Source organism: Mya arenaria, chromosome 6 (assembly GCF_026914265.1).
Source record: "Mya arenaria isolate MELC-2E11 chromosome 6, ASM2691426v1".
Classification (NCBI taxonomy): Eukaryota; Metazoa; Mollusca; class Bivalvia; order Myida; family Myidae; genus Mya; species Mya arenaria.
In genome coordinates, this window is record NC_069127.1 from 82,732,175 (window position 1) to 82,782,875 (window position 50,701).

Consider the following 50,701-nt stretch of genomic DNA (forward strand, 5'->3'; position numbering starts at 1 on the left):
TTATTTCTATGAGATTTGACATTTTAGGATGCAATGGTAGTAACGTATAAAGAATAATGTATTATTATTATGTATACTAGTAATTATTAAGTATTACTTACATTTAAAAAAAATGTTTTGAGAACCCTTTGTTTAAGAGAAACAGCACTGCGACTTTCATACTAATATAATATGTTTACGTTCGAACAAATGCTTTGAAATTATTAATATAAAGGTGCCTTTAAAGCTGCACTCTCTAAGATTTACCGTTTTGACAACTTTTTTATTTTTTGTCTTGGAAAGAGCAAATATTTGCGTAACTATCTGCAATCTAGTGATATTGCTGACAAAAGATCAGATCGCAGAATTTTCATATTTCCATTCGAAAATTAATGTTTTATGGCTAAAAGCATAATAAACGGTTTAAGAAAAATGCATTAAACAGCAATTTTTGAACCTAAATATGAATATATGCGATTTAATTTTTTATCAGCAGTCTTATATTACCGGTTTGCATTTATTTACGCAAAAATTAACGCATTCAAAGACAAAAAAATTAAAAAAAAATTGTCAAAACGGTAAATCTGTGAGAGTGCAGCTTTAAGACCCGATGGAATGGGTGTTATTTTCAGCTATATATGTACTACTATATTACTTACCTATTTATTTGCTTGCTTACTTACTTACTTACTTACATACTGACATACTGACTTACTTACTAACTTACGTACTTACTTACTTACTTACTTACTTATTTACCTGCCTGCCTGCCTACTTATTTACCTACTTACCTACCTACTTACTTACCTACTCACTCGCTCACTCACTCACTCACTCACTCACTCACTCACTCACTCACTCACTCACTTACTTACTTACTTATTTACCTGCCTGCCTGCCTACTTATTTACCTACTTACCTACCTACTTACTTACCTACTCACTCGCTCGCTCGCTCGCTCGCCCGCCCACTCACTCACTCACTCACTCACTCACTCACTCACTCACTCACTCACTCACTCACTCACTCACTCACTCACTCACTCACTCACTCACTCAACTTACTTACTTCAAGATAACACTATGTTCTGACTATTCCCATTGTTTTCATGTGATATCGGTTTGTTGTTTCAGCTGGAATAGGTACAGCCTGCAAGACATCGTCGAACTGTATCACTGAAAGGGCCGTTTGCATAGATGGATATTGTACATGTGAAACGGGCATTTTGGATCGCAAAACACACACTTGCAACTCAGGTAAATAAAATTTGCATTTCTTTAAGGAAATACTTTATACAGTATTCTAATATCCGAGCACCTATTTGACTCTATATCGTCACGAACATTGTTGAATTTAGGACATGCCATTATTCAATTGACATTTTGACATCTTGTAATTCGATCATTTATTGTTGCTTTCCATTTTCAACAACATTATTAGCTGACATATAACTATGGCTCATAATAGCGAGTTAACAGTAAGCAATCTTTTTCTTTATTTGATCAGTGCATTTTCTCTATTGTTCTGGCTTCATGTCGATACTTCAAACTCAACACCGCAATTTCTCCTTCGCCTTCAGTGCCACTGCTTCCGTTTGGAGCAGAGGCTGGTGACAGCTTTTTAAATACAAATACACAGTGTGGTAATGAGGTGGAATTCAAACCTGGTTTTCCGGTACAAGACGAAATGTATACAAGATTGTATGTAAGTAATTGACTTTGCAATAGCAAATATGTAAATTTAATGAATACCTTGAAAGAAAATGCTTTATGACCTTGATTGAATGTTTCAGGTTTGTACAAACGGGTATGTGAGTATTGGTATGCAATATGCCAATCCGAACCCACCTTCGAACGCGTCTGTTGTTAATGGAGGCGCCATACTTGCGCCGTTCTATGCCAACATTCTGGACGGAAATGTATCGTATAGAACTTTGGATACACTGACAAAGCCTAGCACTTTAAATGACACTAGTTTGCTTCTCATCAAACAATATCTTTCCATAACGGACAACAATGAGGCGTTCGACGTTAAATTTGCATTAATTGCAACGTGGAGCAATATGTTGCCGTATCAAACGTCCTTCCAGCAAACACTGGTAAAGTATCACTGAATCATGGTTTGTTGATTAAACAATCTTACAGAAACAAGAACAACTTTGTTTATTTTGAGTTTTTTAGGTTGAGACGTATAGATTTCAATATGTAATAAGGCTATAAATATAAAAACAGAACAGCACAGAAAAATGATTTATTTGGATTTAAACATTAAATTTCTTATCAAAACAAATAGTTATAACTCAACATAAAGGTATTCAAATAATACAGAAACAAACACAGTAGCATTTATGTGTGAATTCCTATACACAATATGTTTCAGAAAAACACTTTTCAACTTGTCATGGCATCAGATGGAATATCCACACATGCGATCTTTATTTACGGGAAAAGAATGATGAACTGGAAAATGATGAATGCAAATCGACCCGACGTGTTTGTTGGCGTTATTGATCAAGGAAAACTGCTATATAGCAACATTTTTTCTTTCAAACAACCCGTTCTTCAGTTAGACGCATATGGGCATACAAAAGGTACGCCTACATGTTTGTCATAAGTATACAAGTCTGGCATTGGACATCAAACTTATTTGGAAACGAAAGAAATAAATATAGATATATAGACATTTCAGTGTGGTAGTTAACATTAACTTATCACCATCCATATGGTAATGCTTTGATATAAGATGTAATGTATCATTATTCATTTTCAACCTGCACTATGTTTTATTGGTGATATAAAATAGTTTCTTGACAAGAAGGAAAGTGAACATCTGAAGTCGAATATATAATTTGTATATCGTGATAAATTTACATTGTTCAGGTGTGGATGGATTGATCATAAAACCGCTGACAACCTCGAATAAACGTAAGGTGAACTATGCTGTGCAATGCCTTTCTTGGTACAAGTTACATATACATGAAGTAGAGTTCCAGCACAAAAGAATGGACAATATACCGTCATGCCCCTGCAGCTTATCAATGGCTAACCGTGACCCACTCGTTCGAGGAGAAACAAAAGTCAACAACAAAACAATCTGTATTGATATTTTGATTTCAGAAAGTATGGAACCCAATGGAATGGTACTTTCTTGCTTTTTTGTTTGGAATTGCTTGAATTGAATCTGTATTGAACTCGTTTTAATATATTAAGTGATAATAATCCGGTAATCACATATCTTAAATAGTCATTTGCAAACAATTACAGGTATGTTGTTATGACAAAGAATCGGAACAATGGACAGGTGAAATCCCATATGCCGGTGGACTTTATGCCTTCCATCCGGATTTCAGCATGCAACAGCATATTAGAGAGGATGTTGAACCAAAAACGACGTGCTGTGAAAAGTCAAATTACTGTCATTTATACTACAAGTTACGGCCTATCGGGACTTGCTATAAGGAAACCTGGTTTGACTTCGGTATAAACTGCTGTTTGTTTATTCTCTTTTTAAGTGGTTTGTTTTGTAAAGTGTGTTTGTTTTGTGCTATTTAACAGAATAATAGTAGGTTTTGGAATGCTGGTGTTATCATATAGATTCCATAATTTATTGTCTTGATATGTTCTTGTTAAGCTGTTTCATGGGGAGATCCTCACATACTAACGCTAGATGGGAAAAGATACATTTTCAACGGCCTCGGGGAGTACACGTTATTGACTTATAAACATGGCGGGGAGGAGTTTAGCCTTCAGGCGAGGACAGAACGGGCAATAAAAGCCAATGGTCAACTTTCTGACGCGACCTTGTTTAGTGTATTTGCAGCATTTGATAGCTATAACTCATCCGTGCATGTCGAAGTAAATAATGACAATGAAGGTACTTCTATTGTTCTGAAATACTATTCTGAATGTCAACTAAAACAGTTCTGGTCTTATGTATTTTCCTTCATATACACGTACATGTATTTGATATTTAAGATGATGACGTTTAACACATTTGATTCGTTTTTTTCTCTTTTTTCATCAAGGGTTTCTTGCTATCGTGAACAAGATTGATGTTACACAAGATATTCAAAAGAAGAATAGTTCCCACTTGTTCTCAGACAGCAAACACATGTTTGTTAAAAAATATACTAGTGAAACAAAAACTACAGATGCTTCGATAGAAGTTTCATTCCTTTCTGCAGGTATTTAACATTTATGATCGTCTTAATATTATATCCTGGCTCAAATCAGGGTTTTCGTTACATCTGTGATTACTGGACTTGTCCCTGTAGTTTTCCTGTTTTATGATTTTGTTTAAATAGCCTTTTCTTTACTGTAAGGGTAAAAGCTTTTACCGTATCTAACGATATAATGACATGGGCAGGCGCTTATTAACTGTCTTTCTTTAAAATAAACAAAGCAGTTGTATTTTAGATCTTAAAGATGTTTTAGAAATAACTTTCTTATTGTAGGAGTGACACTGAATATAACAGCCAGAAATGGAATGCTGTCATTAAGTACCATTGTAAAAACAGCATTACACGGACGTGTGCGAGGCCTTTTGGGAAATTTTGACGGAAATCCTGACAACGATTTTATCACACCTGACAACCTAACGCTAGATCCGAACATGAATGAGTCGGAAATATTCGATTTTGGTAAAACATGTAAGGACTGTTATTTCGTTTATTGTAATAAGAACTGTGTGCCCGGTTAGCGAATTGGTTAGAGCACTCGCTTTTCACCAAGACGACGCATGTTCGATTCCTGGCATGGGAGCATATGAGTTTGGTTGGTAGTGTTGGTCAAGTGACACAAGTGTTTTAATTCGTGTTCTCCTGTTTCCCCAACAACATCGTGCCAACAAGTGTGACTAAGCATAAGTTAATATATCTTTCTTCACCATCGCTCTGTAATTTAGATATTTTAAACTAACTTCTTTCTCGAGATTGATGTCATTATTTAACACATCATATACCCCTTGTATTTTGACTCCAGGGGAAATCGATGCCTCTCGCTCTGCGTTTAGGTACCCACAAAAGAAAAATCACAGCAGCTTCCAAAACAATTCGTTCGTTCCTCGATTTCTTGACACAGTTGCAAATGAAACACTTGATGCAGCGAAAGCGACATGCGGTGGATCCGAGGACCTAGCGTGTATTTTTGACCAAGTGTTCACAGAAAATGAGAATATATCCAGACAGACACTAGAAATAACAAATGCATCCCAAGCAACGGAAGTGGAACTCAGTAAGTTGAATTGTATTATGCACCTGTCTTCGTAAGGTTATATGAATTTTTAAACATCTTGATAATAAATATGCTTAAAAAAACAAAATATTTGCAGTAATTCTGAAAATTATAATCTTTCTTACTGGTTTGGTCCCTATTCATCTTATGTAGCATTGTGGACATTTTTTGGAGTTGATTGTTTGGTTACTTTAAATTATTCAATAGAAAAATCTTTGACAGATCACAACTTTAAATAACTTTTTACGAAAAGTACATATAAATAGGTATAAATAACATAGTATTGTTATATAAAGGACTCTTTAACTTCCTTCGACTCTCGACAGGCTGACCAATATTAGGCAATTTTTATAATTCACCGTAACACCAATTTTCTGAAATATTACTCCGTCATAGATAGAAAAATCCCCGATCTACAAAGCTGTGGAAAAATAGATGTCACGACAGGAAATGAAAGTTTTACCTGCGCGTTGGTGTTCGACGACAATGTCATCAAATACAACATTTTTCAAAACGTTAACCAGTCAATAGAAGTGAACCTTACAACTAAAACATTAATTTATATACACGACCCAGAGACTCCAATTCAAAATATAAGGTATTATTTACGAAAATAAATATCTAATACACTAGTACAAATTTCAGTCTGAAATATATATTCAATCCGTTTGTTTACATTTTTCATGTTAAGAAATGCTCTGCTGGTTGGGTTTGATTAATGAACGAATCAAGATACCTGTGAGTTAATCTTGGAGTGAGCAATACATCTCTCATTCCAGAAAATTAAAATATTTTTAGCTTTTAATATAACGTTGCATTTTTGTAGACTGGTGGTTGAAAATGCAGATGGTGGTGTCTCACCAATAGCATCAATCCCAGTATATATCTGCTCAGGATGTAGTGATCATGGGTTCTGCTTGGATGAAACGGTAGAAGAGCAACATTCCTTTTCCAGTTTTAGATACAGAAAATGCAGGTGTGATGAGCAATACACAGGTATTTTATTTTATCTCATAATAAATGGTAAGTTGTTGTAGTCAAACAGGTATCCGCCTTTGGGCAAGGTGCTCCCGGGTTCCACCTTATCATGGAATATTTTCAAGTGGCCTCTCTAAAAAGAAAATAAGTTCAATTGTTTTGTTTTGCACTGGGAAGAACTCGAACTTGATTCATATCTGTTTTGACAACCAAGCTAGAATCATAATCAACTGCGCTGTGATTGTTTTGAACAGCTTTGAATAAACTTTGAACAGAATATCATGTTAATCAATCTTTTATATATTGGTTAAGTCAAGAAATTAAAGAAGTGTCGGTTTTCTTGATGTGCATTTAAGGTGTCAACTGCGAAAGCGACTTTGACGGCTGTGCATCAAATCCATGCTCAGGAGGGAGAAACTGTACCGATATTCCCGCCTCGAATCATACCATTGCGGGGCTAGCATTTCGCTGCAGTAGTTGCCCCGATGGCTTTAATGACGACGGTATCAAATGCCAAGGTAAGAAGACAAAACCGTATTTAAATTATGAAGTGACAGGAAAATCGTGCCCACTTATTGTTGTCGGATTATATGTCATTGCATTATCAACGAAAGTGAAAAAAATATCGTAATAACAGCTCACTTCGTTGAATATTAAGATAGTGTCTGAAATCGAATAAAGATTTTAAACTGTATATTCAATACACCTAGTGTTATATTTTGAGTAGTACCATTTGTTTCAAAATGTCATGACCAATAAAATGCCATTCGAAAATGGCACGTACGATGCGTTTGTTGCTAAGGTGACACCAATGTACAAGTATGTGAATTGCGGATGCCTGAAAATCAATAGTATTTTGATATCATTAAAAAGATTCAGAGGCAGAAAAAAATATACCGAAAAAACATCGGAAACAAGCTTTTTTGTATTGGAAGAATGAACTTTAGTCTATTTCCATAGTAAATTGCAGACATTGCTGAATGTACAGGTGACAATGGCCTGTGTCGACAAAAATGGTATCGTCAAATGATTATTGTAAATTGCACATATTAAAGTGACACTCTTATTCAAAATCAATTCATACACATGTATAACAAACACAAATTTTAAGTGATAAACCCTCCACCACTCGCTAAATTATGCATTTATGGAACAAATTAGTTACTGATAACAAAATTGGAACCGTGTATTTCATAGTCGAAAACCCAAAAATATTAAATGATTGGTGAATGCTAAAAGATTTACTGTAATCTACTATAGTTACATAAGGTAGAAATACCGTGTTTTCTGCACATTTCTTTTAAATTAAACTCGGAATCCTTCATAAGAACAATTGTTTTCGACATTTATTCATCCTTTCTGGTATATGCAAACAATTGTGTTACTTGCGGTAATTCTTATTTGGGAGTAAGAGTGCATCTTTAAAGAAGTGCAGGTGGCTGTGGCCTACGTGAACAAAAAATTTTCGCGTATGGTTGCAGACAATAATAAATGTGCAGGTGACAATGACCTGTGTAAAGAAATATGGTATCGCATTATCGTATTTTGCAGATATTAATGAATGTGTTGGTGACGGGGGCTGTGTAATTTAATATGGTATCTTCTCATATCATTATCGTATACTGCAGATATTGATGAATGTACAGGTAACAGTAGCCTGTGTGAACAAAAATGCATTAACATAGAAGGCAGCTACACGTGCGTTTGCCAAGAAGGATATAGAATAAGTAGAACGGAATGCACTGGCAAGTATTAAGTTTTTTGTTTTCTTCATTTATCATGTACTCATTACAGATTTTAATATCCTAATAAGGTGCAAACAGATAGCTATATATACATGGACAAGTTTTACTCTCATCGAGTTAATGTGTTAAGTTGAATAAAGCTTGAAATTGTTCCAGTGTTTAAATCTTATAAGAAGAAAAACATCCATAACATATAAGCAACATTATTTGAAAGACGTCTTGTCATTTAGATATTAATGAATGCGAAGAAGCTACTCACGACTGCCCACATATTTGTGAAAATAGTCTGGGATCGTATAGTTGCAAATGCCATTTTGGATACAGACATAACGCAGCATCTATGGAGTGTGAAATAGAAACAGGATTAGGTAATGACGAGCTCTTTATTATAGTTGTGTCAAAAACGTTCAACATATTTTGCTTCTTATATTGTATCCATATTGCTTAAAGTAGTATGAACTACAGACAGACCCAATATAATAAATAATTTCCATCAAATAATACTTACGGAACATGCATTCTGTTGACGTTGTGAAACCAATACATGTTTATTTTCAAACATGTTTGCTTTGTTGTATTCTAACAGAATCATGTATTAACCAGTTGTTGTTTTTGTAGTCATGATTATAACTAACCAGTTGTTGCCGTCGTACTCATTGGTCCATGTCCAAGTGTATACAAATCACAATAAACAGTATACTCTATACTTTTACAGATCCATGTTCTGGCGTGAGCCTTGACTGTTCACAGGCCGACGGGTGCACTCTTGATGAAGAAAATGAAGCAACTTGTTTCTGTAATGATGGTTATGAGCTTAGAGAAAACTCAAATATCTGTACAGGTAAAACTATTTACCGAATAAAACTAATAAACGAATGCTGTGAAAATATTAAATTTATACCAATTTATTTAGATTGCCAATACAAAATTACTTATGTCCTTTATGGGTTTGTATCTTAACGTGCCACTGTTAATGCTAGTTGTGCTAGAACATATATCTTAAAATGTTTGCATTCTACTTTAGATATAGACGAGTGTACACGAAATGTGTGTCCACAAGAATGTAAAAATTCCAATGGTTCTTACACGTGTATATGCTATCCTGGATTTAAGTTGCATGGTACTAAAGAATGTATCGGTAAGACTATTTTTAGTATTACACTGTATTTTAGTGGCTAAACTTTTTTTTATCACACATTAGTGGCACTTAGCGACCCTTATTGTTCTATGTCTCTGAAATACAACATATCTACTTGCACCACTCTCCGATAACCCCCATAAAACATTGTGGTAGCCTGTTTTTTTTTAAGAAATCGGCGGATTGACCTTGATTTTATATTTACCTTTAAACGCTATGAATACCCATATGGAATAGGGATTTGGAAAAACTGACATGTTTGTTCCAAATAATGGCTTAATTCAAAATTCGGTTCGTTTCTTTGACGTTCTCTTAATCTCGGTAGTTTGCCATACGTGTCTACTTGGAGCTATCCCACACAAGACTAAATAATGATATTTTCCAGTGGTTTGAAACACAAAAGGGATTATATCAAACACAGTAGCACGTTTGAAGGGATTATGTAAACATCACATCTATTTTGGCAATGTAAACGGATCCGTAAACATGATACTAGAATAAAGATGACAATGAATTTCCGAAGCAATCTCAACAACAGTACATTCGTGTTACTAAGAGCATCTATTTTTATTATATAAAGCCCCTCTGTCAAGAAAAATATGAATGTCCTAAGGATATAACTTACCAAGACCATTTCGAAATTAATTACAAAGTACTCACAATTTCTTCGTCTGGTAATTGTGGACACTCGTGTGAAATATATTTCTGTAACGGATATTAGTTTCATTGTCTAGGGCAAACACTCGTGAACAATATAGTTATATTTATTAATTATTTGATATATTTGACTCATTGACTGTTCCAAAGCGCTACATGAATATTTATTAATATACTGCTTGTTCTAGCTTGGATCTAGTTCGTTTCCCTGTCTTCGGTTTTTTGTTTGTGGCCGTTTAATTGTACTGTAAATACTTTGTCGATTTATGTTGTTTCAAAACCCCAGTATACTCGTGTTCCAATGAAAACGTTTTTCGCCAACCGTTTCAATGCGGTTTCCCAGATGATAGTGTGTATATTTAGCATGTGGAAATCATATGATTAGTACCGACGTTTTTTTTTTTAATTTGATTGGTATATACGTGGTAGACAAAAAATACGCAAAAACTGCGAAAGATCAATGTGTTGTAAGCGATGTGATACATCAGTAAGTAAAATATCATGCGTTGTACACAACTATATCAATTTTATGTAAATTTTTGCAATTTACTTTTTTCTTGCATTGTATCATCTGGTGTCTAGGCCCTTTACTATACGAGATATTTCATATTGACAAAATCGGCTTTTTATTTTGGAATACAATTAATATATCTTTGACATCTTTGCAAGGTTCAATTTGTAGTTCTGATTTCTTTGTTTTAGTGATGATACAATATATTTCGGATGATACATGTTTAATGATATATGTTCATATTCGTTTAACAATAGATATATTAAATCAATTTTAAAACTAAGTCCTTTTTATATTTTAGAATGTTCTTTACCATTTTATGGATACAACTGCGAGAAGATATGCCGCTGTTCGTCTCGGGGAACGATACAGTGTCATTCAGTAAAAGGATGCGTCTGTCAAGAAGGATGGACGGGTGAAACGTGTGATGACGATATCGATGAGTGTTTATATGATATCAATCCATGCAGCGATACCTACAAACGCTGTGTAAATACAGATGGTGCATTTCGATGTGATTGTATGGACGGATTTGAAGAAACCCGAGAGGGACTCTGTAAAGGTTTGTCATTGTTTTAAGTTTGTTTCTTCATGAATCTCACATAAATGATTTTGTCATTACAATGCTTGTGTAAAGACAAATTGACTGTTAAGTGAGAAATTTCTTTCAGATAAAAACGAATGTGCCACCCCAATATTGAACGAATGCGGAAAAAAAATGGATTGTAATAACACCAAAGGTGGCTACACATGCGAATGCAATAATGGATACACTATGATTAAAGACAGCTGCGTCGGTAACGTATTTCTTTCTATTTTACATAGAACCATTAAAGGTACAAATGTATATAACAAAGTTAAATTATGTGATTATCAATAAAACACTTACAATTATTAACATTGTGTTTGACCCTGTAGTTTTATATTGCATGAGTAATTGTGTAATGAAACTTGATGGTCAAGGTAATTGTGTTTTAATTTGCGTTCGTATTCATCATTATGTTTTTTTGAAGATATTGATGAATGTTCTTTGGGGCTGTCTGGATGTGATCATCTGTGTGAAAACTTACCTGGCCGTTACAACTGCTACTGTTTCCACGGCTACAAGTTACTAAGCGACATACGTTCTTGTCGGCAAGGTGAATGTAGTGCAATATTTGCAACAGTCATGTTAAATATCAATAAAGAGCATTAATATATTATTATTATTATTATTGATGCTCTTTTGTTTGCATTCAAGATAGTGTGTTGAAATAAATCATGTGCATCTTTTCGCCTTTGGACAGTCCAACTTGTACATTCTTTTTTTCTTATATGGTACAAATGTATACATATATCGATTTCTGCTTTAACATGAACTATATATTTAAGTTGCGGATCCATGTCGTTCATTCGGCAATCTTAACTGTTCTAATATATGTGTGGTCGATGATACATGTACTGCGAAATGTACCTGCCCTAATGGATATGAACTGAATGATGATGCTCAAACGTGTAACGGTAAATTTTGTCTCATTCTTGTTTGCTATGATAACCATCAATTAACTTGAATTGAAATGAGTAAGTCTATCAATAGTCACTGTTTCTAATTGTATTTGACCGTAATCTATGTTCTTGTATGTAATGTGATTTTTCAGATACTAATGAATGTTTACATGAGGAATTGAATAAATGCAGACCTAACAACACATGCGAAAATACTGCGGGATCGTACAAATGCGATTGCGAAGATGGCTTTAAACTTTCTAATGATGGACGTACTTGTGAAGGTAAATAGATGGAAAACTAGTTTTTTTTACTGTTTTATAATTACATTACACTAGATTTATGTATTTCATAGAACATCTGTTATATAGTTTCATTGTGTTTCTTTATTGGTTTTATATTTACAGAATGCGATATTTTTCACTATGGACCAAATTGTATCAAAGAATGTAACTGTTTACACGGATATTGTGACAAAGTAAAGGGTAAGTTTAACGTAATCAAAAATCGTTACAATCTTCCAGATTTGTAATCTAATACTGTTCTTAATTCAAACTAACAACAATCAAGCACAATTTATGGTGAAGTATGAATAACAGACCACTAGTGAAATCAAATGAACACTAGCTTCGAACTGATATTATGTTTTTATTATTATCCGCGTAAAAGTGTTTGTTTATACATTGCCCTAACCCTATGTGCAAAGATAAACATGCGAACAATATTTTCATTGCCCTTGTCTTTTCTATATAGAAAACCTGACGTTCATTTTGCATGCAGCGTTCGGCCGTAAAACGTCACTGTTCATTTCATTATTGCAATCTCATTTGAAAAGCGTGACGTTACTTGACAATATTGCACGATTTGGTGAATTGTCCTTAAAAACTTATCTGATATACTTCATGACTATAATTCCAAGCAAATAAAATGGACAAAGAGCAGTTGATACAAATATTTATGCAAAAAGCTACAGAAACATGCTCAGTAGCAAAAGGTTTGAACATAAACCCGGTTTAGTGGCAATGACTGATTCATATTGTTCATGTGACACGCAGCATGAAGTATAGGGGCAGAGTTTTCAAACTTCCCTGAAGGATTTGCAAAAAATGCAATCGAGCATTCATTTTGTATGATTGCATTTGAAATAATAATCAATCGTTTAATGATCTTTAATTTGTCATAAGTAGTTCGGATACCACAGAAATGTAAGACAACCTTTTATTTCCCTAGGATGCAACTGCACTGAAGGCTGGTCTGGGGGAAACTGTGATGCTGATTTAGATGAATGTAGCCCTCCTGATGCATACAGTTGCCCTGGGAATGCTAAATGTGTAAACACACTTGGAAGCTTCATTTGCAAGTGTTTCACCGGTTACACACTAGAAAATGGGACCTGTACAAGTAAAACTGTTAACAATAATACATTCACAGACAATAATTGTTAAAGGTCTTCAAAACATTATTAATTACTTTTATCATAATAATGAATAAAACATTAGATAGGCATCCAATACACAGTTATACGAACACTCTTCCTTTAACTGAGATTGAATCGCTTTATCCACCTCTCGATAGAGTAACGTAAAATTGTAACAATTAAATACTCTAAATTGCTTTGTTTTCGCTAATATTCACGTATTCACTATGTTTTTTTAAACTTTGATACAGTGATCGTGTTACACGTGATATATGGCAGTTTGTATTTTCGTTCTTTATTTTCACTAAAATCAGAAATGAAATGACTGATTTTGCAATGTTATAGGCCAGAAAAGGTTGTTTCAATATATTTATATTCATAAAATACTTTCATATTCGTTCTCTACACATGAAACCCTTTCCAAATATATAACAAAGATATATGGGCACCAGGAATCTTAAATTAACAATATAGTTTAAAATAAACTACAGCTTTGTATTATATTTCTCTAATAGATATTGATGAATGTCTGAATCCATCACTTAACGACTGTGATCAAAAATGCGCTGATACTCCTGGGAATTACGAGTGCAAATGTCATGAAGGTTACAACTGGACCTCATCAGTCTTGGCATGTACAGGTAAGTCACTTAAAAAGACGTTCAGGTCACTAAATTGGTCGGGTATGTTAACAATGGGTCAAACAGAACACTTCGGCCATTTCCCATCGAAATCAACTTTGGATGTTTGCGAGTGCATTGGTTCAAGGAATTCGTTAATAAAGTTAATGATTATGCATAGGTGATATTATGATAGGACGCTTTTCTGGTGACCTGTTCACGTCGAGTTTGTTGTGTAAACATGTATCCGTCGAGACCACATGTCGAGGCGGATACATGTTTACTCACCGAACCAGAAATCGTTTTAATGTAATATTTCATTTATTATATACATGATATACCTGCCTATTTAATTATTCCTTTCATTTTTCGGTTTCAATTTGATTTATATTTAATGCCATCTATCAAATGCGCGTATGAATTCAAATGTGTTACGTAGTTTTGTGTAATGAAGTCAAACTAGTTTATTAGATAGATTGGTAGTGTTCTATGCTTCGTGTGTATCCTTATAGTTCTTTGCAGAACATGAGAACCATGTTCTTGAATACATGTATTTTCATGCTTCTTGAGCGGAATAAAGTTAGATCATTTAATGTATTTAAAAATAGACAGGTTTTACCTTCATTCTTTTGGTTACGCTGTTTTTAGCAACGCGAAAGTTATGCCAAGATTACACACGGTACGCGCATGATACGAAATCAGAAAACGACAGTATCATGATTCGGATTTTACATGCGGCGTTCTGACGTATTTGAATTACTAAGTTCATACCACGGCTTAGAAATGGTTTATAGGTCATTGATATGAGTATTAATATCTTTTTTTAGATATTGATGAATGTAGTAAGGACCCAGGCAAGTGTGAGCAAAATTGTCAGAACACTGTTGGTAGCTACGTATGTTCCTGTATAGAAGGGTTTTCGCTGGACTTGACTGACAGACAGAGTTGCATAGGTAATGTTGATCCTAGAATATTTATGATGTTATATAGAAAACTTATTGCCCAAATTGTAAACACGTATGTTCTGAATATAATTGTTTCGAGGTTTCGACTTTATTAGTATCTGGTTAGATTTATTAGGAATTTTTCTAGTGTATTTATTGCTGAACATTTTCCTTTCAGTTGTATCTAAATGTAATGACACTGAAAAGAGTTTGTGCCAGAACAACTCACAGTGTGTTAAACAGGGTAATGACTCTAAATGCTACTGCAAGAAAGGATTTTCGACGAAAGAAAATAACGAATGCATTGGTAAGGTACACCAAATAAGTTATGTTAATTTAACAAGTATGGCTACCCTTTATCAAAATAGCCTTAGATCAAAACCGAATTTTAAGGGAATGTTTTAGGATAAATAAATGTCAAGAAGATTTGATTTGTCTATCCATCGAACAAACATCATAATTTCTAAGTATTCGTTTTGAGGGCCAACAATTCATAAAAAACACACAAAAAACAAACAATGCAATTGATAGTACATTTTCCCTCGAGAATTTATTAGAATTAATATGAGACTCTATTTTACTTGCATACGCACATTTTTGTTTTCTCTTATTATTTAATTCAAATGGCAGTGAGGCTTTAACCTTTTGTCAACGATGTTGTGTGGCATTGTGACATGTATCTTTAAATTTCAGATATCAATGAATGCGATGGAAAATCTTATCCCTGTGATCACTTTTGTAAAAATACACAAGGAAGCTATGATTGTATGTGCAAAGATGGGTATTTCCTCAAAGAAGATAAAAGATCGTGCGAGGGTAAAAACACAATCTCAATAGTGTTAATTGTTGTAACTTTGCGATGTTCTGTCTCGTGAGGTTTTGATTTAGCAAATGTTGCTACGGAAATTTTAAGAGAGAGAGCGAGAGAGGGAGAGAGAGGGGGGGGGGAGAAAACATCAAAAATATGTAACGCATTGCTCTTTAAAATTGTTACAGATATCCAGAATTTATACATCAAAGTCCGTTTTTAGGTATTATATCTTAACAACGCACTTTTTAAAATGGAAAACATGTTTATTAACATACATGTTAACTATTTTCTTGGACACATTCATAAATTGAGTTATATCTCAGGATACAAATACTTTGTGGTGTGTTGTTTATAAATGTGTAAGAATTTTAAAATATCATGCCATAAGTACTTAGTTAGAATTTACCTAAAGTACATTTTTGTTCTTAATTTATTTGTTTACTTAGCAAAACTTCAAACTAGACTTACCCCAGTTGGGATTTTGAGTTTACGCTGAAACAAATACAATTCTCAATAATTTTGTTAAGTTAGCAACATTGCATATATTCCTTTATTTTAAAGATTTGATATAATTCTGGTTAAGTTGTCCATATTTTCTTTCAGAAATTGATGTAAATGTTTTATAAAATAATAGACTGTCTTGTCAGGTCTTGTTAGAACTTGTGTTGTGTGCATTTTCTAATCTGATCAAATAATTACATTCTGATATAAGCCCTTAGCCAAGATTTTATATTGTAGAATGTAAACAAGGATATTTCGGATCAAACTGTACTTCAAAATGTCTTTGTGAAATGGAAAACACCGCATCGTGCGACACTCTAAATGGCAATTGTTATTGTCTAAATGGTTGGGCAGGACATAATTGCACCTTGGACGTAGATGAATGTTCCTCGGAAAGCATGTATACATGTCCTGAACATTCGTTATGTTTTAATACTAATGGAAGTTACGGATGTACCTGCAACAATGGGTTTCAGAAACTTGAAAATGGCACTTGCAAAAGTAATTTTTCTGGATTTTTTTATTATTAAATTCATTGTAAAATAGAATATCTAAATTTGCATGTCTCTGTAATTTATAAACACCCTTGACTAGGTAGTATTACTGCATTTTGCATAGTTAATACACGGATAATCAGCACTGAAAACATTTTTTTACTATATTACATTTTCGAGATTTACTGTATAACTATGTCGTGATTTGTGATGAATAATGAAAAAAGAATAATGCCATGGAAACCATTTGATTGTCTTATAATTACAGGTAACTATTTCTCTTGAAATCTTAAACTTAAGCTACTTCTGATAAACATGATAATGTATATGATGTTTCAACAATGTTGTATGGTCAAACTAAACAACGATGAACAACTAAACCTGTGTTTTTTTCTATACAGGGTGTGATAACTATCATTTTGGTTATGGATGCCTACAAACTTGTGCATGTTTCGAGAATGAAACTCAGTTTTCATGTGGGAATCTGGATGGTGTATGCGGATGCAAACCGGTAACCTTTTTTTTAAGTACACACCAAGTACATATTTCACCTTTGCTCGTAGAAATGTGTTTACTATATTAAAACTACATGGTTAAAATTATAGCTAATTTATGTACGATTAATAACTTAAAAATATAAATAAAAACAATTTTCGAATACACAATTTCCAGGGGTTCGGACGTGAAAACATTTCCGATGCTTGTTCACGTAAGTAGAAAGTAAAGTATTCTTTACTTATATAAAGCAACAATTAAAGAGAATGAAATGTTTCCGTTGATTTGTTTATTTGATTTTGATTTGCAAGGAATATCAACTAACATCTTTTTGAAGAAGAAAATAAATGTTTTGAATAAAGTATAGAAGTATTTATATTTCGCCCAGTATTTTGTTTAAATTACGGTACAATGTACGTCTGTTTGTTTGTTTGCTGTCTGTCAAGATCCATGGAGAATATACGATACGTAGTGGATCAATGTTGTACATTCCCTACAGCATGTTTTATAATTATTTTTAATAAAGTCTTCCGAAGTACATGATATGTATTTTCTTCGAACCAAACGCTATATCCTCACATAGGTTGCACAAACAACACCTACGGTATCGACTGCACGGAGAAATGCAATTGTAATCTGACAAACAGCGCAAATGTTCTCCGGTTATGCAACGAAGCAAATGGCACCTGCATTTGTAAAGTTGGATGGGAAGGTCCTTCGTGTTATGATGATACGGACGAATGTAAAGACAAAACGATATGTGGAAACAATGGAACCATTGGATGCCATAATATCAAAGGGTCCTTCATATGCGATTGCATGCGTGGATACAGACTTGAAAATGATAGCTGTGTTGAAGGTACACTGTTGCTGTCTACTTGTAAATAATACACTGATTTTTGTTATGTATTTGTAGCCGTAACACACGGTTGTGTGTCCTATAATAATGACATTGATTTCACAATTGATGACTAAGTCAAAAGCAGGATATTAAAGTATAACTATGGATACGTAGAATTAGAATCACATTTATTTTCACTCAAATCCAACACAATTTACATAAAGAGTTCTCAGTAGATTCGTAAATTTGCTAACAAATAATTCCTAAATCAATATATTGGGATGTTTTTTCTATGAGATTATGGTTGACATGGAAACCATTTGATTGTCTCATAACTGGAAGTAACTACCTCTCCTGAAATAGACATGCCAATGTTATAACATTACATTGCTTTTGAAAACCTTAAATTTTAATTATCTATTTTTATTGACCGAATTTAAATTATCAATGAGGGCACAATGTTTTGTGGAACTCAAATTTTACCAGAACAAAATGCTGCTTATATTCTTCCGTTTGCATTTTAGAAATTATAACTTGCTTACATGGAAACATTACCTTTTTATTTCAGAACAAGAAGTAGATCTAACGCAATATACGTCGAATTTGACAGGTAAAACATGAGTGTATAAAGACGGGGGGGGTGGGGGTTCTAACGTAACATATTATGCTATGTATCCATTTTCTTAGATGCTCGAAAATATACCACTGCTTTTATGTTTTTGCAGAAACTGAAATGGTGATTGCATTAAACACGAGTTATTTAATTTGTATTGATGAGAGCGTAAATTTGAATGTTAGGGCAACCTACCAAGAATACCAACAAGCAGTTAACAAATCGGTGAGTTATACTACTTCGTTCTTTTTTTATTCCTCCCCGTCGTTGAAATACGTTATGTTCCATGTTTCTTGTTTGTGTTTTTTTGTGTTTGTGTTCTTTGTCTTTGTTCTATGTCTTTGGCGTTTACCCTGTGCCATTAAACGGGATGTGTGTTTAACTTTTGGCTACTGAGCTTGTTTCTAGTTTTTCACATTTCACATAAGTAATAAAATGATTTGATGATTATAATATTTTTATGAGTTTGTTCTTTATTTAGCTGACAGTGTTCTTCACCAACTACACACAGGCTATTACCGATATTCTGATCCATAACATTCAGTATGTATGAATATTGTTTGAAAACCAGTAGGATCATTTAAATAAACGGATAAAGTTTATCCTCCCTCAAGAACATTTCATTATAATTATAGACAGGACATGCTCACTTAATGTCCTAGCGCATTATATTGTTGTATGTCAATGTAGATGTTCAATAAACTAAATAACGTATAATTATGATTCCAACTAATGCATGCGTATAGTGCCTATGTGTTGTCCATATTTTAAAGATACTCGGATGAGAATGACACAGGACTTTTAGTGACTTACTCATTGATTTTGAACGCCTCACACGATGAAAAGGAAGATGTTCGCAATGAACTTGTGAGAGCAATGCTGAAACTTACATCAGGCGTAAAGCTTGACCTAATGGGCACACTTGTGTTAGCAAAAACAGGCAAGCACAAATTGGCTTATTTTCCAAAACTATTGTTGGAACTTTCATTATAAAGGTACATACACATTTTCTTTTAGATCTTAAAAAACATATTATAATGGCCTTCTATTTCAGTTATCGAGTGCACTTATGATGGGTGCAGTTTGTATGAAACAATTTTTGAAAAGTGTCCCTACGGATTTGAATGTCATGTCATGTCATGTGCAGGTTAGTCATTCATCCATACATCCACCCATCCACCTATCTATCTATTTGATAGTTATAGATATGTATTGTTTTCCTGACTTCATGTCATTTGAATAGAAAATACCATGTAGATGCTGAAACTATGTTATTCACAGGTGTGTAGTCTTATTTTGTTTTTGTATTTATCCTGGACTTTAAACTTTAATGATATCATTAATGCTGGCACCGATTAAGCTTATATGCCAACTTTGATATTTGCTTGGGTTAAGTGCGGCACCGATTTGATTTATATGTTTAACTTTGACACTTAAACACTTTGCTTGAGTCAAAAGTGGCAACAATTCGGCTTATATATTTAACTTTAATATTGTGCTTGGGTCATGTGTGAGCTTTAACTCCTGGCCCAAATGTATCGAAACTTCATAAGACCCTTATAACAGGATTAAGCAAAGCTCACACATATTTTCCCCATAATTTCAATAACATTTTAGACTTTAAACTTTTTATGCTTTTAATTTTGTTCGGTATAATAAAATAAATATCATATAGCAGCATGTGTGACATTGATATTGTCAACCCTCGAAACAGAATGTCAGCCGAGGCGTTAGCCCTCGAGTTGACAATATCAATGTCACACATGCTGCCATATGATATTTATATAATATTTCGTTGTATTGGATGCTCGTTGATTGCATGTAAGGCCTAAGACACTAAGTCTTAAGTCTAAGTGTTTCTAAACAAAGTTTGGCTCCTTGATTTGGTACAGATTTTAAGCTCACCATTTTACTTTCAGACAAACATCAAAAGGTAAGCATATTTTTTCAACTTTATATATAAGTGAAAGAACTTACATTCAAGTATATATTTATGACCTCATTTAAAAAAACATTATGGAGTACCATACAATATACCATGTTATACTCAGAAAAATATCATAAACATATTGCCTGAACAAAATAGAGTAAAATATCCATACTTGATGTGGACTATGAAATATTTGTTTTATCGTATTTTTTATGTTCTAGAAAATGTTTATTGTTATAAAATTGGAAAATAAAAGGGGATTTTATTTTTCTTATTTTGCATATAGATCTGTTCGACTTAGTGCTTGGAACAGTGTTTGGTGGAACAGCCTTCGTCGTGCTTTTGGCTTTGTTCGTCGTTGGAACTGCCAGTTTGCGGCGTAGAGTTGACCATTTCAAATCAAAACACTATCACGATAGTAAGTATTTAACCATTTAACCACTGCAGGCTTTCTAGTCCTTCAGAAATATTGAATATGATGTAGTAAATCATAAAAAGGCTGTTGGTAGTGTAATGTCAATATATCGAGACTGCTAGGTTGTGGATGTAGTGTAATGTCATCGAACCACCAATGTTATGGGATTAACGGTGTAATGTCAATGCACCGAGACTGCAGGTTGGGTTGGAGTAGTATAATGTCATTGAACTGCCACTGCTTGGGTATTAACGGTGATGCATACAAGTTAGAGTAGTAGTTCATATGTAAGTTAATTATATTCAATGAAAACCGAGAGACGAGCCACATACACATAATACAAACACAACAAAAAGACTGCATGCGCATTGAAATAGCTTTACCATGGCATAGGATGATAAATGACAATATCTATGAAACACCCCGTCAACAGTATGGAACAATGTTCATAGTTATGTCAGAAACAACACTTTATAGTGACGGCATGATTAACATTAATATTATATATAAGATGTTCTGTTTTATAAATGTTCACGCTTACCAAAAACGTAAATAAATCAATAGTGGTTTTAATTACTGGTGATACCTCATGAATTACACTTATCAGTATAGGTTTCTGTAAGATTTCCTGATTCTTTAATATTTCAGGTACACCAAATTCCTTAACGATAAACAGAAAACAAGGAAACACAGTCAGCAATTTAAAAAGAACAAGAATGGTAACCAAAAATGATCAATACGCATCAATCAATGATCAATAGACAACAATGAAAAGCATGCTGCGACGAAGGTGAAACTAAAGATTAAGACTATATACACATCATGTTTAATGGATTCAAGTTGACGTCAGCGCGCCTTATAACTTACAACGGGGAAAAGAATATTGAAACGCTTTTGTGAAATACAGATGCACACGAAATAATTTTACACAGATAGAATCAGTGTGTGTTGGTTCGACGGTTGGTTTAAAGTGAGCGACACCAAAGTAATTTGAATTGCAAGTTACAATACACCAGACCTTCGTTAAATGTATGGCTTATGTTCAAAGTTAAAAACTTATATGAATTATATACTTTGTAAATATATTGTGGGAAACAAAAAATCAAAGTAACGGCTTTGTTTTCAAAACACAGCTACGTTCTTTTTATGTCTATATGTAAATGTGGCATACATAATTGCTTTTAATTGATGTCTCATATGAAGTTCCATAGTTCAGTATCACGCAGATATGTCATTCATCACTCATCCTTAAAAAGGTAGTCATAAAATCGTGGCGCCAAAAGGTCATATATCACCACACCGTGATATTAATTATGGAAATTGTATATTCATAAACAGGGTGATGGGGCGGCAGCCCTCATAAAAAGTGTTAATGTTTATTTTAATACAAATGACAAGCGTTTAATGAAACACTTTAGAAGGGGAATAATAATAATAAGACCTGTAAACACTTCTAGGGCGTGCATTCCCGTAAGTCGCCTTTTTCGGCATACTGGTTGGCCCACGCAAGCCGATGGTGCTGTCCCTCGAAGCGCATGTAGATGGATTACCGCCCCTGTAACCAAATAATATATATATATATGGTGAAGTGAATACATGCTAAAGTCATAGTTTAACACTAAATGCCTGCACTTGATTATACGATTCAAACTACCAGCAACCTATCACATTGCCGTGGAAGTGTGTAAAACAACAATTATAAAAAGCCTAACAAACTAGTGACAAACAAATCAGTAAAGACAGAATATCTTGGCAATTACGGTTGTTTCCGCCTTTGCGCTGTCATCATTCACTTGGAGGTGATTCAAACACCTTATAATATTTCTGTCTTAAATTATGCACGACTTAAATATATAGATACGGATATACTGAAGAATGTGTTGTAGAACACAATGGTCTTACGATTTCATAGTGTTGTCTTTATATGCATGCACAGAGTGATGTATTACTTCACGGGTTAAAATCAACAGAGTAGGAATAGGAATCCTTTCAAACTGGTGACGGTAAAAAAATTGTATTGAAAACTGTAGGGTTATTGAGAACAAACTGGCACACATGATAATGTTTACGTGTAATAGTGTTATGACTTTTTTCTTTCAAAAGGTGTTCACCTACTAATTATACCTCACTAAAGGACCAACACTAAACATTTTTTCATAAAAATATACATGACTTATTCTATTTCTTACCTTGCAATGTCCAATATTCTGTATATGGACCCATAAGTGGATGTTGGTCCTACCGATTTGGCGCCACTCACATACAGTTCACCTGTAAGCAGGTTGTGCTACTGTCAGATTACAAGCATTTATATTACCTTTCCGTATGACACAGACTTCAAATATCTCGGATAGCTGTATAATTGTATATTATTTACCTCATATGAAAATCGTATGCAAAGATTCTGAAGGAGACCGATCTAGAAAAATAGTAACCGCTCTATATTGTTGCTAATCTTTATCTCTTTTATGTAATCTGTTATAATTATATCAGTTGTATAGTTTGTAGAATTAACATTTTCAGATATACATGTATTTTCATTCTCAAGTAGCTTTAATTTGCCTAATGAACGTTGCTGTAAATTTAATGTTGTTTTGCTTTGGTAGTATTGTATATGTGTAAATGTCTTAGCCATAGAATATGCTTAGGTTCTGTGTTGAAGTATTTATATTTTATTTTATTTGTCGGAAAATAGCTCTGAGAGCTAGTGTTGTTTTTTATGTATATCTAACGTGCAATAAAATGTCTTGTATCTTTTAACTGTGTGCGATTGTAGCTATTTCTTATGCTACTGTAATTTATCTACTTATATATACCACGTTTTCCTCTGCCATTTATATCATCAAAAATCAAGCCAGATTAAAGTACAGTCGAACCCCGTTGACTCGAACTCGAAGGGACCGGCGAAAACACCTCGAGTCTCAGGAAATTCGAGCCAAGCGGGAATGCTGACATTCAGTATAAAGACATCGGTCCTTCACATGAAGTTCGAGCCAACGAGGATTTCAAGCCAACGGGGTTCGAATGTACATGTATATGCAAAATCAATGGTTCTCAACTTTATTCATCGAATCTCCTTACAATATGCCTACGTCCATATCAATTTTTCGATGTCGATAAAGACTTGTTCATTTTGGGCTTTATTTTTGACACTCTAGAGACAACAACACTCAACTTTGCCATTGCCTTGATGTTTTATACATGTTGTCACGGACCTTTGTAGTTGTGCAAATATTTTGCTTTAACTATAAAAGGTACTATATATTGAAATGAAACAATGCACAAACCCTGCCTCTGATATTACGCAGTGTTTATGAAAAACAATTGCCATATTACTGAGTAAGCAATTTGTGCAACAACTTTGCATTTTTCGTACTTTCGTAATATTCCAAATAAACAATATGCACACGTTAAGTTTAAACTGCTTGCTCATATACACTCTTCATGTCCTTTTGAAAAATTGATCGCCCGTTGATCTTCGATATTTCTTCTTATAAATGCTCTAAGATTGCAAAGTTAATGCAAATTTAAAAGCAAGCCGAATAATCTTAAATAAATCTCGGCGAAGAACGTAAGGGAATAGATACTCATAGATAATTACGCAGTAAGTGGAAATGTGTTGACTTTCATTTTTATTAATTTACCTTAGCAATAAAATTGAAAGATGAAAACAATGATCATATATCCTAGTCCAAATAGGTTTATCAAATACGGTGATGGAACTAGCCCATCGTTTTAAAAAACCCCATCAATTTACATTACCTATTCTTAGGTTATGATGCAACAAATAATTGATTCGGTTTGTATTGCATATGAACAGAGTTGTTAAAAAAACAAAAAATCATGCTTGTCGCACGTACAGCCTTTCAACGCCTTCATGGCTTTCAGTACACATACCTGCGTTTTCTCAAACAGCAGTCATCCAATACTCAAACTTGTAGCATTTAGCAACCTATGTAGTATTTAACACGACTCACCATCCTCTCCTTGTCCTATCGCAGTAAGAATTGTCCATAGCTTGGAACGTAAGGTCCGGCCCACATATCTGGCCCACAAGAGGGTATTCTCTGGTTAACCCACTCTCCTCCTGGGGTCTCTTTCAGAGACCCAAGCCTAGCAAGAGACAGACGGGCGAAATAACAGATATAGTCCAATTATATTTTAGCATGAACACAATGTATAACGCCATTTAAGGATTTATTTTTCATCAAAGAAATTAAAGCAATTCAGAATATATTAGTGTGATAAGTGTGATTTTCATATTTCTAAGGATAATGCACACTATTTTATTAAACTAAGCAAACCTCCGAAAAAACAAAAATCACGCGAGTAAACTGTGTTACAATGTGGAAACTCTGCGCACATTCTAAAGATCATACCTTAACATTCACCATCCGTTAAAGCCGAAATTATAGGTAGAAGCGGGCGAATTATTCTCCATCTTGTTCGACCGATGTACTATAGTGATCACGTGATACTTCCCTGTGGAACAAGAATCATTCCTTTAAGTGATCATAAAAGAGTACTTACCCTGCAATGAAGTCGCCGTAGATGTACAGTCCATGCCAGTTTGGACTTAGACAGCCCGATAAACATGTCCTCCGACAACGGCAGCAACATTAGAAGTGTGGTTGTATTAAAATATAGGTGGCTTAAGTGGTGCATCGGGAATCCCTAATTACAAACAGTTTGTGTAAGTAAATGTTCTTTATATTCAACCAACAGCATAAACTTATACGTTCTTTACAATACTTGGTCATAGTGCATTTCAAAATGAACCGCGTCAAACAAAAATTGATATTTTAGCAAATATGGCATAAATTAACGATATAATGCCATAGTTTCATATTGCTTTAACTATATATTGTTTAATGTTGTTATGTGTATTTAATGTCACGGTTACTTTAAGGATACTCGTATTTCTTTGTATTGAAAATCCAAATTAAATGATAAGATGCCAAAGGCTCATAATAATAAGACCAACATCTAATTGTCGCGAATCCAATTTGAATTATTAATCGAGAGAACCATGTTCCGGATGTAGACTTAACTCCTACCTCGTGGGCAGTCTGAACAAGAGTCTAAAGATCATTCCACCCGTAGTTTGCTCCATTGACAATGAGGTCCACCTTTTCGACTCTAGATTCTCCTATATCCCCACAGAAAAGTCGATACCTTCCTGCACCTTTAGAACGCAATACATCAAACATTTGATGCTGTAAGTAAAAGCCTTTTAATAACTATGAAATTAATCCATCAAATCTGAAAAGTACAATGTCTGAAACGGACGGTTCTACAAACAGAGGATTAGACATTAACCTTAGACTCTCTTTTTTCAATTTTGGAATCTCGTTAAATAAATTGTGTTGATCACTATATTCTATATCATACAATTAAATTGACAACAATTATCGCAAGATAAGATAAGGTAAGATAAGATAAGATAAAAAAGTTTACGTAATGTATAACACATATCTTTATTATTAAAGATCATATACACTTATCGTTGTCTGATAATGGTAAGAAGTTAACATTCAGTGCAAATTGGACAAACTTAGCATATTAAAACAACATTCTTCGACAATTATAAGTCTAACATAAAGTTATAAAGGGGACTTCGTCTTCAATTTCCCCAGAGACACACACCTTACAAAATCTTTCATACCGAGCAATTCTTTTGTATCTTCATATTTCTATCTCTTATTATGTGAAGTTTGCCTCTTGGCTCTAAATGACAATATATATATATATATATCTTAAGAAATGTTTGTTTTGATTAAAGCACATGCTCTATTTGTTCCACTATCATTAAGAATGGTTATACTATGTTCATATGTTATATAAAATGTGCGATGCCTGAATATATAGGCTGTTAAAGTAGTTTGTAATAGCAGGGAGTTGAAGTCATTAAGGTTTTATCTGGTGTACCTAAATGGGAATTTCCTATGGGGAATATACACCTGCAAACAAGCCCCAACGGCCACATTTTGTGAAGGAAATATCCCGAAATAGACAGTCATTGCGAACCTTTGCAATGCGTCTGATCTCCAAACTGTTGTACATTGACCAGCCACAAATTAGGAACAATTTCCTTTAAAATATTATATTACCAACCCCAGTGCCGGAATGAAGTCGCCATGTATGTATAATCCCTGCCAGTTTGGACTAAGGCAGCCTCGATAAACGTGGCCTCCAATGACGCCAGCAAAGGAAACGTGTGGTTGTACTCAAATATAGGTGCCGTAAGTGGTACATCAGGAATCCCTAATTGGAAACATTTCATGCAAATTATTTGTCCCCTGTTATGTGTAAACGTTACAGAGCACATGGAATTATTGAATATCTTTTACATGATAAATCATGATGAAGCTTAACACTTAATGTTAAGGGAATGGATTGCATAATTACCCCATGGGCAGTCTGAACAGAAGTCTAAAGATCCTTCTTTGAGGTTCCATCCGTAGTTAGCTGCCTTGACTATGAGGTCCACTTCTTCCACTTTAGATTCCCCTACATCGCCACAGAACAATCTACCTCTTCCAGCCCCTTTATGATAAAACAATGGATTGTGCAGCAAAAAGAGTTAAATTTCAACCAAGATCAAGTGTTGGAACAATGATGAAAACGAACAATACACTTCACATTGACGAAATGTTGTCAAAATATAAATTTCAATTTCGAGAACATACTCCACTGTAACCTTTTGCTTTTGATTCATGATTGCCAGAATAGTCTGTTCTTTTAACGATGTTTTACTCATAATGAGAAGTTTACCTGTTAATGAATCCCCCGTATCCATGCTGAGTGCATAAGGATTTCTTAAGCCCCATGCGTATATTTCCGGTAATGCTGCTACACCGTCCGCGAAGGGGTTGTCTGGTGGAATGCTGTAGGCCGTCATACGAACAGGGTCTTCTTTGTCGACGTCGATGCGCAGAATCTTTCCTTGGAAGCTTAACCTCAATGGGGTATAAGAATGTTGTGTTGGATAAAAGCATTTGGCATATGTCAACGATCTGCAAAGTGTTAAATGCTAATGAGTATAAGGAAATCTCCCTTTTATCACACAAATCATTTTTTTTGTAAATACTCAGCCCAGATGTATACACACTTTAAACAATGAATAACAGCTACATACATGTTTTGAGCTAACCGTAAAGGGTCCCCGCCCGGCTGATTGTCCTGTAGTCCAGATTCTCCGACCGATATGTACAGGAAGCCATCATCCGCAAACAACAACTGTAAATTTACATTAATCATACACTCGGCTAACACATGGAAAACGAGTTAATAATAATAGTAAAACGTTAATGTTGTTGTTTTTCTCATGACAATAAAAATGATATAATGACAACTGTTAAATATGAATTAAAAGGGACAAGACAACAGATGATACAGTTGCAGGAAAAAAATGAAATTGTCAAAACTTATGTATTAAATCGAATTCAATTTGCAATCATATGATACTGATATACATTCAATAGATTTAATCTGTATTTTTTGGGAGTGGACCTGGGTATCATTGGTGTAAAAGAACCGATTTTCTGAAGGATATTGAAAAACCAAGATTTTCTAGACAGAAATCAATCGATTTTAGAAAAGATGAGTACTTCAACTCACTTATTTCTTGACAAAATGAAATGAAATTTGACATAGAAACTCTTTGAAATATGTTCTTCACAATTTAATCTCATTTTTTCTTGTCAACTCTGAAATATTTACATTGGAAACAATGTGCTTAACAGACCTGAATAGTTAAATACTTTCCTCCACAGTGTTATAAAAAACAACATGAGAAAGGGTTTAAGATTTCGTAGTTTGTACATCTGTTTTGTAAATTGAGATTTATTCCATTGAATGCATAACAAATGTAAAGGAGTATATTTATACTGTGATTTTGGTTATGACCTAGTTTCTCAAATTCCAAAATTATTCTATTGTAAGAAGGTTCAGCTCTATCTGGGTCACTGGAGCTAACTCGGAGCTCAGCAACTCGAAACTCAGAACTCAAAACTCCGACAGTGTTCTCTTGTTGGGATAGGAAAGTTGTGTAACACAGATAGAACCGTCTGTTTTGTTTGTAGTTTGGATGAAATGTAATGGACTGAAGGCCTCTCTCGTCTCCTGTACGATTTCTGGCTATACTAACATCACGCTCAATGTTAACAAATGGATTGGCAAGACGTGTTTCATTTGGGTAGACCACCCACACACGGCCGATCGTTTCAACAACGAACAGACGACCGGACCCGTCTCCGGCGTGCGTGATGAACACCGCTTGTGCCAGATTAATGTCCAGAAATGACTCAAAACAAACGCAGCTTCCGTTTGTGATTTCATCCTCCTTTGTTGGAGTCCAAACCGCTGGACTCGTCAACAAGTCAGGATAGCAGTATTCTCCGAAAGTGTTCAACGACACCTTTTCACAGAAATCCGTTGCGTTTTTATTTTTACTGATTCCGCTAAAAGCATGCCTTCGAGCGTTCTGGATGCATTGATGGAAGTCATGTAGTAGTTCACGAGCGGACCGCATTGCTGGAAAAACTCAGCACAGTACCCAGGACAAAGGCCGGGAAAATCACGAAGAGTAGACTTTTCGCCAAGTTTTTTAATTCCTCCGCCAAACACATGCATAGCGTTTGGGGAACACCGTTCACAAAGAAATGTCTTTGCGTACTGATGACATCGTTTCCAGAGACCCCGTTGTTTTCATTGAATGAGTCGTGTCATGTGATCAAAGGTCTTTTGTAAGATTTCGTCGTCTTGTTCCGTGCAACATCCAACGGCGGTGTACTTGCTGCAAAATTCAAAATGTTTTCCAACAAAGAAATGTCCTTGTTGATCACTTCGGCAACATGTCAATGAATGTGAAAGAGGTACTGTTACCGATATGTAAATTAACACAAAAATCATAACATCCATCTTGTATCTTATTGTTTGCATATATATATGTATTGTTTACCTTAAGAAGGAGTTATATACATTAATTCCTTTCAGTCCTTGGTTGCACTACACCAAACAGCAAATAATGCAGACTAAGACACTCATTATATGCATTCAGTGATACTTGTCATGGAAAACAATCAATGCTTATTCGTATCTGAACAGCCTATCAATAATAAGAGTCACATAATAAAATATGTGTTAAACAGTTCATAGAGACCGGATGTACATTGCCAGAACTATTGACTTTGATCATATAAAGAATCATTTTTCAAGTTTTATTTACGTCTTAGACTATTTTAGATTTATCGCATGATATACTTCGTTTCCGGTTTAGTTCCTATTTTTCTTATAACTCCACATGTTTGTAAACAATTTATTTGGAAACAACAATCGCTTGATTGATTATACCGTTATATTTAATTATTTATTATTTAACTTTATTATACAGATTTTACAATACATGGTTTTAATTTAATTAAGTATCAACATCCAAATCTAAAGGTATTTGCGAACGAATTTATGAGCAAACATATACTATCTTTCGATGTTTATTTAAGGAATGAATTGTGGGGTTGATGTCATTATCGGGGTATGAACGCAATTGGGCTGGTCAAAGTGTGTGGAGTCCGAAAGACTCCACGCGTACTTTGACCAGCCTAATTGCGTTCATAACCCCGATAATGGCATCAACCCCGCAATTCATTACTTATATTTACACCAATAGTTCCTTATTTCGTTCAAGAATTGTTAAAAAAAATACTTCATTTCATTTAAGAAAACCATTCATTAATCCTTCCTTACCCATTCTGTAAATAGAACGACCCGACTGTAACCGGAAACATTTTTTTTCAAATGACGTCACAATAACGCGGGAATAGATCAACCACTTGATATCACTTTAAAATGTAAAAATTAAACACTTATAGCAACAATACATTTAAAATATAATGAATTTACACTTTCTAAAATGTTGATTTATATTTTACGGGACCTGCTGACACTGTACAAACGCAATTGCCGAAAGGCAGTTCATATAATGAATGGAAATTGAGGTGTAAATATGTTAATATGTTTTAAAATTACATGACTATACTCAGAAAATGTTTTAAGCTTTAAGCGTATTGATACAAATCGCTGTTACAGAATGGCAAAGTATCATTGCAATACGTACCAGCGTGTGTTTTGACTGGACTCAATGAAAGGACATTTGGGACCACCTTACGGCAAAAGCGTCAACTCTCAAGAGAGTTTGTGAAGGAGCGAACAAGAGGAAAGAAATCGACTGAATGCAGGCAACTACACAGCAAAGTCACCGAAACCGAAAACAACATCAAGATGTATATAGCAGTACGATATATATGAAACAAATTTCCGCAGAGTAAAGCAGGGAATCTTTGGGTTTCCATCGGTTAAATGGAGGCACTCGCATATACAGCAATGTCCGCATTCCATGCTAAACGCCCCAAATTGTCTGGACAGATGGTATTAATTTGTTAATCTGCCTGGTGAATGAATGAATTACATTGTTTACACAATTAAAGACAAGCTTTCCTGCTTGTAGTCATATGGTGTTATTGTAAAGGTCGATGTACCCGTTGACTGGGCCGGTTAAATGATACTAGCTGAAAAGGGCTTCGACCAGTGAAGAGATATGCATCGACACTCGTCTATTGAAAAAAGCTTTGCAACGTCCACATGATCCATTTAGAATACGTGATAATATGTTGTCGCAGTTCTCCGGTGCAACGTTTTCCACAAAACTAGATGCTGGATCTGGATACTGGGCCTCGAAAATTGACACGGATTGCTCGTTCATACATGTTTCAATAATATGTGTGGTAGGTACAGATACACCCGCCTTTCCTTTGGCTTAAATTGCAATGGTGAAATGTTCATTCAAAGCATTTATGGTTGTTTTGAAGGTCAACCTAAGTCTGATGACCTTTTAATTAATTGCTCTGATAAAATCAAACAAAGTTTAAAATCATGCATTTACCCCCATAGTAACGATCATATATACATACTAAAGTGACACTGGTTTTTAAAATCAGTTCATACGTATGTATAACAAACATAAATTGTGAGTGATAAACCTTTAACTACTTAGTAAATAAGGCATTTATGGAAAATTTTAATAAGGCCACACCAAATTAATGTTTAGTTCCTCGGATTTTTGCCAAAAAAAATTGGAGCGAGCGAGCGAAAAAAAAAAAAAAAATTGTCAGTTTTCATAAAAACAGAAGCGAGCGTAGAGCGAAAAATATATTTTTCCATATATTCAATATAAATGAGAAAGATTGTTCAAAATAATTGCCCTTAAACCCATTTTAATGCCATCTTGAACTGAACATCTAATGGACATTGGGAAAATGTCGGAATACATATTATTTATTCATCCGCGTTTAGTACAAACATTATATGGATAAATCTAATTTCTTATATAATTAAAACGTACTTTAATATGACGATCATTCATAATATTAAATAACCCTGCTTTTAGTAAAAAGTTTGAAACGACTTATATAAATCTACCTGAATCAGTTTAGCATAATATGCAACTGTATTTAGACATAACTTAGGATTGATTTTGGAATTGTAAAAAATGATCACTTACACACTGATCAAACATCAGACTCCATATAACATAGACTAAATTTTGTTTTATTATCACAGGAAATGCAATGACATGTGCTTATTAAAACAAAAAGAACAAGAGTATTTTTCAGAGTACTTGTTTTGGTTATTTAGATGTTTTTATGCACCAGCCAATTGTATATGCCCCCCCCCCTAAGTCCGGAATAGCGGGGACTTTGACTTCCGGTCTCTCAAAACACGGGTAAAATACCCGACCTGCAGGGACACACTGCTGGTAAAATCCCTGCCAAATGGCCCCGCAGCCCCGAATACCTATGTGAGGCCCATTCCCGACTATTTTCAATATGAAGACAAAACCACATTCACTAGGCACTGCGGGGCCACCTGAAAGGTTAAAACACAGCCCATTGCCTCTGCTTTCCCCGGTATACCCCTGGAACAAGGGTGAGGGGTGGACGGGGCAGTGGTTACAATTGACAAGTGCATTACAATCCCGGATTATGTTGCAAATAAAAACAAAATATAAGGTGATAAACTTAGGCTTACTTATATTGAGGTATATCCAGACCAGTGTTTATATCGCTATTTGTGAAAAGATATTTGTTCAAACCTGTTGCTTTGTCAGAATTTGATCAAAAATGAGCTTGATACATCAATTTGGACCAAACAATGACTCATGTTCCAGTTAAGTTAACCTGTGACATCTTCAGCATCGTCGTAACGAGGTAAAATGTTGGTCCCTTGTATAATGACTTGACTAAGTTGATCATTCTGATTTCCATTCAAAACGAGTCACTAATTACGCTACCAGTCTCAGATACACATGCTTTATTGCGTAATGATTGCTTTAAATAATGATCCTTTAGTGTATGAGATGATCAACAATGACTTCAAGCATGCTCAAAACATATTTATTGTCAAAAATAAGGTTTAATTTCCAAACTGAGCCACATTGTTTATACTGGAAGCGGCCATTTTGATTGAATTTATTGAACCCATGCTAAACCGATCGATATACAGTATAAAAACACTACGCATCGGTAACTTCCCTTTACAAAAACAAGAAAACTAGCGTAGAAAAATTATACTAGATTAATTTTAGCCTTTTAATAAATTATTACCTGAAAAAAATCTGCTTGGCGATCAAAATGGAGGTGCGGGCGCACAAAAAAAAAAAAAAATATTTTTTTTTTAACATTTTCAAAAAAATAGGAGCGGTAAATACGCGGAACGAAATATCAATTTGGTGTGGCCTAACTGATAACAAGATTGCAACCGTGTATTTAATAGCTAGAACCCACATATATTGAATGACTGGTGGGTCCTAAAAGATTTACAGTGATCCTCTATAGTCACATAAGGTAAAAATACCCTGTTTTCTACACATTTCTTTCAAATCAAACACAATATCTTCATAATCACCATTTTTTTTTCGATATTTATTCCTACTTTTCGGTCAATTAAAACAATAGAATAAATTGTGGTACTGTTTATTTGGGAGTAAGGGTGTATCTTTAATGTTTGCTTAAGCTTTATAATTTTTATAAAGTTAAAAGTATGTTTTGTTTGTAAAAGAAGGGAGATGTAACGTAATAAGGAATTAAAACTATAGTCGTGTGAGTTAATACTCTTTAGTATTTATGATAAAGGCAGCCAACATATAGCTCTAGTAGGTCATTGTGTACCATCCTTCGTTAAATCGTTAATGTAAGAGCACAAGTGTGCCGTTCTACCCAAAGAAATATCTGGAGATACATAACGGTAAATGAGCATTACCATCACAAAACGAAACATAAAATTATCACTATTAATAAATGCTTGGGTTTCTTTGAACGGTCAGTAAAAACAGAATGACACTAGGAGGAAACATTCTGGTGATGTAAAGCTGTATTTGTCTCGAAAACCTCACAAAGTTAGACGTTTTAACAATCTAGTCAGTGTTCTCACGATTTGTTTTGTTATGCCGTCATCTACATTCGCAACATTGTCAAACAGCAGGCTCCAGGAGACCCTCACATTGAGTTTGCGCACTTGCTGCTACTACTTACTGCCCACTGCAGTACAGCATGGTGGCAAACTCACTCGTACTTAATTTTCTTTTGCCTTCAGTGATAATGGCATATTGTTAAATAACTCTTGACAACAGCATACCGCTTGATCTGGTGCGGGTATAAACAGGGTTGTACTTGTCATTACTTTCAAAGAACAGCTACAATTACTTAGATAATGTTGTGCTCATAATGTTGACATAGTTTGTGTTTCAGAAATGCATCATTTCCAGAAAGTGTTCCGTCAGCATGACAGCAGGTCGTAGTCAAGTCGAGTCTATACAACTTTAGGATGTCCCTAATGACGCTAGTATATGGTGGCCAGCGTGTCATACATTTAGACACAACTCTGATTCCATGTTTTTCAAGAGATGTACTATGTTTTGATTGATGTTGTAACCGCCTCTCACAGTTCGACTGAGGATGTTATTGACTTAGAGTGATGTCGAGCGACACGTGCGATGGGTTTGGATGACTACCCGTGTCACTTTAACCACTTCAGTATGCATTGGCTAGTCTGACGGGCTTAAAACCAGTTGACAGTCCACGGGATTGTACTTTCAAGAAAATGCAATAATTATATTTTTTTATCCCAGCACCCAGATGGGACATGTTGAACTAGTTCTGCTGACTGATTGATTTATGTAGTTCTAACATGAAGTGTTCATCTAAATTCTACATTGTTATGACAACAATGTGAATGTAATGAAATGACATTTCTACTCCACTCTTTCCAGACCAGGATTGAAGACCGGTATGTTAAGGTTACCAATGTATCCAAGTCCGACCGCATGAAAGCTTGTGTAGTACTCTCACTATCAAAGTTACTTGGATGCAAAGTTCGTTCTCTTTAATGCTTCGAAAAGCTTGACCATAGTATCCCTTTAAAAATCCTCCTCCTCCTCCTCCTCCTCCTCCACATCCTGGCATGGCGATTTGGTATCTGCTTACTCCAACAAAAATATTCTCTGGTAGAAGTCCAATCTTAAGATAAATGCTAAATTCATGTGTTTACACACAGCCGCTAATACCCACACTTGTTTATGATAAAGATATAAGCATATGTAGTCTGTTGTTTTGTGACGCTGTGTGTATCTCGCTTTGTGCCTGTGAGGCTTTAACCGTGTGCCTTTGAAAGGGGTTTTCGTTTTTGATTTGAGAATAGGACTTGTCCTTCATGTTTTTATTAAAGGGACTAGACACCAAATGATACAATTGCAAGAGAAATAAAGAAGAAACAAAAATTGTCAAAAACTTAGATAAATTTGATATCGTTGTGTACAAGCATGGAATTTTACTAACTTGTTGAAGTGACACTCTTATTCAAAAGCAATACATACACATGTATAACAAACATAAATTTTGTCTGATTATCCTTAAAGAATTTACTGAATAATGCATTTATGGCAATATTAATAGATGATAACAAGACTATAACCGTGAATTTTATAGCAGAAAGCGCAAAAATATTAAATGATTTGTGAATGCTGATAGATTTACTGTGGTCTACTATAGTCTCATAAGGTCAAAATACCGTGTTTATGCTAATTTCTTTTATATTAAACCCAGTAACCTTCATAAGAACCATTGTTTTTTACTTTTATTCATCTTCTTTGGAATATTGAAATAATGTTATTAATTGTGGTAAAACTTATTTGGGAGTAAGAGTGCATCTTTAAGAACCGCATATTTTGTGTTTCTACGCACCCAACGATGTACTTTTTACATAATTATATATGTCACTTTTTAGTGAACCTATGAACGGTTTAAAGTAACATGCGACTATTGGAAAGTTCCTTTAATCGGAGATAAATTTATTAGACTAATTTTAATTTTAAAGCTGCACTCAGATATACCATTTTTACAACTTTTTTATTTTATTTTCTTGGAAAGAGCAAATTTTTGCGTAAATATCTGCAAACCAATGATATAAGATTGCTGACAAAAATCGGATCTTAGATTTTCATATTTCCGTTTGAAAATTAATGTTTTATGGCTTAAACCGTTAGTAACGGTTTAAGAAAAATGCATAAAACATTAATTCTTAAAAAAATAAAAATCTGCGATCTAATTTTTGTCAGCAGTCTTATATAACTGGTTTCCATGGATTTTTCGCAAAATTGGTTCGTTCCAAGACCAAAAATAAAAAAGTTGTCAAACAGTTTAATCTGTGATAGTGCAGCTTCAAGAAGATGACAATATTAATAATTGTCTTCTAATCTGGAGAATAGAAAATAAAATAAATAGTAAACTATATAACGAATTACAATCCGCGCTCCCTCGTTTATTTTCAGAAATGTGCCAGAAAATCTAGATAACTTTTCCTCAGCCTAACTTTAAGTGCTAATTTAATTCTTGCATTGAAACAAACAATTACCCATTAGGTATCCCTTATAGTTGGTACCCTAAAATGTCTGCGTTTACCATTAAATACGTGTAGCTTCGCCCCTGGCTATGTATTATTACTATTATAATTATTATTATTATAATTATTATTATTTTATTATTATTGTTATTATTATTATTGTTATTATTATTATTATTATTATTATTATTATTATTATTATTATTATTATTATTATTATGCAGGGATAAAAATAAGCATTTCTCATAGTTGTATTGTTGTAGATGTGTAATCGATCATTATGAATTACGGTATTTACTTAAATTAAATGAATTAAATGTTATCAATTATATCAGACTGTTTTATTTGTTATCAATGTTTTAACTATTGAGGAAAGTATATGCACTCTAAAAAACAGTGAGGTAAAACTTTAGATGAAGGTGATAGTAAAATGTATATCTACCCAGACAATACTACACGTAACAATGACAAAGGGAAATTAATGTTCTAGAACATAGTGGATCAGTAACGCTAGAGAGTTCTCCGCAGCAAAACATAACGATATCGGACTAGTTAACGTACACAAGTAAGATATTTGAAGATTTTTTAGCGTTTTATACATGTATTTGCCAGGGTCCAGGGGCCCGATTCTGTCAAGGATTTTAGTTATTTTTAATTATCTTAAATATGTATAAACGTCACAAATAGCAACACATTTATTATTTAATTTTCTCATGTTGTGCTCATTTTTGAACTGGCTAAAGTTCAAATCACACAAAAATGTAGCAAAATAAGGAAACTAGGGCACTAAGATCATTTCAATTAACGACTAAAGTCAACTTAGACCTTATTTGAAACGACCACCTACGTCTCGAAATTTCTCGAGTTATAATTGTAAAAGAGACGTAAAACTTTCTGATTATATAATGTTACATTCGGATCTCCTCGGCCATTTTCTTCGAAAACAACCTCAGATGTATGTGGACGGTTTACAATGTCAGAAATCGGTACACTTTAACTACGCTGCAAGTAGATCGCGTAGGAAATTCAATAAAGCAGTTAAACATAATGACTTAACTATTGGGAACCTTGATTATGTTTGCAATAATACACTTCACTGGCAATTAAATAAAACATAGATCTTCAAATACAAGCTAAAAGACCACATTTGATTTATAATACAAATCAATATTTTACGATTTTTTCCAAACTAATTCTACGTATGTACCGGCATACATCTGGGGTTGTTTTCTTAAAAAATGGCCGAGGAGTTCCGAATGATCATGTTAATATCACTTGTTGTTTTTCTTGACAGTCATTAAATATCAAAGAACAGTTGTATTTACCCAAGTATAATTCTTGCTTTAGAACATGTTTTTGGTCAATCATAAATATGTATCCATACAATCTATAAGAGACTATTAATCTATCAGAGTAAAATCATGTACATTTTAAAGCATGCTACGTTAATGGAAAGTACGCACAAACGTTCTTTGTTGTTTACCACAACATATATGAAATGGTTTGGATGTTGTTACATTCTTTATTCAAAACTATTTCTTTTCCATTCCACTGGTATAACCATTAAATGTGCCATGATATGTTGGAATATATGTAAACATCAAAGTTAGTTGTATGTGCCATACGAATAGCATTTAAAGAAACAATCTGAGAAAAAATATGAATACTTGCAGTTTTGAATGAGTCCAATAGCTTGTTTATTATTCATTGTATCATCTCTTTCATTTCGTATAAACAGTGGTAAATTTATGTCGACAATAAATCAAGCGATCATGCAACGGCCGTGTCTAAATTAGTTTTAAGTTTTCCAGAATGCATTATATATATTGGATATACTGTATGGCGGTTTTTTTTAAAATTTACGAATTAGAGGGCAAATAGCACCATTTCGGAAATAACTACACAGTGTTTTCTTCTTATGTTTAACACGTTGAGTAAATCAGACGTTATACCATCTCAGTCCATTGGCTAATGACCATTTCTATAGAAGAAGCTGATAGGATTGTGATTTGAAAATGAAATTCTGAACATGCTGGATCTACTTTATCAACTTATGTTGATTTTTTCTCCGCATTGTTTGTAGTCTTTGGCATGGATTGGGTCACAGTTACTTGGTATTTGGACTGCATTTTTTGCCAGTGTACTCTATGTTACACAAAATAAACAAATGATCCACTTGTAGTCGTATATTTTTATATATTAAATATTTTAAAATTTCATACAATCTTTATCATTTACTTGGTATTTGAACTGCATTTCTGTCCAGTCGAGCTACCTGATTCGCTGGCAAAAAATGCTGTCCAAATACCAAGTAACTGTGGATTGGGTCACTTTCTCGAATACATAGTGGTTACATTCAACCATTTTTTTATAACGAGCATTCTAACGTTGTTTAATGTTTAGTACACAAATGGAACCTTTTCCCAATAGTGTTTGGTGCCTTAAAAACACTAAAAATCGGGGTTATTTCGCGGGCAAATTGGTCAATTCGCTGTCGACAATATATGAAATTTAATTAGTGGTCTCTTACCTAGAAAAGGTATAGACGGAAAAAAATACTTAACACTAAATCAATCTAGAGGTGAGGGCCGTATGATTGTACATTATTAAAATGTGTGACGCCACGATGAACGCGCCAAATACGGGCGCCAAAGGGGTGCAACCACGGTGTTTATTACGCATCCCAATATAACGGAATGCCGTTATACTACGGAATGCCGTTATACTACGGAATGCCGTTAGGGCCATCGATTGTGACAGTACGATGATGATAATGCGATAAACTATCGTGTTTTCAACATCGTCTTGTCGCGTTTTCACCATCGTAGTTTCGTGATTTCGCGTTTTCATCCTCGTACTTTTGAGTATCGCGTTTAGATCAACATATTCACAAGCGATGGCCCTAACGGCATTCCGTACAATACAAGGCCTTGTGGGATCCCACGTTAAACTTAACATTATGACTCACAAGTAGGACACTATTCATCCATAGTATAAAACACTAAGTGTTCAGTGTACGTGGCATCAGATGATGATTATGGAACGATATTTCGGTATAGTATTATCATATATAGTATGAATATATATATATATATATATATATATATATATATATATATATATATATATATAATTACAAAATAACTGGTTTTGTTTGTACATGTATATATAACACGTTTGTTTACAGTTCTCATGTAACCTAAATAGATTGTGGTTGTGTAGGTTTCACGTTAATAAAGGTATGCTAATGGAAAAGGTGTAGCCTTATCAATTAAGTAAACGGATGTTATCGACACGTATATACACGTGTACGTTAAATATTCTGGAAAGAAAACAGTTAATTATGGGAAATATGAAAAATTAATCAAAGTTTACTTGAGCTAGGTGAAGTTGAAACTGAATTAAATGCACAGGTATTATATCTTTGTTCAATCTTTATCACACACATGTGTTTCTGTTAATTGATAAACAAGTCAAAATGAAGTAGTTTACGTATATGTAACCTTATATACATTATGCTCTTTGTTTGTTTTTTTAAAATGTTGAATTATATCATAGATTAAACTATTTAAGGCGTTATATTATGTCCTCATATGTGTAATGTATCTCATTATTAGTCCCCAAAATGATATAAGTCAACATTTTAGACACAATGAGCCAAATGCCTGCGTATGTACATGTACCAACATGGACAACTACCTTGTATATACTATGCAATAGGTTTAAAGTAAATGTGTTTCCCCAGTGATATAAAAACAGTTCTGTAAAATTATAAACAATTAAGAACCAAGTCATGTATAAGTATAAAAATGATTAAAACTAGCGGATACATGGGGTTCAAGTAAACATTTCATGTCAATACGGTAGACAAGTTATGCACTGATTACACCAAAATGAACCCTATTTTGTTTACCCATTTCTTTAAACCAATTGTGAGACATTCAATTTACTATGGGGGTTTCAAGTGGTTTCTGATTGAATAAGTCATTTGATTTAAATAGAATATAAAAACGTGGGCGTAATTATAACCAACATACAAGTATATAAACGCACATCTCATCAACATTTATGTTCTTCAAAACGGCGTGTAATTTTAATGTAATTAAAAAACGATTTGTATGGCCATCTATATAATGTTTCTATGTGTTCCGTGGTTAATTATTGGCATTACACACCTTACAAGTAAGCCTATTAGCATGTGATAAAACAAGTATTATACTCTATACTTTCAGAATTCTGTGGTGCATTCCGGTTGTTCAGAAGTATTGAAAATGAGTTATAAAAACGGCGCACACAAATTGCCTTTGAAAATAGAACAGATACTGGCAGATTTCAAAAACTTGACAGCTCACAAAATAAATTCGCATCATGACCATACTAAACTTTTAGATATCTATCTTGATAAAATTATGCCTGAAAACGTAACCCAGTCCAGCTCATTCGATTTTTCAAAAATAAAGGATTTGACAAAATATTCGAACATCGGTGTGCAGAACGAAATTCAGAGATTGATCTCAAGCGAACCAGACATTGTTCTAATTATTGCTCTTAAAAGTGTGAAGAACGTGTACGATCTCTATTTTGTTTCTGAGAAAAAAGATAAAAAGAACAAGAAAACGAATAAGAAATCAAAGCCCAAACTGAGGATAAATCTCGTACGCGCGCACGTGTTTGAAGACGCAATGCGTGACTGTCACGTGCATTGGTTCCAACTGACGTACGTGTACGTGTACCCGCGTAACTGCCGGATGTTGATCGGGATTCCCGTGTATCAGGGAGGATACATACACAACAAGAATGAGAAGAATAGGCAGATACCGTATTAGAAAGTATTTCGCAAGGATGACAAATCGGAAATTGTAAACAAATTTTATGATATTTTGCTTAAGGTTTTTGTTTCCTCTGTAAATATCAATGGATTAAAAAGTATTTCCCAATGATGATTATCCGGAAATAATAAAAGTTTTCATAAGAGCTTTAAATGACATCGGACACTATCTAAATTCATTTGCCTATTTTTATTGTTCGTTTTTAAGCAATGAATAGCAATATAATTATATATAATCGATTTTGGTTGAAGTTAACTTTATTCATGCCTTCTACGTATTTGTTTTGTGGGTTTGTTTTACATTTTTTCCCGTTCATGAACATTTCAATTAAAACAATCTGTTGCATATTTCTTATTTCATCAAAATGATGTGCTCATTTGTTTACTTCCCGTACATAAACATGTTAATTAGATAAAACACAAATCTATGATTGAACCAGTTTTGTCATTTAAAGGTCCAAAAGGTAGAGAATCATCACTAAATATAACAATTTTACGTGTATCTGCCATGTACTTGATAGTCCACGCATGTTAAACCACACTGCGATTTTCATTGGAAGTTATTAAATAAGTGATATACCCAGGTAGTAGGTTTATACAACTGAGATGTTTATATATACATGACCATTACATGACCATTAACATATTCTGTTTTGGATATTCCTTAAGTATTGGATTTATTTTTGTTTAATCTGACATCACAGTGCCATACAGTATCATACAAGGGGCATTTAGTATGTAATGTGGTACATGTGTATATCTATTTTTAATTTCTTACCTTATTGTAATAATCTAGCTTCATTTTAGGTGTCCTAGATTTATTTTTCCCTTTTGGTATTTTTAGAATGTATTTTTTTTCTAATTATTGCATATATAGAATTTAAGAGTAAACAAGATTTGGATAAAATTTGAGAATATTCCTTGAATATTTTTGTGTTCTTATTTGGTATACAAGGGCGAACTTTTCTGATCATGGTTATTTGGTTAACATTTAAGTATCAATAAAATTTTCACCAGTGCTAAAAAATATTTTATGGATTATATAACTCTGAAGTATGTTACAGTTTAAAGCTAATCTCACCTGATTCAGATAAGACTATTACAAAAGTGAAGTTTTAGTGATTTCCCTTAAGCCTCTTAAAGTTTCGTTTTGTATAGGTTGTCCGATATAGGGAGTTACAGATATTTGCAAACATAACTCTCAACATAGCATGTATATATGTACATGTATACCCTTTATTTCTGCTTATCTGTGATTAAACATAGAACGTTATTGACATGTTAATTCAATTAATAGATTTACATTTTAAAATATTTTGATTTACTGAACTTATGAAGTTGATGTATTTGCGTATTTGATATTTATTTAATTTTTGGTTGTTAAGTTTTGCAATTTTTATGCATGGATTACCTGCAAACACTTTATTGTATATTTTTTGTCCACATGGGCTATGTCCTTCTGAATATTCTTTAAATGAATCTTGAATCTTGAATCTATAAACATTATGTGGGAATTGCTTGTTTAAAATATACTTATTCAGTGTGTTCAATGTTGCATCTTTATATAGCTGTGTGTACTTTACAAATACCACGCTTAGTAAAGCTGTTTTGTGATTTTGTTTTACTCTTGGCATTATTCTTTATTCTAGGTATTTAGATTATGGCATTAATTATTTGAAATTGATTTGTAACACTGTTCAATGGTAAATATATAAGGAATATGTTAGTCGGGTGATGCGTGGTGTTGTATCGTGAATATGTATCGCACGAGGCCCAAGACTTCTTCCACAAACAACAAGAAGTAATACAACACCACGAAACAACCGACTTGCATATTTTTTTACTTTTTTATAATATATCTTCAAACTATTTCTGAATAAAAACAGCAAACAATGTTAACGTTTTAATTTTATTAAACCCAGCAACTAGACAAAATAGTACCTAGCATACATGTAAAATTCAAACTATGAATGGTGTATGATAAATAGTTCATGCGACTCTGTGACGTCACTAATGAATTGACTAAAACGAAAGTAAACGGTTGAACTGTGAATGTGAGCTTTATTCTTGAACTAATAACTCAATCACTGTCACTATCGAATACACGAATCCGTCTACGTTTGTTTTTTCCGTGGCGGTCTGTCGTAAGGGTTGATCGTGATATTACAGTTGAGTAGCCGTACATTTTGAGAAGTTGTCCCGATATTTTTGTTGAATGTTGGGGAAATGCCTTCGGACATGTGGTTTGCGAAATTGGATTACAATGGGGTGGCGATATCACCCGATCGAGCCGGTACTACCAACGACGAGGTTTGTCTGGCAATATTTGTCTTTTGTTTGATTGGATTTTCTTATAGAATGTCTGCCATTTCTTCCTGCATTTCCAGCCGACACATTAGTCAACGGGGAATCGCGTACGGTATTGCGATATTCTGCAATTTTAACCATTTTTACATAGGAACTTATTGCTAAACATTTCTTTACTTAAAGAATAGCTGTCATAATCAACTGAACAATTATACCATTTCGACAATTTATTTATATTATAAGTAAACCAGGACAGTCTAATCGGAATGGTGGAAATTACAGAATATGTACGATCGAAAAAAAGTAGTCCCGGTCCAGGGTTATACGGAAACAGAAAGCTTCAGTGTGTAGGAGGATTTTTTTGTCCGATCATTTGTACTTTTCAGTTAAAAATACAGTATTTTTGACGGAGGATTTATAGGTATATAATAAATTATTTTGTTGTTTATGGTTTGTCCCTGGTTTCTCATTTTCTGTTTCAATTGGAGGTAATTACAAATGTATCTATAAATAACAATTTTGCTGATGCGAAATGTCAACATAGTGTAAAACATTGCGATAAATATAGACTTATGATTAATTTATAGATTCCTAATATAAATAAAAAAAATGTATTGCAATTTTTTTTCAACATTTAGATGCTAGAAGAAATTACCACCAAATGTTATAACACACAACTAAATGACGCCTCATATTGTTATGATTGCATCCTTACGCCTTTTATAAACATTTGCATTACAAGTGATACTTTTTAAAATATTAAATGTTTTTCAAGTACAACGTTGTGTAAATGTATGCAGTGATTTTGTGGGCATTACCTTAGCTTATGAAAAGAAACTATTTAGTTCATGAAATAAAATTGAGATATTTACGTGTTGATTGTATATATCTCTAATTTTAATAGCACAACGTATATAAGTAATCATTTTATATAATATATCAGAGTTCTTGCATACAACAAGTTCAAAAAATTTGACCATATTTGGTCTTTGAATAACATGCGCCGGTAAATAGCGTTTACGGATAGTTTTATATTTTTGACAAACACAAATAAAATGGAATTCATCTTCTATGTTCCCAGAATGACACACTTCACAACGTCATGTCTCATGTCTCTCTATACGATTGCGACCATATCGTCCAGTTTTCACCCGTAGTTTATGGCAAGATATACTCATTTGTGTAAACAGTTTAAGTAAATGAGTAGGAATACTCGCACTTAGATATATTTCATAAGTCACTTTTTATTTCCTTATAAACTGTTAACACAGAGTTGGATTGTAAATTACTTGTCCAGTCCTGGATAAAACAGTCTTTAATTCTTTGCTGGAACTCGTTTATAAATAGTGAGATTTGTGCACGTAAACTGGTTTAAGCCCCCAGTAAATTTACACTTTACTGACCGTTCAAAAGCGGTACCTAACAATCCTTGATAAACACACCTATCTTTTATATAGTATATATGCATTCTGCTGTTTTTGGAGTTTTGTGCTGTTGTTCCATGGTCCATGTTTCTGGTTTGTTTTTGTTTTTGTGTTCTATGTCTTAGGCGTTTTCCCTGTGCCATTAAACGGGATTGATGTTTAATTTTTTGCCTACTGAGATTGCTTCGTAAGTTTTTTACATAAGTATTGTTTATGCTTCATAAAATTTTCATTAAATAAACACGTTGTATCATTTTAATTGATGTGATTAACATTTGCAACTGCCTTGAGTCGAGTTTGGTAATAAAGAAACTCCGTCTCATTTTTGGAAGTTTGGCGACGGTGAGCGAAATGTAATGGAGTTTTTCGTTTACGACTTGGTTATTGAATTGTAATGAACTATACCTATTATCTTAAATATGTAAAAAAGTACGTGATAAGCAATATTGAAGAGCATTAAGGTGTGAATAAACCATGAATCGCTTATGAATGTTGTTGAAAAATGACGTGTTTCACAATCTTTTTCGTCTCCTTTAAGTCTACATATAAACAATGCGTACGAAATATCTCTCTTGTTCGAAGTGTTTACTGTCAAAACTAATCAGCACAAACACCCACAAAATCCAATAATTATGCCTTACAAAGACAGCAGAGTGAAACGATACATTGCTGTAGAATGCAGCAACAATGAGCGAGATGTTTTATACGTGTATGATAAAGTCAATTTGTTACACACACATGCTTTGCCACTTTTAAATTCGATTGTTTACCTGAAGGATGCGACATGTGAATGGTTGTGAGTGATAGATCGGAAGGATTTAATCCATCTGACCAAGCCTTGGTAAGAAATCGTGAATATTTGTGTTCTAATTTTGTACAAGCAAGCATAGATATACGAATGTAAACATAATTGGATAATCAATGAAAATACGCATATTCTGTAAATCGGATAGAAAATCCATCACGAAGTTTTGGGTTGTTGTTCTTTTATTATAGAAATGTTTAAGATTCATTTGTATTCACAAGTTTATTTTCATACAGCATGTCAACCGCTTTTCTCGACCCAGTCAAAAATGTATGTAACCGGCTATTCGATATGTATATAGTGGCACTTATAGTAGCTATTCTATAGAGACGCGGGAGAGTGTCCGCCGGCAGAGCGAGGTCGTGGGTTCGATCCCCGATAGGGGATGACTGACTGTAACATTTGCCCCAACCATAAACCTCACTGTCATTGCAAAGTGACTTTGATCACCAAAATTCGATGAGGAATAGTAAAATGGAAGGGTATTAGTAACAAGTTATTCGATATGTTTATAGCGGCACTTGTAGTCTTGTACTGTCTGGCTAAAGAGCTAGCTTTTATAGCGACGCGGTAGATTGTCCAGAGTGAGAGGTCGTGGGTTCGACATATCCAAAAAACAATTTGTGCGGTCCGTTACATGTATCACTTATATTACATTTATTATATATGTACATGTATTTCAGGTATGTTCTAGGCGTTTCGCAGATATCCTGTTTTACTGACCTTTCATGGACGATAACCTCAAAATGTATCACCTTCCTATCCTGAATCTTAAGAAGGACATATTACAGTCCTACACTACGAGGGGGCCCACAATACTGTAACAACTATCTGAATCTATAGAAGGACTTACTACAGTCTTACACTACGAGGGGACCCACAATACTGTAACAACTATCTGAATTTATAGAAGGACATATTACAGTCTTACACTACGAGGGGGTCCCACAATACTGTAACAACTATCAGAATTTATAGAAGGACATATTACAGTCTTACACTACGAGGGGACCCACAATACTGCAACAACTATCTGAATCTATAGAAGGACATATTACAGTCTTACACTACGAGGGGGTCCCACAATACTGTAACAACTATCTGAATTTATAGAAGGACTTATTACAGTCTTACACTACGAGGGGGGCCACAATACTGTTACAACTATCTGAATTTATAGAAGGACATATTACAGTCTTACACTACGAGGGGGGCCACAATACTGTTACAACTATCTGAATTTATAGAAGGACTTACTACAGTCTTACACTACGAGGGGACCCACAATACTGTAACAACTATCTGAATCTATAGAAGGACTTACTACAGTCTTACACTACGAGGGGGCCCACAATACTGTAACAACTATCTGAATCTATAGAAGGACTTACTACAGTCTTACACTACGAGGGGACCCACAATACTGTAACAACTATCTGAATCTATAGAAGGACTTACTACAGTCTTACACTACGAGGGGACCCACAATACTGTTACAACTATCTGAATCTATAGAAGGACTTACTACAATCTTACACTACGAGGGGACCCACAATACTGTAACAACTATCTGAATCTATAGAAGGACTTACTACAGTCTTACACTACAAGGGGACCCACAATACTGTTACAACTATCTGAATCTATAGAAGGACTTACTACAGTCTTACACTACGAGGGGACCCACAATACTGTAACAACTATCTGAATCTATAGAAGGACTTTCTACAGTCTTACACTACGAGGGGACCCACAATACTGTAACAACTATCTGAATCTATAGAAGGACATATTACAGTCTTACACTACGAGGGGGTCCCACAATACTGTAACAACTATCTGAATCTATAGAAGGACATATTACAGTCTTACACTACGAGGGGGTCCCACAATACTGTAACAACTATCTGAATCTATAGAAGGACATATTACAGTCCTACACTACGAGGGGACCCACAATACTGTAACAACTATCTGAATTTATAGAAGGATATATTACAGTCTTACACTACGAGGGGGGCCCACAATACTGTAACAACTATCTGAATTTATAGAAGGACATATTACAGTCTTACACTACGAGGGGGGCCACAATACTGTAACAACTATCTGAATTTATAGAAGGACATATTACAGTCTTACACTACGAGGGGGGCCCACAATACTGTAACAACTATCTGAATCTATAGAAGGACATATTACAGTCTTACACTACGAGGGGGGCCCACAATACTGTAACAACTATCTGAATCTATAGAAGGACTTATAACAGTCTTACACTACGAGGGGGGGGGCACAAGACTGTAACAACTATCTGAATCTATAGAAAGACTTACTACAGTCTTACACTACGAGGGGGGCCCACAATACTGTAACAACTATCTGAATCTATAGAAGGACATATTACAGTCGTACACTACGAGGGGACCCACAATACTGTAACAACTATCTGAAATTATAGAAGGACATATTACAGTCTTACACTACGAGGGGGGCCACAATACTGTAACAACTATCTGAATTTATAGATGGACATATTACAGTCTTACACTACGAGGGGGGTGGCACAATACTGTAACAACTATCTGAATCTATAGAAGGACATATTACAGTCCTACACTACGAGGGGACCCACAATACTGTAACAACTATCTGAAATTATAGAAGGACATACTACAGTCTTACACTACGAGGGGGGCCCACAATACTGTAACAACTATATGAATTTATAGAAGGACATATTACAGTCTTACACTACGAGGGGACCCACAATACTGTAACAACTATCTGAATTTATAGAAGGACATATTACAGTCTTACACTACGAGGGTACCCACAATACTGTAACAACTATCTGAATTTATAGAAGGACATATTACAGTCTTACACTACGAGGGGGGCCCACAATACTGTAACAACTATCTGAATTTATAGAAGGACATATTACAGTCTTACACTACGAGGGGGGCCACAATACTGTAACAACTATCTGAATCTATAGAAGGACATATTACAGTCTTACACTACGAGGGGGTCCCACAATACTGTAACAACTATCTGAATCTATAGAAGGACATATTACAGTCTTACACTACGAGGGGACCCACAATACTGTAACAACTATCTGAATTTATAGAAGGACATATTACAGTCTTACACTACGAGGGGACCCACAATACTGTAACAACTATCTGAATTTATAGAAGGACATATTACAGTCTTACACTACGAGGGGGTCCCACAATACTGTAACAACTATCTGAATTTATAGAAGGACATATTACAGTCTTACACTACGAGGGGGGCCACAATACTGTTACAACTATCTGAATTTATAGAAGGACATATTACAGTCTTACACTACTAGGGGGGGGGGGGGGGCGGGGGGTCACAAGACTGTAACAACTATCTGAATCTATAGAAGGACTTACTTCAGTCTTACACTACGAGGGGGGCACAAGACTGTAACAACTATCTGAATCTATAGAAAGACTTACTACAGTCTTACACTACGAGGGGGGACAACAATCCTGTAACAACTTTCTGAATATATAGAAGGACTAACTACAGTCTTAAACAACGAGGGGGGCCCACAATACTGTAACAACTATCTGAATCTATAGAAGGACATATTACAGTCTTACACTACGAGGGGGGCACAAGACTGTAACAACTATCTGAATTTATAGAAGGACATATTACAGTCTTACACTACGAGGGGGGGCCCACAATACTGTAACAACTATCTGAATCTATAGAAGGACATATTACAGTCTTACACTACGAGGGGGGGGGGCACAATACTGTAACAACTATCTGAATCTATAGAAGGACATATTACAGTCTTACACTACGAGGGGGGCCCACAATACTGTAACAACTATCTGAATCCATAGAAGAATTTACTACAGTCTAACACTACGAGGGGGGGGGGGGGGCACAAGACTGTAACAACTATATGAATCTATAGAAGGACATATTACAGTCTTACACTACGAGGGGGGTGGCACAAGACTGTAACAACTATCTGAATCAATAGAAGGACTTACTACAGTCTTACACTACAAGGGGGGCCCACAATACTGTAACAACTATATGAATCTATAGAAGGACTTACTACAGTCTTACACTACGAGGGGGGTGGTACAAGACTGTAACAACTATCTGAATCAATAGAAGGACTTACTACAGTCTTACACTACGAGGGGGGTGGCACAAGACTGTAACAACTATCTGAATCAATAGAAGGACTTACTACAGTATTACACTACGAGGGGGGCCCACAATACTGTAACAACTATATGAATCTATAGAAGGACTTACTACAGTCTTACACTACGAGGGGGGTAGCACAAGACTTTAACAACTATCTGAATCAATAGAAGGACTTACTACAGTATTACACTACGAGGGGGGCCCACAATACTGTAACAACTATATGAATCTATAGAAGGATTTACTACAGTCTTACACGACGAGGGAGCCCACAATACATATTACAGTCTTACACTACGAGGGGGGCCCACAATACTGTAACAACTATCTGTATCTATAGAAGGACATATTACAGTCTTACAC

At 34.4% G+C, this 50,701-nt stretch overlaps 2 protein-coding genes and 1 long non-coding RNA gene across 4 annotated transcripts; 2 read left to right on the plus strand and 1 right to left on the minus strand.

Moving 5' to 3' along the window:
• Positions 1–2,989: 2,989 nt before the first annotated feature.
• LOC128238101 (fibrillin-1-like) lies at positions 2,990–17,696 on the plus strand (the record flags this gene model as incomplete). Its single annotated transcript, XM_052953675.1, has 22 exons — positions 2,990–3,118; positions 3,243–3,456; positions 3,610–3,852; positions 4,004–4,162; positions 4,433–4,627; positions 4,959–5,210; positions 6,545–6,706; positions 7,817–7,933; positions 8,649–8,774; positions 8,958–9,071; positions 10,541–10,801; positions 11,611–11,739; positions 11,877–12,008; positions 12,955–13,125; positions 13,657–13,782; positions 14,589–14,714; positions 14,884–15,012; positions 15,399–15,521; positions 16,255–16,518; positions 16,913–17,022; positions 17,184–17,220; positions 17,590–17,696. Coding segments are annotated over exons 1-22 (3,399 nt in total), but the record flags the coding sequence as incomplete, so codon positions are not given.
• Positions 17,697–25,886: 8,190 nt separating this feature from the next.
• LOC128238102 (HHIP-like protein 1) lies at positions 25,887–29,338 on the minus strand. The gene is made up of 6 exons (XM_052953676.1): positions 28,784–29,338; positions 27,959–28,044; positions 27,580–27,764; positions 27,214–27,351; positions 26,916–27,031; positions 25,887–26,021 (listed from the first exon to the last, which is right to left on the minus strand). The coding sequence occupies exons 1-6, from the start codon at positions 29,336–29,338 to the stop codon at positions 25,887–25,889; spliced, it is 1,215 nt and encodes a 404-aa protein (XP_052809636.1).
• A 7,834-nt stretch (positions 29,339–37,172) lies between these two features.
• Positions 37,173–43,481, plus strand: LOC128238529 (uncharacterized). 2 transcript variants are annotated; one of them, XR_008261720.1, is made up of 2 exons: positions 37,173–37,324; positions 40,992–43,481. It is a non-coding gene; the product is annotated as an uncharacterized LOC128238529 (long non-coding RNA). The 2 variants fall into 2 exon arrangements; XR_008261719.1 differs by lacking the exon at positions 37,173–37,324 and adding an exon at positions 40,000–40,172.
• The last annotated feature ends 7,220 nt before the right edge of the window (positions 43,482–50,701 follow it).

Excerpts from the sequence above, each read along its gene's own strand:
- LOC128238102 (XM_052953676.1), bottom strand. The coding sequence starts at position 29,338 with ATGCGGTCCGCTCGTGAACTACTACATGACTTCCATCAATGCATCCAG. Across the intron at positions 27,765-27,958 it reads CCGGGCGGGGACCCTTTACG|GTTAAGCTTCCAAGGAAAGA; the intron begins GTTAGCTCAAAA and ends TACCCCATTGAG. Across the intron at positions 27,352-27,579 it reads TACGGGGGATTCATTAACAG|GGGCTGGAAGAGGTAGATTG; the intron begins GTAAACTTCTCA and ends TTTATCATAAAG.